Source organism: Ambystoma mexicanum, chromosome 4p (genome assembly GCF_040938575.1).
Source record: "Ambystoma mexicanum isolate Mex_15411 chromosome 4p, UKY_AmexF1_1, whole genome shotgun sequence".
NCBI classification, from domain to species: Eukaryota; Metazoa; Chordata; class Amphibia; order Caudata; family Ambystomatidae; genus Ambystoma; species Ambystoma mexicanum.
This window is the reverse complement of record NC_090927.1, coordinates 1,138,469,764-1,138,541,852: the sequence shown is the minus strand read 5'-3', so window position 1 is coordinate 1,138,541,852 and position 72,089 is coordinate 1,138,469,764.

Sequence of the window (72,089 nt, the reverse complement as noted above, 5' to 3'; positions counted from 1 at the left end):
ACGGGATGTCGGAATCTGGCGGAGAGGTACGCCATGCATTACGCTGGCGTAAACCCCTCTCCGCCAGGGTCGTAATGAGGGCCTATATCTTTTATTTTGTTGATATTTTGCGGATTGTTAGAAATGAATTTGATTTATATTTGCACCTATGTATGGTCTTTTATATTGAGTGCATTATGTGTGCTGTGTCCTTACAGTCCTAACCATTCCTTTAATATTTATGGATTCAAACTGATATTAGGTTTCTAATCTTGGACGTCTTGACTATTCAATTATTTGCATTTTTGGGCTACAAACACTTGCTCATCCCTAGGTTGTTCACTGTTGCTTGTTACCTTTTCATTCCTGATCTCAATTCTGTTCTAGGGGAAACATATAGTTGTTCGCAATACCGATCTATTCACTCCTGTGTCTACTAAGCAAGCTATCTGTTTCCCTTGTACCTAACATTGGACATATGCACCTTCCTGGTCTACTGGAATCAAAGGAGCTCCGAGAGTCCCTTCCCCTCTACTTGTCAGAAGCCATTCTGGTCTGCCTTCGGGCCATTGTCCCTGGGATCAAAGGGTTTGTATTCGTGTTTGGAAATTGGGCTTCTGACATCTGGACCTGTCCATCCTGTTGTGGCATTCAGACGAACATATGCCATTCATAGGTCCGACGTTCACCTACTGGTGTGGCCTCTGTAGTCTATATGAGTGCTAGTTCTTCCAACGACCCTCAGGTCTACAATATTTGCATATTAAGGACTTCAGCACTGCAGCCCTTAGAGCCAATTGGTTCTGACATCCTCCCTATTTCTGTTGGTCCTGCTCCTTCAATGTCTGCTGTTGGTTTGGTGTTTTAATCCTCCTCCTGCATGTACCAAATCTTAAGTGTTTGTTGGTTATATGGGAATCGAGAAGGGTAACAATGTGCAGAGCCCTTTAAATGTTGATGGCTTGGTTTCTGGCCTCTGTTTGTTTCCTTCCTTGCATGCATAGTGGAACCCGTGGAGTCTTCCATCTCATTCCAGAGAGGAACATAAAGGTACCAGGACCCCGACCCAGGGAGACAGAACCAGCAAAAGGGCGAGAGAAGCCAGCTTGTGAGGACTTGAAGAGGAGGACATATCTCCCTCTCAAGAGGTGCATGCAGGCAGGGCCACGCAGATGGTAGGATGGGTGCTTGTGAAACGCTGCTGGACCCAATAAGGCAGAGCATCAGAGAAGCTCAGAGCTACAGCAGAAAACCAAAATAAAGCTACACCAGAAGTAGCATGCAGCCATCCTTCTGAACCACCACTGAGAGGCCGTCAGTCCAAGACAGGAGGAACCTATGCAAGAAACCCAAAAACGAGAACTGGAATAAAGTTGGAAGCACCGTTCTGTGCTGGCAGGAAAGACCGACTACCCCAATGATCACTGCAGCCGGAGAACAGGTACGCAGCATCGATCGTGGAGTGGGTAGAAGGTGGTGAGGCCACAGAAGAGACCAATTTCTGCTGAGCAGTAACAAACCCCATTAGGGGGGAGAAAATTGGCAACTGAAATAAGACGGAGAAGCCAAATAGCTCACACTGGGATGAGAAACAAGGGACCCGTCAAGTGGGCATGAAAACTGATACCTGAACTGAGGATAAGAAGCCACATAGCTCATGTGGGACAGAGCAACAAGAACATATGAGGGGGTGAGAAAACTGGTCAACTGGGAAGAGCTGAAGAGCCAGATAGCCCAAGCTGGGCTAAGACATGAAATACCCAGAGTGACAGTGAGAGACATTTTCATCCAAGCGAATACAGGCAAACCCAAAACACTAGAACTTGTTGTCTTCAACGAGTAACACACACCCAGAGACAGTGGATAAACTTATGGTTCGAAGTATATGAACTGCCCAATCAGGCGGATTGACTGGGAGGAGAAGGAACATTTGCGTGGGGGCCTGAAACAACTTCTAGCAGGTAACGAGAAAGACTAAAAGACACTTGAATAAGAGCAACAGGCCCAGGGCCTGAAAGAGAACATTAATCAATCTTTGAGGTTGGGGTATGTGATTCTTACATAGCCTTCATTTTTGATAACCTTTTGCTATAGTGGTAGGGTCAGAGATTAATTTTAGAGAGGTTTGGACAGAGGACAGAATTTTTTGAGACACCTTGGTGAGTACCTTTTAATTTTTCTATGAAGTGTAGGGACTTCATCTTAGAGCTACGGACAGCCATTGCATTATTTCTTTTAACAATATCAGTTTGTTGAAAAACATGTCCTTGGGTCTGTCTCTTACGTCTGTCTTGCCACAGGCTACGATTTCTGGCTGTGGCTGAAAAGTGGGTGATTCAGCATTTGGGAATGGTGCAATGATGGAAGGTTGTGCTTAGATCTGCTGGAGTATTTAAATGTCCATTCTCCTTCTTAGTTACAATAATTACATGCTGGAACTGCGTTCTGATATTCATTAATGTGAACTCTTCCTGCCCTCACCCTTGTTCGTCTCCCGCCTGCATTCACTCCCTTACTGCCTCCTACCTGAAACTTTACAATTGTAAAGCTATCAGCTTCATTTAATAATTTTCTCTCTTCTGTTCCTAGTATGGTGGGCAGTTTTTAGCAACTCTGACAAGTTTTGCTAGCACACTTGTTTGCTGTCCTACAAACATTGTTTTCAATTGCTGTTGTAATTGTGGCTGTAGTACCTGAACAGGAACTGCAGCAACAACCTACCGTGCAGTCTTTGAGGGTCAATGTCTGAGTGTTGGGCAGAGCGTATTTTCAAAGAACCGAAATATTCAGCTGGTGATTCACCTTTGTTTTATTTACAAATGTTTTTTTAGACCAAGCAATTCTTTATTGACAAGCTTCTGGTATTCTTGCTATTAATTTATCTCTGGCTTGAAACAACTCTATAGCTATGCCCAGGACTTGTGCTGGCGAGTTAATATGCTCTGTGGGACATTGGTGTACCCCTGCAAGCAATGTAGCATAAAACAGCAGATTCAGATTTGCCAAAGGTGGATATTGCTATATTGTATAAATGTCTGCAACTCTTCAACAAACCTTTCTGTTTTTCTCTAATATTTGGAAAATCTTTCTACAAACTTACAAGATCTCCAAATGTCCAGTGAGTATGCACTGTACCTAAATTACCAATCCATCTTCTGTGACCAATGGTAACTGTCTTTAAAAGGCTCATACTTGAGGGAATGAGGAACTGTTTATGTGCAAGGCTCTAGGGGACATTCATGCATCAGTAATCGGGGAATAGGTGGGATGGATCATCTGGTGTTGTAGGGGATCCTTCTGGGATGAGTAGTTTCAGTGGGAGCTGCGAGGTCTAACATTGTGGGCTGCTCTGGTTTTTGCTGAGAAAAGCGGTAGCAGTGAAGGAACTCAAAAATACCTGTGTCCATTTACTCCAGCTTATACACTTTAGGTACCAGAGTATACAGTGATGTGTCAGTTGGCAGTGATGTAAGGGTGGAGGTGGAGAAGCTCTTTATCTATTTATTTTTCTGTTTTTGAACTTTTTTTAATTTCTCATTAGAACTTTTTAGACCTCTAACTTGGGACTTGCTAAAAATCTTAAAGGTTTCCCTGTCAAACTGTTCTGGAAAGATCTTTCCCTTTTTTAATTTGATAACTGTTTTTAAATGCATAATATTATTCAAATCAAAAGTACTTTCTGCAGGGAACTCTTTTACTTTTTCCCGTGTTGCGAAATTCCTTTTCTGTGCTTCTTTGAAAGTTCCAATACTATAATGAGTGTACATAAAAAGAGCTTGTCTGCCTTTTCCCGGGACTAAACCGTCCCTCAGCTGTTTCCATTCTCACTCTTTCAATGAGTAAAACTCTGCTATTGAGGTGGTCAAAGGTGAAAAGAGATATCAATTATTCATGAAGATAACTTTTTCCATGTTGAGGCCTGAAATAGGAAAGGTGTCCCACAAGCCACTGGGACAGGGCATTCAGCTCCCCTCACTTGCTTTCACAACTCCATCACATGGACGAGCCTTGGTGCATCTGGAGTCAGCCTAGTCCCACTCGTGGTCAGAGGTGCCTGTCATTCATTCACTGATTCAATCATTCCTCAACATTCATTCTTATGACCCGTTTATACCCCACTGATGCATTCCACAACCCTAACTAAATTGGACAACTGTGACAGATTGAGATTGTTAGAAGCTTTTCCCAGATATCGCAGAATGTATCATGTATTGTGGGGGAAACATTGAATAAAGCATGACCCCATAAGTACTCTCCAAGTACTCCACCATTGTATAACAGTATATTCTACTTGTCTCACGCTGTGTTGAACCGCAGCTAGCAGCCACACAATTCAATGCACTGAACCTCAGTGCGCATGGCACGGCTCAAGAAGCGCCTCACCCATTATTGAAGAATGCTCGCATTCTCTGTTCACGCTCCTAACGTATATCCATATATCCTAAGCATGTCTTGTGCTGTTGCATTTTTCTGTAAGGCAACTTTAGAAGGCAAATCTTGTTATATCACAAGGCCTCTCGCCTGCTTTGAGGCTAGATGTGAAGCATTAGGGAGTATAGTTACCTTGAAGAAGTGTGTTACACTCTGTGCTGCTTACTGGTAACATTAGAGAGCGCTGCTGAATGCAGCTGGCATCAAAACACTGTCCAAGAAGGGCTTTGTCTCAGTTATGAATACAGTGCAAAGGTGTGACTTTGACAAAGACTAAGACCACCCCCTTCCATTGGCACTCATATAATCCAGGGAGTATAATATACCTGGTCTGAGGAGGGAGGCGGGGTTCACTTTGCCGAAGTCTTGTGTTGCCATTGGTCATTCTGTGCTGCTTACTGCTTTGAGTAATAAAGTGTTCATCAATCCACTGGAATCAAGTGGTCTTTATTTTCCACTACAGTATACATATTGTTTCTTTAAATATGACTGCACTTTTAAACAGTTTCCATACCTGGCCTATTGCAGATCCCAGACTGCGTCTGCTCCTGCTTCTTTGTAAAATGCAGTTATCATATAAGCCCAAGGAAAAACACCAACCTCCTAAGTGGATTTCAAAAGGCCTCTTACCTCTCAGTGGCAGTGACAAGTGATCAGAGGAGAGCAGTCAGCAGAGGATGTCGCCATCTCAGCTTGTATAGTGATCTGACATTTTAGCAGTATGAGTGTAGAAAAAAACAATTTAGTACAGCAGGTTACAGAGACAGTTTTATTTCATTACAATGCAAAAGAAACAGTGACAGAGGAAACTCCCCGGCCCACGAATCAACTTTCTTTTATTGGTTTTCTCACCAGCAAGATAACTTCTACAAGCATTTGGGGGTATTATACATTCGCACCCTGAGAAGGGCACTCAGCCAATAAGGTGGCTGGAACAGCGTGTGAGAATACACAATCTCCTTCCACTGTTTCCACCGACCTGAAGCCCTTCCCTTGGTGGCAGTGTCCTTTTGAATGTGGGTAGGCAACAGGAAGGCTCTCCCTATTGCTCCCCCACCTTCCTACCTCCCCAAACCAAACCATACCCCTGCCACACCCCTTTACTCCCCACTTACTTGCTTGCCCAATGCTTTGTGCTCCAGTCCCGGCACTCCTGCTCCCGGACGCCGACATAGAAATGTAAAAGGGACTTAGTCCATTTTCCCTATGGCAGTGGCTATCTTTTTTTTCTTCTCAGGAGATTGGCCTCATGCAATAAACCATTTGCACCCCACATAAACCACGCGGTGCAAATTGCTTTCACCTCCAAGTTAACAGGAGACATGGCCGGTAATAGCCCCCAGCTCTTGCTGTACTCGGGCCTATGTAGGCTCGGGCTGGCAGGCCGTTACTGGCCATGTCTGCCCACCAAGAAGGGGGTGAAAGCCATATTCCACCACATTCTAGTATGATTTGCACAGTTTCTGTCCTTCAAAATGTTGCTACTATAGGAGCATTGTGTGTCTCATTCATACTTTTCTTCCTTGCCAGATCACGTCCTGCTCGTGTAATCATATACAATTTGCTAAAACTTTCTCACTGTGTCTAAAGCAGAGCCTTGTTCTGGAGGGCTGCCATTTTCTAATTGCACAGCCTTATTGGCTTCACAGCTTCTAAGTGGCAACCAAATATAGGGCTATGGGGGCCTGCTGATTATGACGTTACATTCAAACATGGCTACTGATATTCATTCCTTACACCAAACATGACATTTCATTAAGACAACACGGCTGCTCATAAAAATCGGTTGCAACACTGGCGAGTGGGATTCTTTGCTTTCCCTGTGTATGGTGCTTTTCATGTGAAGGGCTATGTGCTTAGTAAGTCACTGCTTTCAAACAATGTAACCCTACGACCACACTGTCATGTTTTCCACATATTTTCAGAGCCCCTTCAGTGCGCTGGCTGAACTAGTAACAGTAGCGCTGCACTCACTATATTTGTTGACCAAATTGAAAGATTCTTACTAAAAGGGAACGCCTTTCCTTTCAGTGTTGACTTTAGTCTCTCAATTGTGGAAGACGAGTCTTTCCACTAGTGCAAACACCAATGGTGTGAACCACACTGTGACCCTTATAAGTGATGAGGGATATTCCACACACAGACCCCAGGCCCAACATTCACTGACTCATGGTGGCATCTGACACCCTAAATCCTCTTCCCAATGGCCCTAGTATCAGCCAGGGGACCTTATCATACCTACCAACAAACTTCACAGAACAAATGCTAATCCCCCACAATCAAGTTAAACATCGCAATCTCAGGCACTGTATTCCAGCACCATGGCACACAAGGTTCCTTACGTGCGCACATTATTCAATGCTCACAACATGGAACACCTAGAAACAAACCCATACACACACACTAGGGTACTTCCAGTCTGCACACATGAACACAAGAGCAAATATTTCTTGCAATGTCCTTCATGTCACACTGAACTAACCAAACTAATCCCATTTTCACATCTTCCAGACGGCCTGGCCCCCGCAAATGACAGCAGTGCGATATGAAAACCGGTAGCATAACATATATTGGGAACATCCCGCATTAATGCATGTTCATGCAGTGGCATACTGGCATATATTGGGAAAAACCAGCATGTACATGTGCTTTACAGTGGCATGCCTGCATGATTAAAGCATAGACAACAAGAAAATGTGTGCTTACGCTGGCATGCAGGTTTATATTGGGCACAGCCAGCTTGAGAATTTTGTACTGTGTCATTACTGCATACATTTTGGGCACTCGTGGCATGAAAATGTATTTTACAAGGAAATGCTGGCATATATATTTGGCCACTGACAGCATATATGTTTTTTAAAGGGCAACACTGCCATATATTGTTGAGTGACAAAAGACAGGGCCACTCCAAGTATAATGTAAGGCCCCAGTGGTAATCAGGGAAAAGGGTGCACTACAAAGCAATGTTCCCTGGGGTTTTAAGACTTTTAAACGAAAAGAATGAAAAGACAAATAAAATGTATCATATTTATTAGCATAGTCTCCCTTCAATATCTACAGTGCAGAAGATGCACAAGCTATTTACAAACCGTAAATAAAACATACATTCAAATTATTTTGAAATGGATGTAGGCATAATCAACATCTGATCTAGACTATATGACATTGTTAGAAAAAATATCAAAGATAAAAAGGTATTATCGAAAAAGTACAAAAGGTGGCACATTTTAAAATGGCAAGTACATTCAGAAACAATTTACAACAGACAATACAGTACCAAAGAAATTACAGGTATTCCAAAAGAAAAAGATTTACAATAATGATAGTTGAACTCTGCAGCACGTAAACCGCTGAATTCAAATGTCAGCCCTAACTGAACGCAAGCTGAACATAGTGGCTTACTGCCAAACGGGCATGTATCGTTGAGACAGGCCTACTGTTTTTTCTATTACGCAGTCAAAATTATAATGTGCTTCAAATGGTCCTGAGTTCTGTTGGTGACCTTGTATCTGTTGAAGTTTTTCCTGTGTCTACGTGCATGGCCAATTGCATAGAGTTTACTGGCAGCAGAAAAGGAACATCACGTGCAATTGACGCAGAAGAGAATATCACGTAAACGACAAGTAGGGAATGGCGCCCTGTGCTCGCTCTCCTTATGGTAGTCTATTCCTCGCGTTCACTGACCTTTCCAGTACCCCACTGGTGTGCTGTAAATCGATCAAGCTACACGGTGAAAAGTGCAAACTTTGGAGGAAGAAAAGGGTAACGCTTTTAGGGAAGTCTTTAAATCATTTTTGGGACCGCAGCATATTGACTAATTATCATGCGATCTGCCTTGGTTGAAAATAAAACCATTAGAAGGGAAATGATTGTAAAAGGTTACAAAAAATGCACAGTACTGTATAAAGAATTACAGCCATACAAATCGTAGCGTGTGAGCTGTCGAAACGGGGAGACGTTTTTAAGGACTGGCTAAAGCTTTCGTTTTTTCTTTCCCAACTGAAAATGTTTTGTAAGTGCATTCTCATGAATATAAAGAAAAGAGTTTGAAATAAAAAAGAGAAAACACAATAACCTAACGACTCAGTCTTAGTATCCCATTTCTCCCTCATTCCTTTATTTTTCAGATCACACAAGTGCGCACACACGCATACGCACGCACACACATGCACGCACGCACGCGCACGCACACACACACGTCTCACACATTAGCAAAAACACAGATTTCCTCTCCCCCACCTGTTTACTCATATAGTCACAACCTAACATTCACACCCAACAGACAGACAGACACACACCGCCAGGTGCAGCAGTCCTTGGACCTACGTGACCCAAACTATGCAGAAATGCCCAGGCGAACAATCAAACACCTGTGACCCCCCTCCCCATCACCCCCCCTCCACCGTCCTCTCCTATAATGGCTCCTGTTTTATTTTGATGGTTTGTGGCGCTACGTGCATATGTCAAGAGATTACTCTAAGGGTATTTTGTCCCTGGAACAGCATAGGGCAGCTTACACTGTGTTTCTCTCACAAGCTGATAATAATCACCATACCATGAATTGTGTATCAAGTGTTCATTTAACTGAGGCAGGAATTCTTTAAGGAAAGTAGGATGACTCAGAGGTATCATATATAATGCCAGCAAATACATACTATGTAGGGTTCATGAGCATACATAAATAAGAATGAGTTTGGAATAAATAGTGATTATCAGAAATCTGGATATCATGTTGGCTTCATAGGGCTAAAGAGTAAAGGCAACCCTAGTAATGGCACTTCACTTTCTTTCTCCTCCTCCTGACACATGTTAAGTTGATCTGGCCTTACTTCGAAACCCCCAACAATGTTGGATGCCAGTTGGGCAACCTGATTACTCATATAGTAGGATACCTGTGGGACAGCCTATTTTCATGACTTATTTTGGATCTCAGGAATTAAACCTGACTACCACCAGTACGGATGAGCAGCAATTGTGTGTTATTATCCAAAGTCACACATCTGATGCCTGGCGGGCTAACAGTTCACAACACTCTGTCTCTTTGCCCTGGAGACACCAGTGAGGCAGGCATCACATCCAGGAAGGCAGGCTTGTCACTGACAACTCCCTCTAAATATGTTATGCTAGGACCCTACACTTTGAAAATATCCATTCAGGTCACACGATAATACCCAGTTAGCAGCATGCTATCATTGGCACCACAGACTAAAGCCACTTCTCAATCAAATAATACCCACAGTCAACAAGTCAAGTCTAGACTAAAGCTGTCAAATCGTTTAGATGGTGCCTCACCAGTTTCTAAATACACACACACTCACACATGCAGACACTGTGATCCACTTACTCAAACATCACAAATACCCCCAAATTACAGACATTGATAAACCGAGATAGACACACACTTAATGCTCCCACAAACTGGCCTACCAATAAACACTCACAATTGTTAGTTATATTTTGAAGAATATGTTTTACAAATTATTGTTGATCAACAATTTCTTAATAATCGGGTGGTGGGATTCATCTGTGAACCAAGCAAATGTGTACTCAGTCGAGCAACCATTGTTGAGATATTGGTGGCTGAGGGGATGCATGAACAGATTTTCATAAGGTTTGCAAAGGTGCACGGCAGGGGAATATTTGGTGGCAGGATAGTATTACATTTGCAGTGCCTCGTAGTGCATAAATAAATGCTGTTTTCGAATGGAATTGTGAACCATAGATGTTTGTGTGTATGTTAAATATGTAATGTTTTCCTTCAATCTACCTAATGCTTTTTATAGTACTCACACACGTATGTAAAACATTCAGATGTAATTAGACCACAATAATAGAAGTGCACTTGAAGGACAGTACTGGAGAAGGCCCAGACAGCTAAAGTCTTGCAACACTGAGTTTGGAGAATGCTTAGCCTGCTCAAATCATTCAGCACTAACAAGGATCTGTTGGGACCCTATAACACTTCGGTGACAGAGCTTTGCTGAACAAAGATCGCACACTGCTGTAGCGCCTGCTTTGCAGGCTCTGATCTGGGGAAAGGGTGGACCTTCCTTAGCCTAGATTAGGGTGCTTCATACTGTAAACAACCACCCCCAGACCAGCTGGAATGTAAGGGGTGTTGCGCCACCGGCAATATAAAAAAAGTTCTAACAGGAGATGGGCGATGCACTGAGTTCTTACCTTATTCTCCCCAATGTGACACAAAGAGCAAATCAGATTTTTAGCAGATCCCAACGGGACCCCTTCTTTTTATTTTTTAACAAAACCTAAAAACTATATAAACAGTACCAATACAAACTCTTATAACCTTTGTATCCTCTATTACGTTGGTATGATTTTCCTCTGAGCGATCTTCCCCATCAGCAAAGCATCCCTGAAATAGGTCAAAGGTAGACCCTTAGGGTGTAAGTGATTGAACTGACACCTATACCATGCTTGGCACCACACATTGGGCTTCATCATTAGCTTGGTGGTACCACCAAACGCTAATACTGTTATCGGCACCTGGTTGGCCAGAGTTACCAGCAGATTACAGGTGTAATAAGGGTTTGTTAATTCCCATTCCATGGAGTCCCAATGGACTCCATCGGGGGATTGCTGGAATTACCGGTAAAGGTAATACTGGTGCGGGTAATACCAACAGTTTTTTGCCAACCAACTCTATATACAATACGAACATAATCAAATAGATACTAACCCCAACCTTAACCACTATCAAATATAATCCTTGATATACACCATTACAGACATACCTATTTCGTATTTAACCACATTGTAATCCACATTAAGCAAGTATGCTGTAGTCAGCCATCCCTTTTCTGTAACTGTGGTGCTGGCCTTGGAGAATGGGTCTGGCCCAGGCTGTAAACTGGGGCTGAGCCACCCCAGGCATTATTGTTTTGTTGGTGGTGCCACCTCAACCACATGGAGCACCAGATCACGTGGGACACCCAGTTTCTTTCACTCAGGGTGGGTCTGTCCTTCATGTGGGGACACCTGATAACCACCACATGCTCCACCCTTCAAAATTGTTCTTAGGTGCCCCCATGTATTAGGGGGTGGCCAGAGTCACTGCCGTGTAGCCTGCAGCTACAAATTCTTCCAAGACGGACCCATCCACTACGTGGGGCCATCAACGACACTGGCGTGCCCTGACATGTATTCTTACTTTCAGGTGGCTGTCACATCCAACCTCTTTGGCACATAGGTCTTCTTGGGCATCCCCCATGTCCCTGCGCGACAGACCTGCAGAAATGTCTTTCTACTTGCGACATCTCCATTGACATGGGGATGATGACATGCCATGCCATGGTGCACAACTAAAGGGGCATCCTCCTTTCTTTGCTCTGCCTTTGCTGTGTAAAGGGGCAGGACCACCTATCTTCTTCAATGCTTGACCTGGTACACAAGGATGCGTCAGCCTGGCACTTTCCATAGCTGCCCTGTGTGCTGAGGGCGGGATGGAATTCTTCCATCTCTCTTCAACTTCAGGGGTGCTCTGACAGATGCAGCCCAGGAGTGAATACCTGCTGGGCCGGGCCGGCCTTGGTCCAGGACGGGCCATGACAGGGAATGGCTGCACCACTTGGTCTGGGCTACACTGACCACATGGCTCAGGTAGGGTGGCTCTGCTCTTCTTCCTGGGCCGCCCCATACAAGCGGCCTGGAGATCTATGATGTTGAGCCCATCAAGTGTGCCCATGGGCATGCTGTCAACATGCCAGGCCTCATGAATGCCCACTCAAAACAATTAATTGGGAGAACCCAAATGACCCCTCCAACAAGGAGTGGTCTTCTACCTTGGATTTGGGAAGCTATAAATCATACAAGAAATAGAAAGGTAGAAAGCACATTTATCAGCAGTTATCTCAAAGTAAAAACCTAAAACTTACATACAACAAATTTCAATTTTATTAAGATTTTCAAGATAAAACACTCATCACATGAGAACAAGTCCAGACTTAATCATAAAAAATAACTCTGCAAACATATACAAATATAACCATGGCAAAACACACATTTCTAATAATAGAAGTCCTTAAGATGTTAAAATACATCAATTGTTGACAAACCTCAGGGTTCTATCCTTCCTCTTGAGGTTCAGATCTCCTCCGGATCTCCCCAAAAAATATTTTTTTTACTTTATTTACTTTTTAGACCTGGTATTACTCCAAATCATAAACTCAACATGTTTCAGTCCTCTCAACAAATACTGGGACTTTCATCAGGAGTGGTCATTTCAATATTAGAGTCATGAAGTATCAAAAACTGTATCGGGATGTAACTGTTGATAAGGCGAAAAAGGAAAGAATCAGCTAAATTCCATGTATCTTTTGGACAGATTCAAGGTGTCAGTGTGAACTCTCAGTTGATAATTTACCCGAGTTCCCGTGTGCAGTTGGTCCCCAATGGGAGACAGAGTCCTCAAAATGGACAGATTGTCAAGAAGGTAATAATTCCTCCACGGAGCCTATAAAACAAATTATAAGGTAAGGGGACCATTAAGCTAATTATCTATCTAAGGGGGTGGGTGTTCATAAGTTGTACTGTGTCACTCAAGAGTGGATAAATATTAATTATCTCAACCCTCTGTCTCTTATCATTATTTATTACAAATAAAGTTTAAAAAAAACGTATATAGTAAGACCTAAGCTTACTTATGTGTTGTATAACACTTCTCTCACGGGCCAAATCGAAAGCTTTTCGTCACCATGTCCTGCCTCTTACCTTTCTGTGCAGCCGCTACTCTCCCATTAATGGTTGTCCCTCTGTCACGCCACTTCGGGGGAGACCGAGGTCCAGGGCGATCGCTCTCCCTTCTCCTTCCTGGCGGCTCTACCCGCGCTTTCGCGTCTGGGGAGCCGCCGGGAGGAGAGCTTCAGGAACCGCTGTTGGTGGGCTACGGCGCATGCGCGGGAGACCACTGTCTCAGTCCCGCGCATGCGCCGTAGATCAGGCGTGCACATCGGGAAGGGCTCGCCTTCCAAGCCTCGTTTTGGGTCCGCCGGCGCTCGGGGGTGAAACGGCTTGCGTTTCAGGCCTCGCGGGCGCCGGCGGCCCATAAAAGGAAGCGGCAACAGAAGCCAATCGCGTCTCAACGCGGAAGCTTCGTTCGTGTTGCCCGCTCCTGGTTTTCCTGTGAAACCAGCTTCCCGCTATTCTGCCCTGCATACAGCCTGTCTGGGAATCCTCATCTACTTGCCCAGCCTACTACCTACTGCCAGCCTGGGTACCCTGTCCTACTTGCCCTGCCTGTCCTACTTGCCCTGCCTGGACTACTTGCCCTGCCTGTCCTACTTGCCCTGCCTGGACTACTTGCCCTGCCTGTCTTACTTGCCCTGCCTGGACTACTTGCCCTGTCTGTCTTACTTGCCCTGCCTACAACCCTCCTGGGTATCCTGTCCTACTTGTCCTGCTGGGTACCCTGTTCCACTTAGGGCCCTGTTGCTTACTTACCCTTTTGGCTGCTTGAGGGGTCCAGTTAGCTCTAGGTCTTTTGGGTCTCTCTGGTCCCTATTTCTGTACCTCGGTTCCTTGTTCTGCCCTGCGTCTTGCAGGTTCAAGGGTTCCCCCTTATTTCCCTGAGACCTTTAGCTCGTTCCCAATCTGGTTCCTCTTTTCCAGTCTGTCTCAGCCTGGTGCTTGGTGCTCCTTCTTCTTACCAGCTATCCGAAGTCAGCCTGCAGCTTGGTGCATCGACCTTCAACTTGGACCTCGCCTTGTTACGACACTTCAGACTGATCGTAGCCTCTCCTGTCTGTGCTTGCACAGTCCCATCGCCACGTTAATCGGGAGAGTGCTTTCCGTGGCGCTGGGAGTCTGCCCATCCTCCACCCTGTGCCATTTGGGTGGTGGAGAGGCGGGTTCCCCGAGTCACACACTCATCGTTCAGAAGACTGCAGTCTGGCGGCCTCAACAAGATCCACATCAAGGAAAACAGGTACACAATCATCACGAACATCTCAGCTTGACAGATTGAGACGCCTGCCTTCAGACCTTGAGATGGAAGATTCGCAAGAAGTGCGGAATGAGTTACAAGCACTCAGGGCAGAGATGATCGCCTTACGCCAGGAGAACCAGACCCTACGCCAAATGATAACCCAAGGGGTTCCGAGTACCTCACAGGTGGAAGGATCTTTGGCACACACAACGCCTATCAAGTTCGACGGAGACCCACGACGAGTAGCAGAATTCTGTAATCATTGTCGAATCCATTTTCTTTTTAGATCGACGCATTTCAATAACGACAAGGCCAAGATCGGTTATATCTTGGGTAATTTGACGGGCAATGCTCTGGCCTGGGCAACTCCGTTTGTGGTTACCAATAGCCCAATCCTGAACGACTTTGCAGCTTTCGAAAAAGCATTTCTTGAGGTCTTTCAGACCCCCAACCTGGCCTCCGCTGCGCAGAACCAGTTGATGGATCTAAAACAGGGGAATGTCGACGTAATAACATACATCAGTCGATTCCGTCTGCTGGCAACCGATTCTCAATGGCCGGAAATCACACAAAAGACACTGTTTCGCCGTGGGCTGAGGGAAGAGTTTAAGGACGAGTTACTCCATATACCCGAACCCGAGACTCTTCAACTACTAATTGAGCAGGTGCTCCGTATTGATCAGAGACTGGCGGAACGGAAGGCAGAGAGACGTCGGTTCGAGAGGGGCAGTTCCAGGATAACCGGTTTACCAGCCGGATCCTTCGGGTCTACTGAATCTGGACCAGAACCTATGCAACTAGGGGCTATGAGGGGTCCTTTATCAGAGGAAGAGAGAAGACGGAGAAGAACTTTACGTCTATGTCTCTATTGTGGAGCTGCTGGGCATTTCCTGGGTACATGCCCTCTACGGTCTCAGAAGAAAAAGGCGGAAAACTAGAGGACCTGTCGTGTGTTGGGAAGGCAGCGACAGGTCCCTCTCTCTCTTCAGTCCTTTCCGCGTTTTGTTCGGTTCTACATCCTATGCAACCTGCGGTACTACAGACTCTGAAGATTCGAATCAAGCTACCCGGCAGAAGTGTGGAGGTGTTTGCTCTGCTGGATAGCGGGGCTTCCGGCAATTACATAGATGAAACTTTTGCTTCTGTGAATCAGATTCCACTCCTGTCCAGAGCCACTGCTCTGTCTGTGCAAGTCATCGACGGAAATCCTCTGTCCTCTGGCCCAGTCCTGCAATCCACAGTGGGTCTATCCCTTCGGATCGCCAACCATCTTGAGGAACTCGCTTTGGACGTCATAAAGTCTCCCACCTACAAGGTGGTTTTGGGATTACCTTGGCTACAATATCATAACCCGGTAATCGATTGGAGAAAGCACACTCTGACCTTTTCCTCTGCTGTTTGCACTCAGAAATGCTGTGTGTCTACGCCCACTCGGGCTCCATCGACCCCCTTGAATCCTAACGGAAACGGGGTCCGTGTGTGTTCTGTCTCTCATGTTCCTCAGGACTACGCCGAGTTTGGCCACGTGTTTTCTGAACCGGGCGATATACCCCTACCACCGCATCGCCCGTTTGATTGTTCTATCGAGTTGTTACCTGACTGCGTGGTACCTCATGGGAAACTATACGCTTTAACACGGGAGGAGAAACAAGTGCTACGGGACTACTTATCGGATTGCTTACGAAAAGGGTACATCGTTCCGTCTAAGTCTCCTGCGGGGTTTCCTTTATTTTTTGTGAAGAAGAAAGAAGGTACCCTGAGACCTTGTGTTGATTATCGTGAACTCAACGAAATAACAGCTAAAGATCGGTATCCTCTCCCTTTGATACGCACTATCCTGGATACTTTACATACTGCCCGGATCTTCACTAAACTGGATTTACGCGGAGCGTACCATCTGGTACGTATCAAGAACGGGGACGAATGGAAAACGGCTTTCAAGACATCATTTGGCCATTTCGAGTATAAAGTCATGCCGTTCGGTCTGTGCAACGCCCCGGCCGTTTTTCAACGATTAATGGACAACATCTTTAGTGATCTCATTGGTTTGTCGGTCTGGGTATATCTGGACGATATCTTGGTTTTTTCCAGATCCATTGAAGACCATGTAGAACATGTTCGTGAGGTCCTTCAACGCTTATCTTCCAATCACCTATTCGCAAAGGCTGAGAAATGCAGTTTTCACTTGTCCAGCATTGAGTTTTTGGGATTTGTGATCAATCAGGATGGGATTGAAATGGACCCCAAGAAATTACAAGCCATACAGGAGTGGACTCAACCCCATGATATAAAATCTCTGCAACGCTTTTTGGGATTCGCAAATTTTTACAGGCGCTTTATACCACTGTTCTCTCAAATCTCAGCGCCCCTTACCCGTCTGAAAAGCAGTAAGATCACTTTCAGGTGGGATTCTCTCGCTTCCCAGGCATTCGACACCTTGAAGTCGGCCTTTATGGTCGCCCCCATTCTGCGCCATCCTCAGGACGATCTACCTTTCATCGTAGAAGCGGACGCATCGAACTTTGCTGTGGGTGCAGTCCTTCTGCAGAAAGATCCAGAAACCTCAGTTGAACATCCGGTGGCCTACTTCTCGCGCAAGCTAAGTCCCAGTGAAAGAAACTATGCCGTTATCGAGTTAGAACTGTTGGCTATAAAAACCGCGTTCGAGGAATGGAGGCATCATCTGCTCGGAGCCCGTTTTTCGGTGGAAGTACGTACCGATCATCGCAATTTGCAGTATCTACGCTCCCTGCAATGCCGAACACCCCGACAGGCTAGGTGGGCCTTCTTTTTCTCCCCTTTCGTATTTCACGTCACTTACATTCCGGGAACAGCCAATCTGAAAGCGGATGCTCTATCACGATCCCTGGAGAAAGGGGAAGAAACGCCTAGTTTGGATCAGCCTCTGCTTTCCCCCCAACATTTCTTATTGACCTTGTCCTCTCACCTACAAGCCATCGCTGACGCCACCAGGACGGATCCTGAAAGACCGGTCCTTCTTCGGCGCAAGTTCGTATCGGAACATGATGGACTCCTGTTTTTTCGGAAGAGGCTTTACATTCCCGAGGGTTCGGTTCGTGAAGACATATTACATGGGTTACATGGCTCTCCCATTGGTGGGCATCGAGGGGTGAAAGCAACATGTGAACTGATTTCTCGACAATACTGGTGGCCTAGGTGGGCTACCGAGGTTAAGGGATTCATCGAGAGTTGTCCCGTCTGTGCTCAATGTAAAGTCCCAAGGAGACGACCTCTGGGTTTACTGGTACCCACTGAATTGGCACCATACCCGTGGCATACTATCGCCACTGATTTTGTGGTTGAACTACCTCCCTCTGACGGGTACACTTGCATCATGGTTGTGGTCGACAGTTTCACTAAATATGCCCACTTCATTCCATTCCACAAGATCCCTACGGCTGCTCAGATGGCTTCCGTCTTTCTCCACGAAATCTATCGATTACATGGTCTTCCAGAAAAGATAATCTCGGATCGTGGTTCTCAATACCTTTCTGCCTTTTGGAACAAGGTGTGTAATCATCTGGGTGTACGTAGAGCGTTGAGTTCTGGTTATCATCCCCAGACCAACGGTCTTACCGAAAGGACTAATCAGACCTTGGAGGAGTACCTCCGTTGTTTTTCCAACGCCACTCAGTCCAACTGGAAGGCATGCTTGGATCTCGCTGAAGTATCCTACAACAACACTATTCATGCTTCCATCGGAATCAGTCCGTTCTTTTGTTCTACTGGTCAACATCCCAAATTGGTGCCGTTCCATCCTGTACCCACTAGTACCGTACCATCTGCTGATGCCTTGGTCTCCAATATACAACGACAACAAGAATTGGCATGTGATATCCTGAAGAGAGCGAAGGAACGAATGAAGGCCCAGGCTGACAGGAAAAGGAGTCCGGAACCAGATTTACTAGTAGGGCATAAGGTGTGGCTGTCCTCCAAAAATCTGCCTTTACGCAATTTACCGGTTAAACTGGCCCCCCGGTATTTTGGTCCCTTCACGATAACCGAACGGCTATCCTCTGTGGCCTTCCGTCTTCAGCTACCTCCCTCTTGGCATGTACACCCTGTTTTTCATGTCTCCCTTTTGAAACCCTATGTAGCAGATCCCTATGGTCGGTCCTGTCCTCGCCCTGCCTCTGTCATAGTCCAAGGGGTTCCAGAATTTGAGGTACAAGAGATTTGCGATGCCCGCTATCTTAGGGGGGTGCTCCATTTCTTGGTGGATTGGAAGGGGTATCCGGCTTGTGATCGCACTTGGGAGCCTCATCAGCATGTGCATGCCTCCCGCTTGGTGCGGAAGTTCTATGATCGGTTTCCTTGGAAACCCGGGGCTCCGGGTCTTCCTGGGAGGGAACATAGTGTCACGCCACTTCGGGGGAGACCGAGGTCCAGGGCGATCGCTCTCCCTTCTCCTTCCTGGCGGCTCTACCCGCGCTTTCGCGTCTGGGGAGCCGCCGGGAGGAGAGCTTCAGGAACCGCTGTTGGTGGGCTACGGCGCATGCGCGGGAGACCACTGTCTCAGTCCCGCGCATGCGCCGTAGATCAGGCGTGCACATCGGGAAGGGCTCGCCTTCCAAGCCTCGTTTTGGGTCCGCCGGCGCTCGGGGGTGAAACGGCTTGCGTTTCAGGCCTCGCGGGCGCCGGCGGCCCATAAAAGGAAGCGGCAACAGAAGCCAATCGCGTCTCAACGCGGAAGCTTCGTTCGTGTTGCCCGCTCCTGGTTTTCCTGTGAAACCAGCTTCCCGCTATTCTGCCCTGCATACAGCCTGTCTGGGAATCCTCATCTACTTGCCCAGCCTACTACCTACTGCCAGCCTGGGTACCCTGTCCTACTTGCCCTGCCTGTCCTACTTGCCCTGCCTGGACTACTTGCCCTGCCTGTCCTACTTGCCCTGCCTGGACTACTTGCCCTGCCTGTCTTACTTGCCCTGCCTGGACTACTTGCCCTGTCTGTCTTACTTGCCCTGCCTACAACCCTCCTGGGTATCCTGTCCTACTTGTCCTGCTGGGTACCCTGTTCCACTTAGGGCCCTGTTGCTTACTTACCCTTTTGGCTGCTTGAGGGGTCCAGTTAGCTCTAGGTCTTTTGGGTCTCTCTGGTCCCTATTTCTGTACCTCGGTTCCTTGTTCTGCCCTGCGTCTTGCAGGTTCAAGGGTTCCCCCTTATTTCCCTGAGACCTTTAGCTCGTTCCCAATCTGGTTCCTCTTTTCCAGTCTGTCTCAGCCTGGTGCTTGGTGCTCCTTCTTCTTACCAGCTATCCGAAGTCAGCCTGCAGCTTGGTGCATCGACCTTCAACTTGGACCTCGCCTTGTTACGACACTTCAGACTGATCGTAGCCTCTCCTGTCTGTGCTTGCACAGTCCCATCGCCACGTTAATCGGGAGAGTGCTTTCCGTGGCGCTGGGAGTCTGCCCATCCTCCACCCTGTGCCATTTGGGTGGTGGAGAGGCGGGTTCCCCGAGTCACACACTCATCGTTCAGAAGACTGCAGTCTGGCGGCCTCAACAAGATCCACATCAAGGAAAACAGGTACACAATCATCACGAACATCTCAGCTTGACACCCTCTTTGTAATGGGGTCGACTGGAGTCGCTATGGGCTAAACTCCATCCAGGGCTGTGCATCTGGTGTGGCGACTGTAGATTGATATAAATCCACTTCTAAAGTGTGTCCCCTAAGAAACAGAAGAGAACATTTAAAAAAAATATATATTTTAGAAAATGTTTCCAAAAGATGCTATAGATTCACTTGCACTCATTTTGCCTCTTCATGCATTCGGTTCATATCATTGCCATCTCCTCTATTGATCTCTCTATACAACCCTGTTCATTTGGCCACTCCATCGGTATTAGTTGGAACACTAAGTTCTTATTTAAAAGCGTATCGTTTTGTGGGTCGCATTCTAAATAAGCTTCCGCAGTACGTTATGAACTACACCCTCTTCCGCTTGGTTGACAACAGCATTTGCTTGACTGTGTTTACGAGGATCAAAACAGGCAGACCCTTACCTTTACCCGTGTTATTCTGTGTCATATGCGAGAGAGGCTTCTCTCCATCTAGGTTGGAGTTCCAAATTGGCAATTCGGTTTTTTTCTACCCTTGGGTTACAACCGAGTGGAAAAAACACTGAAAAACACCATAAAGGGCTGTGGTAATCTCCTGGAATAGCGCCATCTTGGATTGAGTAGAACTTGCTCACAGGGGACCAGTATACTAGTCCTTCTTTTGGACACCTCATTGTCAAACGCTCTATTGGATCCAATTGACTAAAGGAAAAGTTCCAAATTAGCAATTCAAAATTAATAATAATTAATTATTAAAACTCAAAAGAACACCCTCTAGGGGTAATGCGCCACGTTGGTGCCCATCAAACAGGAGAAAGGATCCCTGGACCCTAAATCCCGGCTTATGCTGGTGCCTTGTTGATGTTCTGAGGAGGCTTGACTATATTTCATGAAGAAGGCCGTCTAATGGTAAAACCTTTTCATAAGCCTACCGAGAAAAAATCCCTACTACATTATCAGAGTCATCACATCAAACACTTAAGGGAAAATTTGCCATATGGACACATTTTTGCGCCTGAAAAGGAATAGCAGTCATCAAACAGCTTTTGAAGAGGAAGTAAAGAATCTTGCTGCAAAATTGAAACAAAGTGGTTACCCAAAAAAATTGATAAAAAAATCAGTGAAAAGAGCGTTGAACAACCGGGACGCCCTGTTGGAAGATAAGATCAATCAGCCCCTGGGGAAAGGCTGGTGTGTGTTAATAAGTTTTCTAACTTCAGCCTCAAGATTAACCAAATTGTGAGAAAGAACTGAAAGGTGCTTATGGATACAAACTCTGCAGTACCATCCCCTATGTTTGCATACAAAACATCTATCACAATTGGTAACAGGGTCAGTAGTAGTAAACTTAAAGAAAAGACACTCAAAATTAATAGCTTAACGCAATCATGGGGTCTTACACCGATTGTGGGGCACTACCCATGTGGAAATTGTGTCGCATGTAAATTGACTTCCAAAACCAAAGAAGTGGACATAGGTTTACCGAAGCTATGGCAGCAGAAACACATGACGAATTGCAATTCAGAATACGTAGTTTATATGATTACGTGCCCATGTAATCGTCGCTATATAGGGAAGACCAATAGAAAGGTCAAGACACGGATCCTAGAACATAAAAGTTGTTTAAAAAATAAGGTCCTCACAGTCCCCATGGTGAAACATTTCACGGAAGCACAAGATGGACATGAAGAGTTCCAGTGGACTGTTTTGTTACCCATACCAAGAAATAATCATAACTCCAAGAGTAAGTTACTGTTTTAAAAAGAACAGAGGCTTATTTTTGTGACCCAAAGCGACACCAAGGGCCTCAATGAATCAATAGATTGGTTAAAAATTTGAGAGCCATCCTCAGAACATCAACAAGGCACCAGCATGAGCCGGGATTTAGGGTCCCGCTTGTCTTTTTGACTGGGATCCTTTCTCCTGTCTGATGGGCACCCACGCGGCGCAGTCCCCCTAGAGGGTGTACTTTAGAGTTTTAATAATTAATCATTATTAATTTTGAATTGCTAATTTGGAACTTTTCCTTTAGTCAATTGGATCCAATAGAGCATTTGACAATGAGGTCTTTACCTCTTTTAGGTACAAAACACAAAAGAAAGACTAGTATACTGGTCCCCTGCGAGCAAGTTCTACTCAATCCAAGATGGCGCTATACCACAAGATTACAACAGCCCTTTCTGGTGTTTTTCAGTGTTTATTCCACTCGGTTGTAACCCAAGGGTAGAGACAGCCGGATTGCCCGTTTGGAACTCTGACCTAGATGGAGAAAACCTCTTTCGCATACGATGCGGAATAACATGGCTAAAGGTAAGGGTCTGCCTGTTTTGATCCTCGTAAACACAGTCAAGCAAATACTGTTGTCAACAAAGGGGAAGAGGGTGTAGTTCACAATGTACCGCAGAAGCTTAATTAGAATGCGACCCACAAAACGGGACACTTTTAAATAAGAACTTAGTGTTCCAACTAATACCGATGTAGTGGCCAAATGAACAGGCTTGTATAGAGAGATCAATAGAGGAGATTGCAATGATATGAACCAAATGCACGATAGAGGCAAAATGAGTGCAAGTGAAACTATAGCATCTTTTGCAAACATTTTGTAAAGCATTTTTTTTTTAAAATGTTCTCTTCCATTTTTTAGGGGACAAACTTTCGATAGTGAATTTATATCAATCTACAGTCCTCACACTAGATGCGCAGCGCCGGATGGAGTTTAACCCAGAGCACCCCATAGGGCTGAATGGGAATGGGGGAGGGAGCAAACAACGGGCCGATTACGAGCGGCCTGATGTTTGCTCCCTCTTCCCCTCGCGGGACCCGGTAAGCACACCTGGTTTGACCAGGCGTTACTTACCGGGTCCCGCGAGGGGAGCTTGTAATGAGGCGGAATGGGTTTAACGGGTCGGCCTCCTTTAGCGGGTCCCGTTAACCCGTTCCGCCTCACTTGTAATGAGGCCCAGAGGGTTGAGATAAGGAATATTTATCCACTCTTGAGTGACACAGTACAACTTATGAAAACCCACCCCCTTAGATAGATGGTTAGCTTAATGGTCCCCTTACCTTATAATTTGTTTTCTAGGTTCTGTGGAGGAATTATTACCTTCTTGACAATCTGTCCATTTTGAGGACTCTGTCTCCCATTGGGGACCAACTGCACACGGGAACTCAGGTAAATTATCAACCGAGAGTTCACACTGACACCTTGAATCTGTCCAAAAGAATACATGAAATTTAGCTGATTCTTTCCTTTTTCGCTTTATCAACAGTTAACTCCCAATACAGTTGATTGATACTTCAATAAGAGAAGATTTTATAACAGTGCTTCATGACTCTAATATTGAAATGACCACTCCTGATGAAAGTCCCAGTATTTGTTGTGAGGACTGAAACATGTTGAGTTTGTGATTTGGAGTAATACCAGGTCTAAAAAGTAAATTAAATAACAAAAAATGTTTTTGGGGGGGGGGGGGGGAGATCCGGAGGAGATCTGAACCTCAAGAGAAAGGATAGAACTCTGAGGTTTTGTCAACAATCGCTGTATTTTAACATCTTAAGACATTTTATTATTAGAAATGTGTGTTTTGTCATGGTTATATTTGTATATGTTTGTAGAGTTATTTTTTATGATTAAGTCTGAACTTGTTCTCATGTGATGAGTGTTTTATCTTGAAAGTCTTAATAAAAATGACATTTTTTGTTTGTAAGTTTTAGGTTTTTACTTTGGGATAACTGTTAATAAATGGGCTTTCTACCTTTCTATTTCTTGTACCCATGAATGCCCAGGCTGCACCAGGCACACATACCAGCTAAATGATTGATGACAGGCAGCACCTGAAATATGCAGTGCAGTGATAAGGGATGTTTCCGGGCCCTCTGGGGCAGCTTGAGGCCTTGACCCCACCAGGAAACTGTAGGTCTTGGCTCCTTGCTGCTCTCCCCTCGTCGAGCAACAGATCATTTCTTAGTATTAGCAGAACCTCCACCAGCTTTTGATATTTAGGATCAAGACAGATAGAGGTCATCCAGGCTGAGATATAGTTCAGGCTCAGTAAATGCACGTTGAAACAGATTTCTGTTCAGCTGTTAATGATGTACGGTGGTAAAACAAAGAGGTATGTTTTAACTTTAAAAACAACTGCTACAGAAAAAAAGGCTGTAAAAAGTGGTGGAACTGTTATCAGAAAAAAGTAGTGATGCTCCACTCACTATAGCTCCCTCACATCGGCCACATCAGCATTTTGTCTATTTTCGTGCTCCTTTGTCAGTTTGGTGTTTTGTTAGTTTCCCCGTGATAAAAAATTCAAACAAAAGCTCTTCACTTTCCTCTTGTCCCTTTACCCTTTTGTTTGCCCTGATTAAACTTTAAACTCCAAAATCCTTCCTGTTCCTTTTCCCAAAGACACTCAAAAAACAAAGCTGTTTACCTTTTTCCAGATTTCCTCTGCACGTCTGTTCTTGTGTCACCTCCATACATGCGTATTGTGCTGATTAGTTTTGCTTGCTGTGTCTATCTCTAGTTAATTAGGAGCACTGTAGTGTTGGTTTATATTCTGTCTTGTTCTCACGGTGTGGTCTTCTGGATATTTTTGGTTCTCCGGTTGCCATGTTTTCCAATTTTGCAGTTATTTGAAGGAAGGGACTAACATGCTGGATGCACTGGGAAGAGAAGGAGCAAGGTGTCAATCTGGAAAAATGAATACCCTTCATTTGAATGATAGACGTAACTTGATGGCCGTGGGCCAACCGTCTTATGCACCGAATTATAGAAATATAAACTGCTATGCTTGACCAACGAGCAGCCATTTTAAATGTAGCAAGAATCGCCATTTTGCTTGTTAACCATTGCTCATTGCTTTCTGTCTAAAAACTGCTTTGCAGCTTGCAATTCTCGCGGATTCTGCTTACTCTGCTCAACTGTTAACATTGTTGTCTGAATATGAAAGGACAAGGTCGCGGGACTGAAGAGTTTGTTGAAACTCCTCATGAGTAGCCCAGAGAGGAATGCCCACGCTCCCTCTCTGTAGCCTTGGGAGAGAGCTGCAGGGCATTTAATCACTTCACAGCTGCCAGCCAGTCTCGTACGATGGTAGAATATGTTAGAATAAAACAGCTAAAGGCTTGAATTATGCTCTTCCTACGGCCCCCCCTTCGCAAAACCCTTTAGAACGTGTCGGCTCCCAGGACACGAATAGTACCTCATAGATAGCAAGGCTTGGAATGTGGCTCTTCCTCCGTGTGCAGCTTGCTTCCAAGAACAGAACCACTGTGTCCTGTTCAACAACTAAAAGATGCCTCTGCACTTTCTAATTGCACATTGTCACTAGAATAGACATCGAAAGTGTCATAATCGTCATACTCGTCGGATATGTCCATCGTCATCCCGAGTTCAAAGGAACTTAATAAAGAGGGGTGTTAAACATGACATTGCTGATTGTATGATATGCAATTTGTATATATGTAACTGATGTATGTAATTCACTCTCTTGTGTCCCTCGAGGCCTAGGAAACTCACGTCGGGGGCGTGAGATCAGAATTGGCCAATTGATACTATTTTTTGCTTGCAATAAACCCTAGCAAACGCCCGAATAGGGACCCTCCTCCACTTGCCCCATCGTGTAAGTTGTAACGGAGTAAAGGGGGAAGAACGGCGAGGACGGGACGGTCGAGCCGGGATCAAGAAGTGTACGGGGTGCCTTGTAGAAGTGAGGAGAGATTCCTTCCGCAGATCTGCACACATCGGATCCCTGATCGACGTACCGGGCAAGAGGGCAAAGGAGGCGAGGGTCCCGAGATGAGGCAGAAGCCAGAGAAGCGCAGACATGACATTGGGAGAGGTTGTGTTAGAACAGGCGACTTGTTTTATCAGGTGAGTCATTCCCCGATTCAAAGAGAAACCTGATTTTTGGTAGAGTGTTGATTTTGCAAACTCAAACGTCCAGGTAAAAGTTGGCTAACCAAAGGGGAAGGTTAAAGAAACATGCCTGGAGTACTGTCCACTTTAGTGGCGCTTTTCAGCTGCGGTAGACAGTCCTTGGAATATGGCCAAAGTGCACTGCCTGGGGGAACGCCAGTTTATGATATGTATGCAAAATATGGTGTGGGTGCGATAATATTTTGTGAAATTTGGCATAGGCAAACTAGAAAGCAACCCGACCATCAGTGGCCAATTAATGGTAGTTTTGAGATTGGGAGGATGGATAACCTAGAAAGGGTGCTAATTAGAAAGAAAGCGCAACCTGCAGCTTTTGAGACTGTCAAAGATTGGAGGAGGGAAGCAATGCTCCGACTTAGGAGTAGAGAGAAGCATGCGCGTAGGCACAAAATGAAGCTTGACGTAGCAGAAGAAAAGGAAAAGGAGGAGTGGACGGCAAGTCTAAGACGGGAAGGGAGACGTGACCAGATGAACATAGAAAGAATATACCCGCAGTGGGAACTACACATAGCAGACGAATTAATGGAACATTTGTTAACTAACACGGGTCGAGGCCCAAAACCAGAATCGAAACCAAACACGCCAGCAGTGACTGCGCAGGCCCAACCAGTAGCTCTCATACCCCCTCCCGTAGCCCAAGCAGTTCCCCTCACGCAAGCGTTAACCCAAGCCCCACCCACAGCGCGAGCACTCCCACAAGTGCAAACCGCGGACACACAATTTCCCAGCATCCAGGAAGGCCCTTCACAGATTCCACCTGTGTCACTTGTCCCATCCGCCCCTCCCGCTCCAGAGACAGATTCAGCACCATCCGCCCCTCCCGAAGTCGAAATTGAGACCGGGGAGGCGAGAGGCGGGGCTGAAGGAACAGGATTTGGACGAGTAACTCGAAGTGCGATCAGCAAAGAAAGAAAGATTTAATTACGGCAAGAGGCAGAAATGTACATAGAAGGAAATGATGAGACGGCAGCATTGGCCTGATTGTATGGGTACCGAAGAAGCAACGGGAGACAGGTAGTGTTGGAATGCATGGGGAAATTATCTTCCATCCCCAAGACCGCAATAATCCCCAAAACCAGGATCCTATCCCCCAACACCCTTCTTCAGTAGAGAGTGTGGAACTTATGACATGTAATTTCCGGATCGCTTTAAATATCGTAGGGGAGTAGTCATCTATATATACACAGCATGCAGTTTTTCCGAGTTTGCAAACTCCCCCACGATCAACTAATATTATATTGAGAGCCATCCTGTTTTGAAGTGCCATTAGTCTTATTCCTTTTTCTTCTAACGTCATATTCAATAAAATATTTGTTGTGGAATCTATTGTTTTTTGTAATATTCCAGACAGTTTTCTTATATTGTAAGAATTTTCTATTTGGCACAAGAACGGTATAAATGATTTGGCTATATCCATTGCTATCATTCCATCCTCGCTACTCCTTTGAGTTCTACCTTTTGTTCATTTGTCTACTTTTGCTGTCTCCAAGAGGAACACTCTGGGAAACATAAGACCTAGGTAGCATGTACCTCCCCAGTTCCTAGGTAACCATGGATATGCTTTTTCTCCACATATAAAGTAAACAGGGTCTCCTACGTACATGGGTTCTATTTCGTGTTTTAAAACCACTGTGTTCAGGCAGTTGCTAAACGTTCCTACTTTATAGGAACCCTTTTTCTGTAGACATAGGGGAGCAGTTTTGGGGCTGTGATACACTGTATAGGCAGGGGGCACAGCATCTTTGTTCCATTCATCCCTCATTCGAAATGTCATTACTGATGTTTTTCTGCTGGCGGGGTTGGTCTATTTTGCCTATGTATCTAGTCTTGTTATCTTTCGTGTATTCTTTCTCATGGGTTCTAGTGCAAACACGCAAGTTTTTTGGAAAATGAACAACCCACAGGTCTCATGATCACTTCCTCAAATTCATTCATATTGGTCTCATCTAGCTGACCCGTATTACTCTAGTTCCATTTCCCAAAGAACATTGCATTTAATGTTACCTCACATGAATAAATCAATGGCAACAGTTGTACATACCAGCCTATCCCTTTCCCACCGTGCTGTGGTAAATGGGAGCAAACCCAGCAATCTTTTTTCTTTAAAACCGCATGGGTCATGTTCATGATGAGCAACAATGTATTGTTGCCGTATCCTTCTCTATGTCTCTCTTCCATTGGGGGCAAAGTACCAGTGATTACATGAACTGGGCTTTCAGTAGCTGCTTTTGGCAAAAGTGTTTCTAATGGGTGTACGTACTCCAGGAACCATAGTGTAATAGCTGTTATTGTTGGTACTATCATACTTAAGAAACACAGGACCAATGTCCAAATCAGTACCTTATTCCTTTTACCATGCTTTTTCCTTAAATTTACAGTCTCTAAATTTATTATCTTTTCAGCAGGGGTGAAGGAGGAGGCTGAAACCGGTCTTGACTTGTTCTTCATCGTCCTTCTTCTTGCTGGCAAAGTTCGTCGCAAATGTCTCTCGTTCTTGATGCCAGAAAAGTTCAAGGAAAAATGTCACAGTTCAATTCTGCCAGCCTTTTCACAGCCTAGATCATTTATCCACTCCGAGCAAGATTAGTTGTTCTTTCTCCCACTGCTCAGACGATTTCTGAACAGTTCTTTATTGATAGAGTACTATGTGCATCCAGCTTGTCCCGCTCTGGCTTAGGACACATGTACTCTATCAGCCATAGTACTTATGTGCGTCCAGCTTGTCCTGCTCTGGCTCCTGACACATGTACTTTTATGAGCGCACAGAGGAGCCGTGAGTCTTGAATTGTCCGACTTGCACAATTCTCACACTTCTCTCCTCTACGCCCCTGGCTCCTACTCCGTCCGTGAGTGGAACCAAAGGCAAAAGAAAAGCACCAAAGATCTGTGGATCACTTTGCCTGTTGAGGCCGCAAATTATACCGATTCACTCCTGGTATTGTATGATCCGTGAATAGTGCCGTTGCATTTCCAGTATCAGGCTCAGTGTCAGCCTGTGGCACAATGATGGGTAGCGATGAGCGCCATGGCAATGATGTAGTTTCTTTCTTTGGCTTTGGTGCATTTGCAGAATCTGGTGGGCGCCAAAGGGGTACATGCGTTGTTTCTGCTCATATTTGCAATGCAGGGTTTGTGTCGCTCGGCAGTGATGTAGTTTCTGTTGAGCAACGTTGGTGCACTTTTCGCCCTCTCCCCTTACTGGCAGCCTCCTCAGGCTCTGTTTCGAGTTTCACTTCTCGCTTGCGCTTTGTTTCAATTTTCACTTCTCGCTTAGGCTGATGCTGTGGCAATGGACTGGCAACAGTTTCTTTCGTTTCCGAGACCGTTTCCTTTCTCTGGTCGTCGGAAGTTGTCAGCACTCCTGGGAATCTTTTGGCATGTGTCGCGTGGCATGGCTGTGTCACCATGCCTTCCGTCCGTCTACTCGGATGGCCGTTTGCGTTGCCAAAAGTACTTGATAGGGGCCGCGCCACCTGGGAGCTAATGCTGTCTTCCGTTCGAAGTTTATAATCAGGACCCAGCTTCCAGGCTCCTGCGAGTGCCCCGGTGCGGTATATCGCACTGGTAACGCCTCCTGCACCTGCTGATGAATCAAACGCAACTTCTGTATTAAAAGCCCACAGTATGTGCTTAACATAGGATGCTCGACTTCACATAATCTTTTGGGCTGCGGTGCGCACCATACATTTGCTGGTCTCCCCATTATAATCTCATAAGGGGAGAGCCCAGTCTTAGCTTGCACAGACATGCGCATACACAACAGCGCTAGGGATAATGCATCCACCCAACTCAACTTGCTCCCAGCGCAGACTTTTGCTATCTTTGACTTCAAGATTCCGTTATGTCTCTCCACAAGCCCGGCAGAACTGGGATGCCTGCAACTGTGGAATCTCTTCTCTATCTGCAGACCTGCAGAGATCTGTAGCACTACTGCGCCCACAAAGTGGGGGCCGTTGCCTGACCACAGGACACGGGGCAACCCAAACTGGGAGAAATACTCTTTTAACATTACTTTTGCTGTGGACATGGCAGTACAGTCTTTTAAAGGATATGCCTCCACCCACTTGCTGAAGGCACAAATTACCACTAACACATATTTGTAGTTCTGGTACCTTTCCATATCTATGAAATCAAAATGGACCACCTCAAATGGCATAGAGTGTGGGCCGAAACTACCTGCTGGAGTCACGGTTCCCTTCGCTACATTGTGTTGCAGGCACGTAAAACAATTCTGCACTAGTCTTTCTGCATTCTTTTTTATGTGCTCATTCTTCCATACTGTGGATAAATGCTGTACCATCTTCTTCACGCAAATGTGGGTAGGGCTATGCACCATTATAACCATTGCAGTCACATAACAATTTGGCAACATCCAGTTCTTTGTTTTCTTGTCCACCCAACATCCTTCCAAATCTAACTCAGCAGAGCCCTCAGCCCACCCCTGAATCTCTTCGGTCGTGGCCTCAGCCTGCATTTCTTTGACTGTGGCAACTCCATTCTCTATCATACAAGGTACTTCCTCAGTCTGTACTGTCATCATGTTATTCCCCAAATCTGTGGCTGTTTGCTTCGCAATCCTGTCTGCAAATGCGTTTCCCTCTCCCACTCTACATGTTACTTTCTTATATGCCTCGCACTTCACTATAGCTAGGCGCTTTGGAAACGTGAGTGCAGACAACAATCACACAATCAAAGGGCCACGCTGAATCCTGGCCCCAATTGATGTCAAGAAACCCCTCTCAGCCCAAAGTTGGCCAAAGTTGTGAACCACGCCAAAGACGTACTGGCTGTCAGTATAAATATTCACGTTCAAATTCTCAGAGAGTTCACAGGCTCGGGTCAGTGGCATTATTTCTGCGGCTTGCGCCGAATTGTAGGGGATTCTTCTGCTTTCTACAACACTCTTTAGGGTAGTAATTGCATATGCGGCCGTTCATGTGCCATCAGGTAATTTAAAACAAGAGCCATCACAAAATAACTCCCCATCTGGCTCTTTCTGTGGGATATCGCTCAAATCAATCCTTCCCTTTGTTTCTTCTTCAGTGATCATTAAACAATCATGGGGTGGTGATTCGTTGTCACCAATTGCTGCTATGGGTAATGGCATTCATTCTGCAGGATTCAATGCGCTACACCTCATAATTTGGATGTGGGGTGCAAACAAGATGAGCTCATATCTTGTCAGTCTAGCTGAGGTGAGGTGTTGCGTCTGTGTCCTATTTAATAGAACGTCTATAGCATGTGGCACCATCAGAATTAAAGTGTGCCCCAATACAATTCCTTCGGTTTGTTTCACTGACGCAGCAGCCGCTGTGACAGATCGCAAACATCGTGGTAGTGCATGCGCTACAGGGTCCAACGCGCAAGAAAAATAGCTGCACGGCCTATTTCTTCCACCTTGTTCCTGTGTCAAAACCGCCAATGCACATCCTTCACTCTGACTCACAAATAGTATAAAGGTCTTTTTATAGTTAGGAGTGCCTAAAACTGGCACAGCACACAATGCAGCTTTCAATTGTTCAAACGCTTTCTGACATTCCTCATCCCACTGTAAAGGCATCTCTGCATCCTTTTTAGTCAACTTTATCATCGACTTCACAATCAACGCAAAATTACTGATCCACTGCCGACAATAAGAGGCCATGCCTATTACAGCTCTCACTCCTTTTTGAGTTTTTGGAATAGGCATACTAGCAATACTTTCTATGCGTTCTGGTGTTAATCTTCTCCCTTCTTTCGAAAGTAGGTAACCCAAATAAGACACCTCCTTCTGATTATACTGGAATTTCTTCAAACTTGCCTTATGACCATGGGTCGCTAAGTGTGTCAATAGTAATATAGTACTTCTTTGCAGATCTCTTTCGTGTCAGCAGCTAATAACAAGTCATCTATGTACTGCAAGAGTACGCAACCTTCGGGTAATTCTAGCATGTCTAGCTGCTCTTTTAGCGCTCTGCTGTAAATGCTCGGGCTTTCTGTGTATCCTTGTGGAATGCGTGTGAATGTGAATGATCGACCTCCTAGAGTGAACGCGAACAGATATCTACTGCTTTTATCCACTGGAATGCTAAAGAATGCGTTCTTCAAATCAACTACACTAAAGTATTCTGCAGTGGCCGGTATTATTGTCAGTATTGTTGTGACATCTGGGACCAAAGAGAATTGTGGGTCTACCACTTTGTTTAATGCGCACATATCAATTATGAAACGATAGGGTACCTCATTGCCTCCTTTCTTGTAAACTGGAACAATTGGGCTGTTGCACGTGCTACCTGCAATTTCCTCAACCACCCCCAATCTCACCAGGTCAGTAACAATGCTTTTCAATCCCTTCTCACCTTCAACAGAAATTTTATACTGGGGAATTCGTGGTAGTGTGACACCTTCTTTCAAAGTTATTTTTGCTGGCTCTATTTTTAAGCATCCTACATCGTTATCATGCATTGCCCACAGACAGATTGGTACTCTACTTAGCTCTTCTAGCAACTCTTTTGACATAAATTCCGTCACCGGTGCATCGTGAGGCCACATCATGAGGAACACCCCGTCTGCCATACAATATATGACTGCCCCCAATTTTCTCAACAAATTTAATCCTAGCAAGTTCTCTCCACAATTTTCTGTCAAAAGAAATGGACACTGTTCCGTAAATGGTCCTATTGTAATTGGGACAGCTTCGGACATGGGGTTAATTACTGGTGAACCTGCGAACCCTACAGAAACATTCTTCTGCCCCGACAGTGGTATCTCCGGAACCAAGTGGTGGTCTATCGAGCACTTCTGTCCCCCTGTATCTACAAGGAAACTTATTCCCAACTCTCATTTCTATGTAGGGTCCTCTCTGATTCACGGGAATAGACACTGGTTCGGACCCCTGCCGTGGGTTGTCCTATCGCAAAAATAACACATCGTCTGATGTGTAGACATCGCTACTGCTATAATACGTGTTTGGTTGTGTATCAAAAATATTCCCATTTCCCCCTCGATGTCCTCCACTCTGATAATTTCTCTGTTGGCCCTGCCCGTCCTGATTTTGGTTCGAAACACTTTGGTTCCATGCCTGGTTCTGTTGCGATTGGTTTTGACCATAGGATTGGGTTTGAGTACCTCCATTGGTGTATCCCTGCTGCTGCTGCATGTTATTTCTGCTTGGGCCGTTTGACCCCTTATGTCCTCTATGAGGCCTTCTCTGACCAAACCCACCTCTATTCTGTAGGTGCGGGCATTGCGCTCGCCAGTGTCCTTCCTCCTTACAATACGCACATTGATTTAATCCCAATGACACCCCATGCATATTATTCAAATTTCCTCTGCCTTGTGCATTTCCTCTACCTCTATTGTATCCAATGACCTGCTGCAGTAACACCCCTGTTTTTAAATTTACTCTATCCTTCACCTCTCTTTCTTTCGCCACATTTACTCTGTTCTCGTAATACTGGGCTATGTGTAATATCTCACCCACCGGTTTTGCTGCCCAGGGACTTTCCGGCGTCATTAACATATCTTATATTGGTGATATTAGTCCCCTCACATATTTATCATCAAATAGCCCTTTCCCCGACTCCGTGCTCACATCCTGCCCACTGAAGTCTGTGAATACTCCTTCAAATCTATTGAAATAATCAGTTACTGGCTCATCCTTGCCCTATACACATGTAGTTAATTTGTCCCACTGAATCCTTTTTTCTGGAATTATTTCCCTCAATCTCCGCATTATCCGTTCTGGTAGGTCTGCCATGCGGGTTCCCGGATTTTCCCCTACTTTCCTATTTTTGTCCTCCAATAGTAACTCCGCCCATGTGGCGCCAAAAGCCCCCACGTCATCTAACGTTCTCATCTGTTTCCATATATCTCCTGGCAAAATGACTGGGAAAATCAAATCTATATCGCTCACAGTAAGTACTGCTGATCTTAGGGTTGACTCTACTTCCTTGTAGAAACCTGCTGGATTCTTTCTTATATCGGGCATTGTCTGTTTTATAGTATTCACCTCTTGCCTGGCAAAGGGGACATGCACATACTGAGCGGTGAAATGGGCTGGTGTTACCTGCGCTCCTACTGTACCCGTCGCAGGGATCTCTACTTTTGGTACAAACGTGGGCGGGACCTCTCTCATTGGAAATGCCCCACTCACGATCCCTCCCCCTTCTCTTAGGTTCAATAGTATTCCTAAGTCCAGTGATAAGCCTGTTTCTCCTGTACTTCCCTCGAATGCTCTCCTGTATACCGCTAGTATCTCAGGTGGGCTAGCCTTATTATTTTTTACATCCTTCTCCATCAAATGTTCAGCCATTGATTGCAGTGCTTTTCTTTTCATTGGCATGGAATATTCGTCAAATATATCATGTATAACATTGTTGGAATACAAGGATTTGATACCCATTTTACTGCTTCTCGTATACATACTTTCAACTTCTCGCCCTTCTGTACAGATGACGTTGAATGTCTCCGCTCTATGTATGATTCTACCGTCCCTCTCCCTTCTCTTCTAATATCCCAACCCCTGTACCCAGGTGCAGCAAACATTTCGGCATACTCATTATCCAACTCATTTTTAAGATCAAAAAGTCTATGAAGAGTGGATGAGAAGCTGCATTTTTCCTCACCAGAGGATGAGGATTCCCTCTTTATTTATGCAGAGGGTGGCAACTACATGCTGTTTATTTTCGTTGATTCCCATGCGTAGGCCAAGCAGGATTACTGGGCTTTTGAGTCATCAGTGAAGTCTGAGGTATTAGAGTTTGCCTCCGGAGTATGTGGAGGAGGAAGGGCCCCCATTGAACATAGAGGCTGTAGTGGAAGGGCTTCTGATGTATGCTCACAATGTGACACTGATGACAAGGCTCTTTGATTCAGACCCCCATGGATGCAGGACCTGTGGTGGAGCAGGGCAGCATGTTGCTTGTACAAGAAGAGTACAGATAATATGTTCCTCATCTGGCAGGTGGGGAGAGTTGCTGTGATCCCAGAAGGAATACTGTGAGACCATACATATCTGAGTGTGGTCCATTACAGAGGGAGGGTGGTCTTCACCCAAAAGAGTGATTGAGCAAAAAAGGGCATGGTCTTTGAGGTGGAGCGTCTTGCTAGGGAGGAAGCCTAGGGGTAGTACTACTCTGTGGGGCTGGTTCAGCAGTTGGTGAACCTGCCAGAAAGAGAGAAGGGAACGGTGGAGTCCAACCCTGTACCTGCCATTCCACAATTGGTATTGAGTGCACAGGAGTCCCAGGGGCCAAACTCCTCTCCCCACTTCACACAGATTTCATGGTCCTGGGAGCTTCAGTACTTTGACCGCTGACATGGAAGACTGCCAAGGGTGTGGTCTTGTGCAAGGTGGATATCTCTGGCATGAATGTGAGTTGGGGGAAAGAATCAAGAGCCACAGCATGGGGATGACAGACATGTGCAATCATATTCACTGTTGGTATGGAGAGATTTTCCAGGAACAATTAGTCCCTCTCACAATTGACCCCACCAGTGCCATGGCTGCTGCCACAATACTCTCCAGTGATGGTGATGATGATTTTGCTATTACCTTCCAGGGGCAGGGTGCGGTATTACATTGTCACAAGCATTGTGCAAAGAATCTGGAAAACCCCACATGTTCTAAGCGGTTCTATGTCATATGTTTACTTTTTGCAGGTCGCCTAACAAAAAGAAAATATTTTTTCAGGCGATTTTACGCGATCCTCAAAAAGCAAAAACATCACATAGCTTTGCCACCCACCACCGCCCTCTTGGGTGGGTTGTGCTTGAAATAAGGGGGTTTCACCCAATCCACCCTTCGTCCATCCCCACCACCTCCCTCCCCACCCAAGAATTCCCCTCATCCAGTGTCTGTCAGCCCATGCGTGTACTCGTGTGTGGCAGGAGCATGACAATTTGATTTAGAAATACCTTTCTGTGATGTCACAGAGCGGTCTTCTAAATCAATGTTTTTTTGTATCGGTCAAAATAAAACTATATTTTGACTTAGTACTGGTCTAAGCCTGCTTGTTTTGCCTGCACTCTTCCTACAAGCAGTTCAAAGCAGCATACCACTGGCAGTGCCTATATTTAGCAGAATCCAGAGGACTGGGTGATGACAAGTGTAGGTACATAATGCTTGAATATATTGGAGCCCCTGAAGAAGAGCAAGAGAGTCTTCGTGGCAATTGAAGTTCCCACAAAAAGGCATTTGCTGCAGCACCCTCCTTCCCTCTTGTAGATAGCTGTGCAGGTGGAAGGCATAAGACAATCATGGGTGAGTGAGTGTCCTTTCAGAGAGACTTCACACATATGAGAGTGATATTACTCTGTGGGAGAGCTCTTTAACTATAGGGAGTGGCTGCAGTCTGTGGGAGAGCCCAAGAACCTTAGGGGATGACAAGGCCCTGTGGGAGAGATCAAGGGGTTCATCACGAGTGGCCAGTACCGCAAATAGCATTACCTCAAGTCGGTCCGGCGCTATTAGCACTGGATCCCGCGGATGCAGTAAAGTGGTAAGTCCCCATTCATATTGGGTCCATGGACCCAATGGGAAATTTACGGTACAATTACCCCGGGGCTAATTGTGCCACAGTAAATGTGCTGAAAATAGACAGAACTTCAGCAGAGGTAAATCTGCAGACTTTCAGACCCAACTCATAGTTGTGTGGAGCGGGAAAGCGGTAGTAATAGCATTACCGCTGCTTTTTTACTGCTCGGCCCAACTTGTGATGAGGCCCCAAGGCATTTAGGAGAAGGCAGCACTCTTTGGGGAAGGACAGAGAACCTTAGGGTATGACAGCATTATGTGAGAGAGCTGAGAGTGGGAGTGCCCTAAAGGTTTAGGGGCAGCACTGCTATGTAAGAGAGCCTGTGAACATTAGGGGACAACAGCATTGTGTGGTGGCAAAGCAGATCATTTTAGGGGATGGCTGCACTTTGTGGGAGAGAACCTTCGACTAGTGGCAGTTGTGATTGTGAAAATAGTAGGGCTCAAAAACAGCCCTGATACAAAAGGGAACGGCATGTTTTCATCAGCAAGTTAGCAACTCGTAAGGGTCTCCCAGCCACTACTGCAGCCATGATTTGCTCAATCACACACACCACGAAACAACACCCATCACTTTTTGGTGATACCCATCAATTTTTGGTGTCTGACATTTACGGGATAACTCAATTTCTTCATTCAAGCTGGTGTATCGCTATGGGTAATTGTCTTTCCATAGTGTTCCCCAATGAAGACGCTGCTCATTTTTATAAATGTCAATTTTCAAACATTCAGCACTGAGAGGCTTCTCTTGTGGTAAGAGACATTAGCTCTTGCCATACTAAAAACTTCATCTTACTCTACACTTGAGATGGGGGGCAGCTTAGTAATTCAAACACAACGTGCACAAGTGCTGCTGGTCATATGGGTCAGTTGCTGGACTAAAACTGTACTGGATCGTCATACCTTCATATTAAAGTTAATACACATCAAGCATCTGTGAAGCTGATGGTCCATTGACTGTTCCTGTTAACAACCCATCTGTATTCTAGAGGCTACAGTCATTGAGGAGGTTGCCTAAAAGCATATTTCCCTGTACAGTGTCTCTACACTGCTCACAAAGCTTTCATCAGATGTCAGAGATGTACTGTCCATTGATGCCATCAATCTTGAGATAGCTGTCAAGATTTAACTGATTGATGTCCTTCATATTGTCTGTGTTCTTTCTACAACTGATGTTGTAAGCACTGAAGAAAAGCATCTTTGCATATGTTTACAGTGGGCCTCATTACGAGGTTGGAGGTAGCCTTGCCGGTAAGAGCGGCAAGGCTACCTCCATACCGGCATGAAAGTCCGGCACCCGTGAATGGGCAATTACCAGCGTATGCCGACCCCGCCGGACCTGGTAATGGCCCTTTAGCGGGTGCCGGTGCTGGTAGATCCCATTCCCATTTCAGCTCCATAGGGCTCAATGGGAATGGGGATGCCTGTAGCACCAGCACCGTTCATAACAGTGCCAGTGCTAGAGGCATGCTGTGCTCGCGGGTGCCTTTTATTCCGCCACAGCAGACCTGGCGGAATGAAAGGCACCCGCGGCACACCTCGGAGTTTGCCGGTCCGGTAACAACAGTACCGCAAGCATACCAGTACCCTTGTTACCGGACCGGCAACTGGGTAATGAGGCCCAGTCTCTCCTTCTTTTGACGGCAGGTGATGTGGAGGCAGAAAAGCTTGTGATGAACCTGCTTTCAACCTTCCCTGGTGATCCATTGATTGCTGGATTTAAAGGCAACATTGAGTACCATCTGGCTTCCTTTATGGGCTCACACTTTAAGATAAAAGATTATGCTTTACATCTGCATGTGTCATGCTGGGGGAAGACTTGCAACAAACATCATAAGAAGGAGACATTGTAAAAATGTGATGGAGAGACATATCCTGAGTTGGGGTGGGTGATCTTTGAAATGCTTGACTTAAAATCTGGCCAGTGCAACGCAAAACATGGTTACATTTTCCTCAAGCCATTCGTGCCTCCTCGTTACTGCAATGGAGCTGAGCGGGTAAATATCAGATTTGATACAATGCCTCTTGAATCGACTTAATCTACTTCGAGCCAATAGGTTACTATTGCTTGAATTGGATTGTATATATTTCAAACAATAAATATATATTGATTTGAATCAGCATCATCTATTTTGAGCCAAATGATTCTATTGATTCAAGCCTTGTCGAGTTGGGATTCGATTCAAACTAGTAAGAGAAAGTGAAAACAAACAACAAATGCCCTGTTTCCTGCTTCCTGTTGTTGCCACCTTTGCCTGGGGACTGAGAGAGAAAGAGTAAGAGAGGCAAAGCACACAATGAGTCAAGGAACTGTGCTGTGTGTGTTTGTTATGTTGCATTGTTTCCTCTTTAAAGAAAGATGGACACGGGGTTAAGATCTGGGAGGACTGCAGAAGGGCGCAATAGCAAGTATAAACCTTTGACTGAAAGGAGTGCTTTACTCCACTATCCCAAGCCACCAGACCCCCAGTCAGGAGCAGCAGCCACTGCACACGCATCTGGAATGCAGAAACCTCCACCAGCCTCATCTGGGCTTTAGCAGCTGGACCTTGAAAATTCTCAAACATCGGGGGCGGTGGATCCAAAATAGGTTATGTGTCAGGGGCATGGCAATACTTCAGGGCCACCTCGGGGGAACTAGCTAACAAAACGTCTGCAAAGATTGTATGAAACCTCTGTGGGGAGATAGGAGGCCAGGGAAAAGGGACTCATATTAGCACCACAGACATGCTGGAGCACATGTTAGAAAACATGGCTGCCATTACCACTCCCACCCACACAAGAAAACCAAAGAAATACAAGAAGCCTGCACTGAGGTACACCCTACCCCCGTGATGGAAAGCACTTGCCACCTGGTAGTGTCAGGGGCATCAGTGAGAGAAAGGAGTGATGACAGGGAGGCACACCATAAGCTCTTCCATGCAGAAACATGGAAACCCCACCTGTGCCAGATTCAGTCAATAATTTCTTTTAGTTTTTTGTCTAAATTTGTATTTTCCATTTGTTTCTTTTCTCTACAAAACACACAAAAAACTAAAAATAGAATATTATTAAATGCAACTGAAAAACGCATACAAATCCCAGTTTATGCTGCACTTTATGCTGGATTCCTCCCACCTCTAAACACTGTAATAAGGACTATTATTATTATTACTATCCATTTTAACAGTAATCATTTTCTGAAAAATGTTTTCTGAGGGTGCATAGAAACTTCCATAACTACCTTGAGTGAGAAGCTGCTCTGTAAAAAATTGATGAGTCACCCCTTGTAGTGAAGACCTGCCTTACATGTGTCAAAGGTCATCCATTGTAGTAAAGGCATGCCCAAAGAAATTGTTAAGGTTCATCCCCTGTATGAAAGCTGGTAGCAAAATCTCTCCTTGGAAAATGGTAAATTTTCATCCCTTTTACAAGAGCGCGCCTAATGGTTAAGGGTCATCGGTTGTACGAAAATCCATGGCTTAAAAAATTGTTAAGGGTCATCCTTTGTATGAACGCTGTTTCTTGAAAGATTAAATGCCATCACTTGTAGCAAAACCACTCCCTGAATAATTGTTATGATGTATCCCTTTTACGAAAGCCGTGCCCTATGAAAATTGCTTAGGGTCATCATTTGTATGAAAGCTGTTCCTTGAAAAATGAAATGTCATCCCTTGCAGCGAAGCCACTACTTCAAACATTGTTAAGGGTCATTCATTGTAGCAAAGCCACGTCTTGTGAAATTCATAAGGGTCATCCCTTGAACAAAAGCCACCCCTTAAAAAAATGAATGGCACGGTATTGTTTATTTATAAAGCGCCTACACACAGGCAAGTGTTTCGAAGCACTCAAGGAGGCCGGGAACATGGGGAAAAACAACAGTCGCTCAGAGCGCTTGACATTCGGAGACGATAATAGTCTGCACAGGCAGAGTAAGTGTGAACAAAACATTTAACAGTGTGAAATACAGCAAACAGGCCTGACGGCGATTCTGCAGTTTTAATAGGGCAATTTAGGGGTGAAGCCAAGGGAGAACAGACAGACGATCTTCAGGCATGGTGCGTACGGATCGTGCAAGTGCACAGGCTGTCACAGGGAGGGGAGTCCAAGTGCACCCCTTTAGTGGAGACTGAGGTAAGTGCAGAGAGAGCGACTCTCTTGGGTTATTTCTGAAGTGCAGTGAGTGTGTGTGGGGCATCACCTTCAAGAAGGTGATGACATGGCAAGTAGTGTGTGCCTGATTGTTTGCTAATGCTACCCGTGCCTTCACAGAATGATGAAAAAGCCCATATAAATTGTTTGCTTCTCCCACCAAGGTAACAATGCTGCTGAAGGGAACTTTTCTATTATCAAAACATGTTGAAAAGGGTGCATTTTTGGCTGAAGCCCAATCCGGCATCTGTCCATTACATAGTACAGAGACAACAGTACTATTGATGTGAGTTTTAATACTAGAACTTCAAGACAGAGATTGTCCGGCAGCACTGATCTTTCTGGATTTGTCAGGAGCCTTCAGCACAGCTGATCCTAGCGTTTTAATACAGCATCTTAAAACATTGCCGTACATCTGCTCTGGCCTAGCTGGAATCTTTCTTGAACTACTGGTGTCAGAGGGTGCGGATTGTGAGTATTGTTTCATCTAACAGGCCCCTTGCTGATGGTGTTCCCGGTGTTCTGCTCTGTCTTCTCTCCTTTTCATCTTATACATGTATCCCCTCGTTCCAAGTCATAGGCAAGTGGGGCTTTCAATGCCAATTGTATGCCAATGACATGCAGACGCTGGTAGACCTCCATGGGGGAGTAGAGTGGGCACACTGGTGAAGGACTGCTTGGGTGCAGTACAGCGGTGGATGCAGAAAAGCTGCCTGTGTCTTAATGGAGGCAAGACAAGAGTTCTCCTCCTAGAACGTTCCAACGAGCCCCTGATCCCATTTTCTCGGCCTGTAAAACTTGGGTACCCCTCCAGCTCCTATGGATGTGGCCAGGAATCTGGGCATACATTTTGATAGTCACTTTTCTTTTGCACCACAAGTAAATGTGGTTGTGGAAAGTCCACCTTTCCATTTTTAAATCAGTTGGTGCAATAAACTACTAAACAAGAGACAATTTAAGATTATAATTAAGGTCATTTTCCTATGTAGATTATGATACTGTGATCCCTTTTCATAGGGATTTACAAAAGTTTCTACCAACGCTTTGAGCAGTACTTGTGATACATGGACTGAGGAAATGTGACCACATCTCTCGGTTTCACTTGGAATTAGGCTGGCTGTGAGTTGTCGACTTGATTCAGGTCTGAACCCTCACACAGATCTGGAAAATCGTGAATGTCTTTGCGCCTGGCTACTTGTCATAGCAGGGTTCCGCAATTCACAATATCACGCTTTCTCCGATCTAGCACTCAGGATTTGCTTATAGTGGGCACATTTCACAGAGCTTCCTATTGGGCAAACTAGGTGGAGTGGGTACAAAGGCAGAGGCTGGTATGAGGATAAAGACCCCATTAGAAGAAAAAAACTAAGTAAATTACCACCAACTATATTACCACCTATTGATTTATTCGGATGAAACCACATAACACCAAGAATTGAATGTTATGAGATGAAACTGTGGGGTACCTCCATGACATTGTTGCATTTAAATTATATGAATATTGCTAAAAAGTTATTATTGCTTTCTGGTATATTGAAATATTAAGGAATCATAGTCGTTCCAAATCACCACCTTTCACCAGATATTAAGGTTAAGTTTAGTTTTTTTGATCAGCTAGGGGAAATCAATGATTTATACAATTTTTGACTGAATGAAGTTTGATTGTAAAATATAATTTTTTGATACAATGTTTATATATTATTTTCAGGTTGAACACACATAGGATTTGAGATGATTTCATGTGGTGGAGATCATTCCAACAGATAAGTTCTGAAGAAAATGAGGGAAGGTACAGAGATGGGGCACCTGAGTTACCTCTAGCTAAAAACTGGAGATAAGGCAAGTGTCCTACTGGGACAAATCACCATTATTACCGGCACCACTATACCATCACTCCGGCACTCGTAATTCGGTGGTACCGCCGGACCGAGTGCTGGAGATGGCAATAGCATTTGCTGGTATCCTGGCGGATTCACTTCCGGGATACTGGAAACCTCATAATGAGGCCCATTGTTTTTATTGCTCTCAATTGATATTGCAATGAGTGAGGCAATTATTACGGCTGCACTATCCACTAAATAAATGCACTCTGTACATGTTTGATATTTATATATATGGAGTGAAGACACATGAGTGAGTCTTTGTGTGTGGTGCACATTCAAAAGAATCACTTCTAGGTGATCCCAATGTTGACAGGTAAAGAACACATTGACCAGTGATTTTAAGTAATCTGTTTAGGATCACAAAGTGGTGGCCCCCAGATCCGAGCTCAGGTTTCCAAAGTCTATAGTTTTCAATTTAGACAGTAGACAATTTCTCCTCACTTCCTATCTCTTACACAGCATTGCAATAGTTTCTGTATCGCTAAACTGGTACTCTGTTCAATAAAGCATCAGACAGCATGACAGATCTACCTGACGATATATTAAAAAAATATTTATAGACGTATGTTCTACAAAATTAGTATGTTTACCTCTGAAAAGGCAATGGAAAATCCATATCTGCTAAATCCTTACAATTCAACATATGTTCATCAACACAGCTCAGTGTGAAGTGCAAGCCAGAACAATAACTAGGTAGATGTGAAAACAGTGAAGAACATTGATTTCTCATCCAAAACTATTTGAGAAGGTAACTAATCTGGTGAGCAAAAACATAACATAATGAGGTTCCCTTCTTGGTGTTGGGGGCTTGAGGAAAGAGCACCCTGGGGGCTGAAAACACACCCAAGTTAATGGATGGCGGCCCCAGGGGAAGGTTCTCTGGGAGAGCCACTCGATCCCCCTGCAGTGGACAGTCTCAGGTACCTTTCCCTCCTGTTTGGTCCCTATTCCCTCCTTAACCCTATTGCAAGTTCTCAAGCCTAATAAATTGTGAAAGATGGGGTTTAATTAACAGCACTTTTAGTGGGGTGATACTTATGCTCAGATTGGCTATAGCTTCGCCTTCAGCCTTCCACTTTGGCTTTCCTTCTATGAATATGCAAATCCAGTACTCACAGAAGGGGGTGCGCACATATAAGATAAAGAAGTAATGTAGTAACGCCAAAAGTAATGTGAAGGGTGCCATCATGCCGCACAGCGCACGTATGTCATACCTATATTACACCTAATGAGCCACACATTAGGGAATAGGGCACTGTGCAGGGAAGGACATGCGTGAAAACAGAACTTATATGCCGTTTTAACTAGTAAGTAACTAGGGATATGTAAGCACAGCTGCCGCAATGAAAACTATAAGTGCAACAAAGTGCAATATGTTTATAGTTTTTTTAAACATAACTTACAAGTGTAATGAGTTTAAGGGTTAGGTATATTAACATCTTAAGTGCCAAGGATGAGTAAACTCGTCCTTTTTGCATAGACTTACATGGTTTATAGTGAATATGTCGAATGACATTTTTTTTCGATTGCCATAATGTCGAAAAAAATGGGGAAAAAATGATTTCGATTTTTTTTTTTTTTAATGGGGGGTTTCCCCCCAATCCCCTGTTTTTTTTATTTACAATTTATTTTGACTAGTTTAACCAAAAAAAACATACAAATAAAAAAAAAAACACATTCGAAAAAAAAAATTCTGCATTTTTTTTTGACATTATTGCATTCGCAAAAATGTTTTCGACATTTTAACTGGATACCAACTTACATAATAGCCTGGCACTTAAGCAGACACAAACACAAACAGCAGTTTGGTTATATTTTTGTAGGTCCAGGGCAGACTAGACAAAAGCTATTATTTAGTTGTTTTGGAAGGCCACAGACCACTGTGAAATTGAAATTCTACTGAAACTTGCAGAAATGCTAGATCTGCTCACCAAGGGTGAGATATCAAGAATCTCACAGTAGCTAATTCATTGTTGCAGAAGAAAACATTTCCCATGGGAAGAGAACTGCAGCCGAATACAAGGGGCACACCCACACAATACTTTGAAGGTCATTGGGCTGGGTACCAAGGGCCCAGGTAGTGAGTAAAGCAGTAAACTGTTTAATAAAGCTGAGTTTTTGATTGCCTGGTGTGCTCTTCTATCAGATTACTTTTGTATTTTTCTTGGATCGCCCCTGGAGATCCCTGGTCTACACTTCTGTCGAGCCACGGGTGCCTTCTTCTAGATTTTCTGGGTGGGTCAAATTCTTAAGGTGTAAACATTGACCATTCCACAAGTGACTTCACAGTGAGTAATATCATAGATGAAGACCACCTTCTCAAACAAGTCAGTGTGAGGGATGTAGTGTGAGCACGAGGGAAGAGGGGGTGTGTCATTTGTGTGTGGGACTTAAAGCTGTCCTTCATGATGAAAAAAAAATGCTTGTTAGCACTCTGACCTTTAATCATGAATTCCCCTTGATCTGGAGGACTAAAGATCAACCTATGCTCATGTAGACTCATTATTCCCAATGTTGCAGAAACAAACACTTGTAAGCTTCTTGAGGCCACAGGCCCGTCATAGTTTGTGCAAGAGGTTTGTTTTAAAGAGTTACATTGTTAATGGCATGATTGTGTTAATGAATCACTTGTCATTTCATAATTTATAATACTAGTAGGAGTCTCTTATATAGTATTAATGAGCAAATATGTTGATATGTCAATGCATGCTAACAGGCACTAGGCTGCAGTATGCATGGGGATCTGTGTATGTTGTGAAAGGTAAGCAGAGGAAGAGGTATGTAGGTGGTGGCTGGGTTTCTGGGCTGACAATATTATCAGATCAGAAAATCCTGGTTTCTCTTGCATTTTTAATGATGGTTTTTAGGCGGTTGTAGTTCAGGCATGTTCCATTTTAAATATCCCCAACTGCTCAATGTTCATAAGGAGTTCTTGAACTTGTCTATGGCCCCAGTTGTCCGAGGTGGCATGGCCCAATTATAATTAAGTTCTTTATCAAACTGTTCCCCAATATAGCACTGGTGATTTTTTGCGAACTAAGAGATGCGGAGGGGGGGGGGTGAGATCATGTTGGGTGGGTGGTGTTCTTTCTTGTGATGAAAATGTAACTCCCAGTAGTTTTTGGGCAATGTATAGGGTTGTTTAGGGGACTAGTGACGACCAGCCAATGACAATATTTTTGTTACATTTCTTTATAATATGCTAATGTTTTGTTTGTGGCTATAAGATGTTCAGCCCACGGTGGGCGTATTGAAGTTCATCTTCGCAGCCATGATCTGTAATACATTTTGCGTGTTTCCCTGCAAGTGGTGCACTCCATTACTTTTTTCTGCTTTTGCACCTGTCTTGGGCACGCCCCTAGCTTAACATTTGGAGGCCCCAGTGCGATCCCAGGACCTGAGGGGCTGGGGGATCTCCATTGCATGCCATGGGTAGGTAGAGCCATCCTATAGAGAACAGTTTAGGTGCGCACAAACGAGGCGGTATTGCAGATGCTGAGTTCTCCAAAGGTCTGCCTGATCCCTTGGGCTTGGTTGCCTGTCCTAGGTGGTGCAGGCATTTGGGAGAGGTATTGATATTGATAGTTTATTTGTATAGCTCCTACACACAATGTGTTTCAAAGCACTTCAAGGCAGGGGAGGGATCAGGGGAATAATACAATAACATTCTCACAGGCCTTTAGACAATAAGAATGGGTAATTTACTATCGCACTAGGCCTGAGGACATTTCAACTAGTGCAAGAGCTTGACAATAAGTAAGGGAATTGAGAGAGAGAGGGGGGAGGAAGGGGAGGAACAACAAGGACTTATCGTACTAGGCCTGGCGACATTTCTGATAGTAAAGGGGATCAGACAATAGGTGAGGAAAGGGAGGGAGGGGGACGGAGGAGAGAAAGGAACAAAACAGCAGACAACAAACTATCGTACTAGGCCTGGCGACATTTCAGATAGTGTAAGAGCATCAACAATAATTGAGGGAAGGAGGGGAGGGGGGAAAGGGAGAGGAACAAAACAGCAGACAACAAACTATCGTACTAGGCCGGGCGACATTTCAGATAGTGTAAGAGCATTAACAATAATGGAGGGAAGGAAGGAGAGGTCCAGCGTTGAGGGAGCAGGAGGACTGACGAAGACATGAGTGCACCCTCGCATGAAAGCACAAGAGGCAGCATGGTATTCGGTATTGTTGTAGCAGTGCATGCAGATTGGACATGGGATCTCTCCAAAGATGGATAAAGACGGCACGGGGCAGTGTTGCATGAGGATTTGGTGAAGGGATCTTCTCCATTGGGACAAAAGATGACATCATAACTAGCGTAGTATTGTAGCATAGTATTGCATGCAGGTTATGGAAAGAGATCTCCTCTAATTGAGAAGAAAGATGACATCGTAAGTAGAGTAGCAGTGACATTTATGTGGAGTAGGTTTTGTGATAATAGTCGCCACACTGCGTAGAAGGTTTTCTTTAATTCATAAGGGATGGGAAGAAGTAATTGTGGTATTTACAAGTGCATAATTTGGAAGTTTGTCTTACTCATTGGGCTTCCTATTTCCTGCTCCTTTAAAGTGTATTTGTAATGCTTCTATTTGCCGGTTATACTTACTTTCTCCTCATGATTCTATCTCTTGGTCTTTATCCTCTCACGGCTGGCTACCATTTCACTCACAACTTACATTAAATTTTCTTTCTATTGTTTTCAATCTAAATTTGTTCTCAATCTAAATTTCTATGATCAGTTCCTCGTCCCCTATGTGCCCAATATGCCCAATAACAATTTATTTCCTTTTTATTACTTTTGCCCCTCCACTGGAATGCTCTGCCCTTCACTCTTCATTATATTACTACTTTTTATTTGTATTTCATACTACACTTAAGAATCATCTTCTCCAGTCTTGATGAAAAATGTGTAACCTTTGTACAGCTCTATATCCTGATTTTATATTTCTGTAGAGCTTGATCTGTGCAGTGCTTTGAAGTAAAGTATTATATAAATTACAAATAAATACAAATACAAATAAATACAGACACAACCATCATTCATTCTATTCTGGCTTGCACGTTGGGTCCACACAAGAACCCTGCACACTACATTCAAGAGATTAAGGAGAAGTGGCGTTTACAGATGTGACAACCATGGGATTAGAGCATACCTGTTTTGTACCACCTCTTAGTGAGAGGTCTCCCACTAAATGTACAAACAGAATTGGGGAAGATCATGGGGATAGAGAGTAAGGGACGGTCAGACATACAGGCAAGCATACTGCAACACTACAAGGCTAAACAGGACAGGAGAGGAAAAAGGTAGACTCTGAGAAGGCAGAAGCAAAATTGGTGCAGAAGAAGTTGGCTAAAATAGGTTTGGAAGGAGCTGTCCTGATTGCTCTTCTGCAAGGGGGGTCGGCCACAGGGGAGATTCACACCACAAGGTTTCATGCAACAAGGGGGGTTCCTCCCACAGGAAGGAGGGGTACCACAAGAAGGAGTTGTTCAGCAGGGAGGTTTCGCACCACAGGGAGGTTTTTCTCCACAGGGAGCATTCGCAACACGAATGAGGATTTGCATCACAAGGGGAGGTTCTCTCCAGAAGAAGGGTTTGGTCTGCAACGGGGATTTGTCCCGCAATGGAGATATTTTCCAAAACCACAAGGGGGATTGCAGAGAGGGCGGGGGTTGGTTATTGAGGAGAAAAGGGCACAATATGTGGGGCTTGTGGAGGAAAGGCCATTTTACGAGAGAATGTAGGAACAACCTACACTACCACAACATGCATTAATACCCACAAACACAGCATCTAGCACCGGCCATGCAATACACGTTTCCCCAGAACATTCAGAGTATTCCACAGCAGAAACAACCATTTCTCCTGAATGCTCTGAATGAACCAACGATACCCCAGCAGCAGCCCACACATTGCAAACACACCGGTAGCTCCACAATCACCATTCACCCCACCCACTGGCAGTACACCACAGCAAAACCCACTATCACATCCCTTTGAGGTGCAAGCACAGGCACAGATCCAGGTACAGACACAAGCACAGACGGCGAGTCAGCAATGGGACACCAACTTGTTACCTCAGGGCACAATACCACACAACACAGTAGCACCAGTGTTGGGTTTCCTACCACTAGGGCCAGACATAAACACCCAATAGGGAAGCCCACAGAGGGTTTTGGCGTGCCCAATCCTATAAGTAACCGCAGACCTGCAAGAGGAACCACAGGTGGAAGTGAGCATAGGTGGAAAGACTTTCTCATTTTTGGCCGACAAGGGGCTAGCAAATCTTGCATTAGAGAAGGAAGATTCCCTTTGTTGGACTGAATAATGGACATGCAGGGATTATCTGGGGCTGTTGTAATGGTTCCTTTCTCCCAATACCTACCCCTTACTATTGACACTCAGCAAATAGTTGCACCCCTATTGTACTTCAAAGATACACCAAAAAACATATTTGGTAGAGACATTATGAGCAAATTAAACACAACCATTTTGTTCACTGACAAAGGCATAGTGTGTTCCACTCTTGGGGTGTACTAAAAAACTGAGCATGCAAAGTGCTTCAAACACCTTGCGCCCACAGTGCTCTGTGAGTGGTCCCAATATAACCCAGTTATTCCTCTATGGGTGTCACGCTTACCGGGAGACCGGGGTTTGTCACACGCGCTTTCCCTTCCTGGCGCCTCTATTCGCGCTTCCGCGCTTTGGGAGGCGCTGGAGGGAGAGCTTCGGGGACCAGGGCTGCAGCTCCTCGGCGCATGTGCGGGAGACTGTGATCACGGTTCCGCGCATGTGCCGTGGATTGGTCACGCGGGATTGGAGGGGCTTGCTGCCCAAGCCTCGCTCTGGGTCCGCCGGCGCCCGTCGACATTCAGCTTGCGTTCGAGGCCTCGCGGGCACCGGCGGCCCATAAAGGGAGAGTGAGGATCGGGAGCAGATCGCGTCTCAACGCGTTCTGTTCCTGATTGTGTTACTCGATCACCCTTTGTTCCTGCGCCTGCCTTGCTCTGCTCAGCCCTTCTGGGGTTCTCCTTTCCCTTGTCCTCTTCTTGCCAGCTCCCTGCTTCTCCCCGGGTTCCCCTGGATTTTCCCTTTGTTTCCCTTTTTGGTTTGCTGGGGTTCCCTGCCTTCCTGGACTCCTCTCCCAGCCTGGTCCACGTCAGTTCTCCCATCTTCCCAGATTCCCCCACCTTTAGCCAGGCTAGGTATCCTTGCCTTGATTTTCCCTTTTCTCCTGCTTCGTGCCAGCCTGAGCTCTGTGGTCATTCTTCCAGTGCCTTCTCCTGGTATTCACCTCAGCCATCCTTGGACTCTTGAGCACCTCAGTATTCAGCATTTCCCTGGTGAATATCCGGCCATTTTTCGGACTCTTGAGCACCACAGCATCCAGTGTCTTCTCCTGGAGCACGCCTTTGTCTTCCTTGGACTCTTGAGCACCACTGCATCAGCGTCTTCTCTTGGTATCGCCTCTGTCATCCTTGGACTCTGGAGCTTCATCACTTCAAAGACTTGTTCCTTCAGCCTCACCTGCCTGTGCTTGCACAGTCCCGACGTCACGGAAATCAGGAGAGAGCAGCTTGTGACGTTGGGAATCGGTCCATCTTGTACCCAGTACCCATTCTGGGTAGAGGAGACGCTGGTTTCTCGTGTCACCAATTCTTCTTGTCAGTCTGGCTGCCCCGTCGAGATCAACCAAACATACAGGTACGCAACATTCACGTGACTCACACCTTAACAATGGGGTGCAGGTGCTGTCAGGATGGGTACCTAGGATAAGAGACCATACCTTCTGACTACCCACAGAATTTCTATTCAGACAGCAGCACACAAGGAAGTAATGCCAGGCACTGTCATCACTATACAGCTAGATGTGGTATAGAAGGATAATGTGATCCAGCAAGGGGTGTATAAGGATGGTATTGAATGGCACACTGTCTTGTGCATTGAACCCACCCAGCAATTGACTGACTTTACTGATTAACAACCTTTTGAAGATGATAAGGGGATAGGAGAGGGTGTTTGAGATAAGTATGACATGTTACTTGCTTGAACTATGAAGGGAGGTTCCCCAAATGATACTGCTTGTGAAGCGGATATCAATGCACTTGCCGGAAGACTTGCACAAGGTGCCTGTAGAGATATGGATCAGTTGGCCCCACAACATAGTTCTTTTGAAATGGATAGGGGTGGTCCACAACAAATTAAAAAAGGGGGCCATGTTGCCCTAGGCCAAATAATACCCCCTGTCCAGGGCGGCAGGTAAAGTAATGTATGATACCATTTTAGCATTATGGCAAATGGGCATAGCACAGCACTCACTCAGACTCCCCGTGTAATACAGCAGTGTATCCTGCGAAAAAAAGGGGGGTGGGACTTGGAGGATGGTACATGATCTCCGCCTCTAAATAACATTGTGGAGGTGGAGTTTCTGGTGGTTCCCAATCTGGCCACCATTTTGTGTACTGTTCCCATGGGGGTAACCTACTTCACAGTGATTGATCTTAAGAATGCATTCCCATCAATACCATCACACCAAGATTCCCAGTACCTCACCACATGTACTTATCGAGGTCAGCAATTTCAACACACCAAACTCCCACATGGGTGAGAGTCCCTGAGTATATTTAATAGGGCACTGCAGGCAGACCTACACATTAACAGATACAGAGCACAGTCATACAATATGTGATGACCTCCCAATGTGCAGTACCACAAAGGAGCAGTGTAGGCAGGATTCAGTAGCATTCTTGATGTTATTGGCAGGCCTGGAGTCGAAGGTGGACAGAGAGAAGCTGCAGTACTGTCAGAAGGAGGTAGTTTACCTGGGGCAGATACTGTCCTCAGAAGAGAGAAGGTTAACACCTGAAAGGGAAACAGTGGTACAGAATGCACACCTGTCAAATACAGTAAGAGATGCAGCAGTTCCTGGGCATGTGCAATAACTGTCAGTCCTAGATCTTTGACAACTCTAGTTACACAAAGCCACTACTACAGGACTCAAAGCATCACACAAGGTGAAGGGTCCCATCACATGGATGGCCAAAATGATTAATTCATTTAAGGAACTGCAAGGTGCACTCACCAAGGCACCAGTGCTGGCCACTCTAGATTACAACAAATTATTATTTTTGTTTTCCCATTCCAATGGGGAAGTGATGACAGCTGTCCTCACCCAGAAAAATGTCACAAGAATACATGCCCTGGCTTATTACAGTGACATTTTAGACCCAGTAATGCAGGGACATTTTCCATGTGAACAAGAACTTGCAGCATCAGCTTTTGCAATTGAAAAATCATCAGCCATAAACATGGGCTGCTCAGTGACGCTCTATGTAGAGCATGCAGTGTTCGCTATCCTGGAAAAATCAAAGCCTACCCTCACTACCCAATGAGTGTCAGGGTATGAGGTTATTCTTTCAAACTCAGCAATTCACATTGGCAGTGGTCAAGTGTGCCACCCACATGGAGGGCACATACTTTGTCTCACATGACAATGAGGCAGCAGACATGGTGGACAAATAAGCTGCATATCAGCCATATGTTGCTGATTTGCCTCCCATGTTCATGAGTGTCTCATGACAGCGGGTTGCAACTAGCAGACTGCTATAATGCTCTACCAGTCACCCAGATAACAGAATTGCAGAGCAGGGCCTCCCAGCAGGTGCAGGAATTGTGTCACCCACCAATAATTTGTCATCAGTACAGCTCATTGAAGCCAGTCATACCTGTAGAATTACTTAAGGTGGTTCTTGAACAGCTGCATTACAATGCACATGCATCAAAAGAAAGCATTGCTGCTGATCTACAGGCACAGTGGTTTATTCCAAATTTACACATGGCAGAGTTCATTGCTAACTGTATGACCTGTCAGCATTTCACAGCAGAGCACACACTGGAAACGATTAAAGCTACCTTACCTCACCCATCATGGGCCTTCTGCCATCTAAATATTGATTACCTTGATATGCAACAGAGGTGCGCTAACTATTGCTATGTAATAGTTGTGGCTTGCCCATTCTCCTGCTTGTATGAGGCTGCAGCGTGTGTTATCCCTTATGCTACATCAGCGGCTAAATTCCTAGTGCGTGAGGTTTGAAAGTGGGGAGTGTGTGAAATGAAAAGGACCGACAATTACCCGCATTACTCCAACAAGCTCTTTAAATAAATGACTTTCCTATTGGGCACTTAGACCCGTTCTTTTTATTTTAATGCGGGGTGTGTGTTACAACAGAGTCAGTGAAATGATCAAGAAAAAGGGGAACACAGACTTCTCCTACTCCTGCATCGTAAAATAAATCATTACCATAGGGACAAAACCACCCCGAACTAAACCTTGTCACACAGAAAGAAAACAAAAGTGAAATTTTTAGGAACCAGCAGGATACAGTTTTTCATTATTGCCTGACTTTTTTGGTTCTTAGTTTATCGTCTTTTTTATATATAACAATATACATATTATTCACCATGTAAAAGTATATTGCGAAAACACAAACCAAATGTGACATACAAATTCAGACTTTTTTAGACACTTTGGGCATCAAGCAGAAGTTTTGTTCCATTTACCACCTTCAAGCCAATGGTGTAGTGGAGCACACTATGGCTTTCTCAAGGAGTGCTTTGCGAAATTGTGTGATACACTTCACAAGAGTTGGCTCAACTGTTTGCGCTTGCACTATTTGCTTTGCGCAAACAGCCAAGGTCTGATCACCATCTTACATCTCATGAGATTGTGACCGACAGGCAGATTCTAACACTGCATGGCCCTACTTGCAATAGCAGCTCTGATTTTGATGCTCACAGTTGTGCTAACATTTTTGTGGTGAAATTTAAGGGGTTCCTTGGGGAGCTCACCTGATTTCTCAGATTTATACCATTACAGACTGGCCCACGGCAACACCGGCCAGCACCTCCATCCACAGAGGCGTCACAAGAGGAACAGGACTTATTGCCCGTGCTACAACTGAACCTGGGTGAAAGGGTATTGATCTGAAATTTCACCAGGAAAAAGTGGAGCCAGCGTCTCTTCGTGGGACCATACACTGTCGTTTACGCGACCCCAATGACGATTAATGTTGAGAACTGGCACCAATGGATCCATTTGACGGATGTTTGAAGAGACAAAAGCTTTGCCCCCCCCCCCCACAGGAGAAGAATGGGAGGCTGACAAAAGGGCCTGTCGTTTGAGTATTTCTTTTTGGCGTTCGTTTTGCTGCTTCAGAAGCTCACAGTAGAAAGGGGGAAGAATGTTGAAATATGTGATGTATTGTTTTGTTGTTCTCTTTTTTCTCAAATCTTTCTTTCTTCACTTCTCCAACTTTCAATTGACTGGAATAGAATTTTTGTATATAGCAGGGGTGGGGTTATTATACACCCCTAGCCACTTTCCATAAAGTGGCATTACCTAAGAGGGATGTTTCACATTCTGATCAGTTTTTGGGCAAGAAGGGGGCCTGGCCTCACAATGATTCTGGCAATATGAAGTACAACCACATGGCAGCACTGAGGAAGGAGAAAATTAATGGAACATGTTATGGGGTGCTCCTTAATTCCACAGGCAACATTGGCACACAGAACATGTATTCCAAGAGAGGTGCAGGTGCAAAAGGCACATTGTTTACTTCATATGGTGTGTGTGATGTTACAGGTCTTTTCGAGGGCCGGACAGTAACTGTGTAGTGGGTAGAGGAAGGGGAAATCGCACATGACGACAACTATACAAAGATAAAATGACAGAGGATTCCAACATGTGGGACATAGTGATACACTACAAGAGGGAGGGACCACAAAAGGGGGGGGTCACATTCACAAGGCACCCTAAATTCACCTGCCTTAATGAGTTGGGGGAACATATACCTTGGTTTAGGACGAGGCCGCAAATGTGCATGAAGGGGTGGTTTTCTCCAGAGATGAATGGATGGCAGGGTTCATGAGCTGCAGCGCAAAAGATTTGATGGGGTTGGGTTATGAAGTGGTGGCCTCCATTAATGCATCCTGCTCCAGGACATGAGAGGGAAATGTGCACTTGGATAGCTGACAACAAAACACCAGTGACAATAGAACCACTCACACATCCTTCTTTGTGTTTCAGATCACGAGGTACCATTAAATTAGGAATGAATGAGGATTGCATCAAAATGATGGAACTATCCAGTATGCAAGATGGGACCTTTACCATTATGGATTTTGTACTGGACCTGTTGGTCCCAACACCTATCTACAATTATCACCACAGTAGGCCGGCCCCTCCTCTTTTGTCGCCCTACACACATCAGCCCTGGTTGTGCCCTATCCAGACATTGCCCCTTTGAATGCCCATGCTGTTGATGAACTATCGATTGATGCACGTTATTTTTTCGTATATTTGGATTAATGTGATTGTCTTTCCAGGAAAACGTCGGACACCCATGGAATACTGTTGAGTACTATTGAAGGACTATCGAATGCTAGGCAAGGACTCTCGCATCCTAGGCGAATTATAGGTATACTGGTACTAAGATGATGAACAAAAAAGGACTTTTATGTAATGTGAGTAAAAAATAGAGACAAAGGGATAATAATTACATATCTCAGAAATCATCGGATTTGTTGCATGAGATTCCAACCGAGTTCAGATTGTTTTGTTCAACCAACATGTTTTTTGCATCTCTTTAAGCACCAGGTTTTGAAGAAGATTCGAATGGTAAATGGCTCCAATCACACGTTGGGAGCTGTTGCAGCTAGCTAATGCAACTCAGAGGGGGTTACATTCTATGCGAGCAGAGTTTCTCTTGGTGAGATGGATGACCCTGCAAAACAGGTACGCTTTAGACCTGTTGACAGCTATGGAGGGGGCATTTGCGCAAAGATTGGTGCACGTTTCTGCACCCTGACACCTAATAATGAACAGAGTGGTGGTTTGACTGCAGCTGTGCATGCTTTACATGCGTTACACAAAAAGATGGAAGAAGAATCTAGCAGGGTCAACCAAAGAAGATTTTCATGGTTGCCCATATGGTTGGCTCAAATCCTGAAGGTATTGGTCCCTGTCCTCGTAGTGGTGCTCATCATTTTCTGTGCCACCCAAGTACTGTTTTGTTGTTGTGAGCTGACTGGGGGGAAATCTGGGAACACAGTAGGGAGGAGATTAGGGAAAAATAAGAGCAGGATCTTTTCTCTCCAATTGAAGGGACTGTTAAATGGTTAAATGGGGTAGTGGAAAGAGATAGCAATGGGGCTGGAAGATAGGAGGAATAATTAGGTTGGTAAGACTTACTGATCTCCTGGAGGTAACATTTTCAGAATACCCGGATCCTGAAAATGATGAAAATGATGAAAAGCACTTGGGGAGTTGCTTTGGGGAAGAGGACTGTATTATTCTTCCTGGGTCCCCAGAGGAATGTGCAGAGGAGGGCTATAGCATGGAGGATGTTCGTAAGATGTGGGTGAAGAAGGTGAAGGAGAAAGGTGGCAAGAGGGAGCTGTTGTTTGTTACTAACATAACAAAAGGGAGGAGTGTCCAGATGCAGGTGCACCACCCACAAAGTGAGCGAACATTTTGTCTGAGGAAGGCCTTTTAGCAAGGCATCAAGACTCAGGCAGTGACCTAATGGCCAATAGGATAGTAGCAGTGCTCACAACTTTAGAATGATAGGTACGATGGGGCACAATATAGCACATATAGTAGTATATTTTGTTTTGACATAACGGAGGGCATTGCTGCATTGTAGTTTTCTAAGCTTTCTGCCAGCCAGCATTGTGGCACCTACCTTGTATTCCTTGCATGCAATGCACCTCACAGAGAGATTGCAGCATATTATTGTTCATGTAGTACATTGCCCCACATCTGCAAATGGCATGCAGCACACTTCATGGCTCCATGCCTGTCATATTTTGTCTGCACAACATGATTGCAGAAAATACATTGTGCATGGCACTACATTTCCGTATGCATCACACTTCACAAAAAACACACAGCACATTGCACAGCATACCTGCCCACTATCATGCTCATAGCAGTACATATTCAGGTGACAGGACAGCTGTATAGAAGGTGCATAGCATGTACAGTTACACACTCACCATTTAACACAGACACATACAGTATATCAGGGTATATATTTATTCATGGCGACAACATGCTCTTGTGTGGAACACATAGCAGCACATTATTGTGCATTATGCCTGTAAGATATTACTTATAATGAACAAGACCTTCACCATTTTTTAGTAGCCCTCAGCCAGAATTTAGTCCTGCTCTTCAAGCAGGTTGTGTGCGCAAGGGCAGGTGGGGAAGGGTATGAAATAGTTGCCAACGTATTATTGCAAGGGAAGCGTTTAGCAGGGGATGGAGGCCCAGTCTCAGACTGTATCTGCTGGCGCAACAGATAGGGAAAGATTACATAATTTCATGAAGACCACAATGAGGGCTAGGAGCAGTTCTCAGGCCATTCATTGCAGGGTAGATGCTAGAAGATGGTGTACCAGGTTTGGCAACATGTATCGAGATGGTGAGTTACAAAGTGAGCAGGTGCAGACAGTGGGAATGGGAAATTAATAGAGATGGAGTGTGCCATATTGATTTGTGGCTCATTGGTCAGATTCAGTGGGATGCTGTGGCCCCAGTTGTCCGATGTGGCATGGTCCAATTAAAATATTAAAATTAAGCTCTTTATCGAACTGTTCCCCGAGATGGGATTGGTGATTTTTTGTTGAACAAGCAGAGTGAGATCATGTTGGGTGGGTGGTGGTCTTTTTTGTGATGGAAAGGTAACTGTCAGTAGTTTCTGAGCAATGTATAGGGTATTTTAGAGGATTGGTGAGGACCCGCCAATAGGAATGTTAGGAATATATTTTTGTTGCATTTCTTTTGCATATGCAAACATTTTGTTTGTGGCTATGACATGTTCAGTCCTCAGTGGCCGTGTTGAAGTTGGCTATGTTCAGTTCATCTTTCTGGCTGTGATGTCTGAATAAAGTATGTGTTTTTTCCTGCAGGTGGCCACTGCTTTTTTGAGTTTTGTGGATTACTTTTTTCTGCTTTTGGACAGTGGTCGAAGTGGGCCGCAGCGGTTGGGAGCGTTGCTCCTCTACCTTTTTAAATTATGTTTTAATGTTCCTATACTTTTATTTTAAAAAGACACCACCTTTCCAGAATGGTTTTGTTTTAAGATAAAAGTGTAGTAAGAAGATAAAACGTGCTCAATGCACTGCACTGAACGTTCCCTTAAACAGCAGGAACATGCGTTTGGTGATTTGTGTTGTGTGTGGGAGGGGGAGTGGTGATGGGGTTCATGGGAGCAGGGGCGGGCGAATAGGAAACATAGTTCCACCGCCGTGGCTTTTCAACCAATACCTAGCAACTCTCGCCCACTGTATTGCCATTTTCTGCTCAAACTTCCAGTGCTACGCGATTGACACTCAACTAATTTTCAGGCTGCCCTCGGCCAACTCCTCCACCTCTCTCATCACTGATTGCCTAACTGCCATTCAGGATTGGTGTGCCACCAAGGATCTTTTTCTGAATGCCAGCAAGACTGAGATCCTCTTCATCGGCACACCATCACAATCCTTTCTGCTCACTCTCTGGCCAGCCTCCCTTGGCCCTCCTCCTATCCCCACCTGCGAGGCCAAGAACCTTGGTGTCACCTTTGATTCCACACTCTCCTTCTCCGCCCAAATCGCTGATGTATCAAAAAAGTCAAACTTCCTACTGCACCTTCTCAGAGGTACTCTTCCTTTCCTCTCATTCCCCCAGAACCTCACTGTATCCCAAGCTCTGGTTCTCTCTAAGTTGGACTATTGCAACAGCCTCTTTCTTAATCTACCTACCTCTACTCTCCGCCCTTTGCAACTTATCCAGAACAGGACTATGCGACTTGTCTTTGGCCTCAAGACCTGGGATCGTATCTCTCCAGCTCTAAAATCTCTCCATTGGCTCCCAGTGGATGCAAGGATTAAATTCAAAACCCACTGCATTGTCCACAAGTGTTACAATCTATGTACCTTTTATTCCAAAGGTTTGGTGTTCACAGTCACTACTGCAGATATCAGATAAACAACAAGACAACACTAACCTGGTCCAGGAGGAATTCGTAGAGAAGAATGGAAAGCTCACCTAACCTCCTCTCCCCGCGCCGGAGAAACCCAGGTCGAGGAGGGGAAATCAGGGAAACCCTCGTGGGGGAGAAAACCCTGTTGTGCCAGGAACTCAAAAGAAGCGATGGGCGAGTCTTGATTCCCAGGAGTGACTTCGGGAGTTGGACTTGCGATCGCGAACTAAAGAGAGAAACCAGGTGGTGTTTAGAAAAGGGAGAGATTGCTGCAGTAGGACTCTGGTGAGCGATATACCTTTAAGTCTGAATGTCTGTTGAGGGGGTGTCAGACAGCTTGCACGAAGGTTGTATTCTGTTCAGCGCGTGGTAGAAAGTAACTCCCTGTCCTTGCTGAAGAGACTGAAGAATGGAGAAAGGTTAGTGATGGAATGAATGAAAGTATGTTGTATGCTGGGGGGGGTACGGAACTATACGTACTGCAGAGTGTAGAACCAATGCCTTCGGTGTAAGTGTGTGGAGAGCTGGTAGGGAAGAGGACCAAGGACAGAGGAGTCTGATACTGAGAAAAGGGAGAGACGTTTGAAAGATTACAGACAAGCGGAGTATTCGAAGGGTAAAGAGAGCTATCCTAGAATTACGAACTCACGGAGCGTGGCCTCTGAAAACAGTAGCAACGCGCTGGACTGAAGACGCCGCTGAAGGAAATCCATTCTGCGAGGTTGGGGGCGGAGTCATCCGACACTCTCGGATTCGGAAGGCTAGAGCGCTGCTTTTCCTTGCTACCGCCATGTTGGAGGAGGTAGAGGCGATGCATGAAATTCATCTCCACCTGTGCCAGAAAGTCCACGTGAGCCGCCCCCTAGAGGGAGCGGATGTGACAACAAGGCTTTCTGGGTCCTGGGTCCAACATACCATCAGCTATCCCTCTGCAAATACCTCCCATCTTGAGCACTCTGCTCCTCTACCTCTAACTCCCTCAGGGTCAGTCGTTTCTCAAAGAAACGAGCTGGGGGTAGATCTATGTATTCGGCTGCCACACTAAAACTTGAGGAGAACCATCTCCGGTTCCGGAAGCACCTCAAGACCTTCCTCTTTGCTTATGCCTTCGCCCCCCTTCTTCCCTGCTGATTCTACTCTCTCTTGGCACCATGCACCTGGCCACCCTATTTCCTCCGGGCCCAGGTACCTGCTCCTATTGCCACCCACATTCACTGCCTCCGGGCCACCCCTTGCACTGGGGTCGGTATCTGTACCCATACAGCCCCCACCCCTTTTTTGTTCTTCCTGCACTTATCAGACCTATCCAGTCTGCTGCCTTAAACCCAGCATTTGCCACTTGCTGGCTGCACTCCCCCTGTTTGTTGCCTTTTTATTTATTAATTTATTATTATTTATGGGTTTTTTTCCTCCTTGCTCCGCACTCTCCTTTTGTTCCCCCCTTCCATGCACTTCTCTCTCTCCCCCCACCATGCACTTGCGCTTTCTCAATGTCACTGGGCCTAGTAAGATCGTTGTTTTTGTTTCTCCTCTGTTCCCCTTCCCTTGCCTTGTCGCGCTCTGAAACACTTGTGTATGAGCACGATAGAAATTAAATATCAATATCAATATTTATATATATAGATCTTTGACAACTCTAGTTACACAAAGCCACTACTACAGGACTCAAAGCATCACACAAGGTGAAGGGTCCCATCACATGGATGGCCAAAATGATTGATTCATTTAAGGAACTGCAAGGTGCACTCACCAAGGCACCAGTGCTGGCCACTCTAGATTACAACAAATTATTATTTTTGTTTTCCCATTCCAATGGGGAAGTGATGACAGCTGTCCTCACCCAGAAAAATGTCACAAGAATACATGCCCTGGCTTATTACAGTGACATTTTAGACCCAGTAATGCAGGGACATTTTCCATGTGAACAAGAACTTGCAGCATCAGCTTTTGCAATTGAAAAATCATCAGCCATAAACATGGGCTGCTCAGTGACGCTCTATGTAGAGCATGCAGTGTTCGCTATCCTGGAAAAATCAAAGCCTACCCTCACTACCCAATGAGTGTCAGGGTATGAGGTTATTCTTTCAAACTCAGCAATTCACATTGGCAGTGGTCAAGTGTGCCACCCACATGGAGGGCACATACTTTGTCTCACATGACAATGAGGCAGCAGACATGGTGGACAAATAAGCTGCATATCAGCCATATGTTGCTGATTTGCCTCCCATGTTCATGAGTGTCTCATGACAGCGGGTTGCAACTAGCAGACTGCTATAATGCTCTACCAGTCACCCAGATAACAGAATTGCAGAGCAGGGCCTCCCAGCAGGTGCAGGAATTGTGTCACCCACCAATAATTTGTCATCAGTACAGCTCATTGAAGCCAGTCATACCTGTAGAATTACTTAAGGTGGTTCTTGAACAGCTGCATTACAATGCACATGCATCAAAAGAAAGCATTGCTGCTGATCTACAGGCACAGTGGTTTATTCCAAATTTACACATGGCAGAGTTCATTGCTAACTGTATGACCTGTCAGCATTTCACAGCAGAGCACACACTGGAAACGATTAAAGCTACCTTACCTCACCCATCATGGGCCTTCTGCCATCTACATATTGATTACCTTGATATGCAACAGAGGTGCGCTAACTATTGCTATGTAATAGTTGTGGCTTGCCCATTCTCCTGCTTGTATGAGGCTGCAGCGTGTGTTATCCCTTATGCTACATCAGCGGCTAAATTCCTAGTGCGTGAGGTTTGAAAGTGGGGAGTGTGTGAAATGAAAAGGACCGACAATTACCCGCATTACTCCAACAAGCTCTTTAAATAAATGACTTTCCTATTGGGCACTTAGACCCGTTCTTTTTATTTTAATGCGGGGTGTGTGTTACAACAGAGTCAGTGAAATGATCAAGAAAAAGGGGAACACAGACTTCTCCTACTCCTGCATCGTAAAATAAATCATTACCATAGGGACAAAACCACCCCGAACTAAACCTTGTCACACAGAAAGAAAACAAAAGTGAAATTTTTAGGAACCAGCAGGATACAGTTTTTCATTATTGCCTGACTTTTTTGGTTCTTAGTTTATCGTCTTTTTTATATATAACAATATACATATTATTCACCATGTAAAAGTATATTGCGAAAACACAAACCAAATGTGACATACAAATTCAGACTTTTTTAGACACTTTGGGCATCAAGCAGAAGTTTTGTTCCATTTACCACCTTCAAGCCAATGGTGTAGTGGAGCACACTATGGCTTTCTCAAGGAGTGCTTTGCGAAATTGTGTGATACACTTCACAAGAGTTGGCTCAACTGTTTGCGCTTGCACTATTTGCTTTGCGCAAACAGCCAAGGTCTGATCACCATCTTACATCTCATGAGATTGTGACCGACAGGCAGATTCTAACACTGCATGGCCCTACTTGCAATAGCAGCTCTGATTTTGATGCTCACAGTTGTGCTAACATTTTTGTGGTGAAATTTAAGGGGTTCCTTGGGGAGCTCACCTGATTTCTCAGATTTATACCATTACAGACTGGCCCACGGCAACACCGGCCAGCACCTCCATCCACAGAGGCGTCACAAGAGGAACAGGACTTATTGCCCGTGCTACAACTGAACCTGGGTGAAAGGGTATTGATCTGAAATTTCACCAGGAAAAAGTGGAGCCAGCGTCTCTTCGTGGGACCATACACTGTCGTTTACGCGACCCCAATGACGATTAATGTTGAGAACTGGCACCAATGGATCCATTTGACGGATGTTTGAAGAGACAAAAGCATTGCCCCCCCCCCCACAGGAGAAGAATGGGAAGCTGACAAAAGGGCCTGTCGTTTGAGTATTTCTTTTTGGCGTTCATTTTGCTGCTTCAGAAGCTCACAGTAGAAAGGGGGAAGAATGTTGAAATATGTGATGTATTGTTTTGTTGTTCTCTTTTTTCTCAAATCTTTCTTTCTTCACTTCTCCAACTTTCAATTGACTGGAATAGAATTTTTGTATATAGCAGGGGTGGGGTTATTATACACCCCTAGCCACTTTCCATAAAGTGGCATTACCTAAGAGGGATGTTTCACATTCTGATCAGTTTTTGGGCAAGAAGGGGGCCTGGCCTCACAATGATTCTGGCAATATGAAGTACAACCACATGGCAGCACTGAGGAAGGAGAAAATTAATGGAACATGTTATGGGGTGCTCCTTAATTCCACAGGCAACATTGGCACACAGAACATGTATTCCAAGAGAGGTGCAGGTGCAAAAGGCACATTGTTTACTTCATATGGTGTGTGTGATGTTACAGGTCTTTTCGAGGGCCGGACAGTAACTGTGTAGTGGGTAGAGGAAGGGGAAATCGCACATGACGACAACTATACAAAGATAAAATGACAGAGGATTCCAACATGTGGGACATAGTGATACACTACAAGAGGGAGGGACCACAAAAGGGGGAGGTCACATTCACAAGGCACCCTAAATTCACCTGCCTTAATGAGTTGGGGGAACATATACCTTGGTTTAGGACGAGGCCGCAAATGTGCATGAAGGGGTGGTTTTCTCCAGAGATGAATGGATGGCAGGGTTCATGAGCTGCAGCGCAAAAGATTTGATGGGGTTGGGTTATGAAGTGGTGGCCTCCATTAATGCATCCTGCTCCAGGACATGAGAGGGAAATGTGCACTTGGATAGCTGACAACAAAACACCAGTGACAATAGAACCACTCACACATCCTTCTTTGTGTTTCAGATCACGAGGTACCATTAAATTAGGAATGAATGAGGATTGCATCAAAATGATGGAACTATCCAGTATGCAAGATGGGACCTTTACCATTATGGATTTTGTACTGGACCTGTTGGTCCCAACACCTATCTACAATTATCACCACAGTAGGCCGGCCCCTCCTCTTTTGTCGCCCTACACACATCAGCCCTGGTTGTGCCCTATCCAGACATTGCCCCTTTGAATGCCCATGCTGTTGATGAACTATCGATTGATGCACGTTATTTTTTCGTATATTTGGATTAATGTGATTGTCTTTCCAGGAAAACGTCGGACACCCATGGAATACTGTTGAGTACTATTGAAGGACTATCGAATGCTAGGCAAGGACTCTCGCATCCTAGGCGAATTATAGGTATACTGGTACTAAGATGATGAACAAAAAAGGACTTTTATGTAATGTGAGTAAAAAATAGAGACAAAGGGATAATAATTACATATCTCAGAAATCATCGGATTTGTTGCATGAGATTCCAACCGAGTTCAGATTGTTTTGTTCAACCAACATGTTTTTTGCATCTCTTTAAGCACCAGGTTTTGAAGAAGATTCGAATGGTAAATGGCTCCAATCACACGTTGGGAGCTGTTGCAGCTAGCTAATGCAACTCAGAGGGGGTTACATTCTATGCGAGCAGAGTTTCTCTTGGTGAGATGGATGACCCTGCAAAACAGGTACGCTTTAGACCTGTTGACAGCTATGGAGGGGGCATTTGCGCAAAGATTGGTGCACGTTTCTGCACCCTGACACCTAATAATGAACAGAGTGGTGGTTTGACTGCAGCTGTGCATGCTTTACATGCGTTACACAAAAAGATGGAAGAAGAATCTAGCAGGGTCAACCAAAGAAGATTTTCATGGTTGCCCATATGGTTGGCTCAAATCCTGAAGGTATTGGTCCCTGTCCTCGTAGTGGTGCTCATCATTTTCTGTGCCACCCAAGTACTGTTTTGTTGTTGTGAGCTGACTGGGGGGAAATCTGGGAACACAGTAGGGAGGAGATTAGGGAAAAATAAGAGCAGGATCTTTTCTCTCCAATTGAAGGGACTGTTAAATGGTTAAATGGGGTAGTGGAAAGAGATAGCAATGGGGCTGGAAGATAGGAGGAATAATTAGGTTGGTAAGACTTACTGATCTCCTGGAGGTAACATTTTCAGAATACCCGGATCCTGAAAATGATGAAAATGATGAAAAGCACTTGGGGAGTTGCTTTGGGGAAGAGGACTGTATTATTCTTCCTGGGTCCCCAGAGGAATGTGCAGAGGAGGGCTATAGCATGGAGGATGTTCGTAAGATGTGGGTGAAGAAGGTGAAGGAGAAAGGTGGCAAGAGGGAGCTGTTGTTTGTTACTAACATAACAAAAGGGAGGAGTGTCCAGATGCAGGTGCACCACCCACAAAGTGAGCGAACATTTTGTCTGAGGAAGGCCTTTTAGCAAGGCATCAAGACTCAGGCAGTGACCTAATGGCCAATAGGATAGTAGCAGTGCTCACAACTTTAGAATGATAGGTACGATGGGGCACAATATAGCACATATAGTAGTATATTTTGTTTTGACATAACGGAGGGCATTGCTGCATTGTAGTTTTCTAAGCTTTCTGCCAGCCAGCATTGTGGCACCTACCTTGTATTCCTTGCATGCAATGCACCTCACAGAGAGGTTGCAGCATATTATTGTTCATGTAGTACATTGCCCTACATCTGCAAATGGCATGCAGCACACTTCATGGCTCCATGCCTGTCATATTTTGTCTGCACAACATGATTGCAGAAAATACATTGTGCATGGCACTACATTTCCGTATGCATCACACTTCACAAAAAACACACAGCACATTGCACAGCATACCTGCCCACTATCATGCTCATAGCAGTACATATTCAGGTGACAGGACAGCTGTATAGAAGGTGCATAGCATGTACAGTTACACACTCACCATTTAACACAGACACATACAGTATATCAGGGTATATATTTATTCATGGCGACAACATGCTCTTGTGTGGAACACATAGCAGCACATTATTGTGCATTATGCCTGTAAGATATTACTTATAATGAACAAGACCTTCACCATTTTTTAGTAGCCCTCAGCCAGAATTTAGTCCTGCTCTTCAAGCAGGTTGTGTGCGCAAGGGCAGGTGGGGAAGGGTATGAAATAGTTGCCAACGTATTATTGCAAGGGAAGCGTTTAGCAGGGGATGGAGGCCCAGTCTCAGACTGTATCTGCTGGCGCAACAGATAGGGAAAGATTACATAATTTCATGAAGACCACAATGAGGGCTAGGAGCAGTTCTCAGGCCATTCATTGCAGGGTAGATGCTAGAAGATGGTGTACCAGGTTTGGCAACATGTATCGAGATGGTGAGTTACAAAGTGAGCAGGTGCAGACAGTGGGAATGGGAAATTAATAGAGATGGAGTGTGCCATATTGATTTGTGGCTCATTGGTCAGATTCAGTGGGATGCTGTGGCCCCAGTTGTCCGATGTGGCATGGTCCAATTAAAATATTAAAATTAAGCTCTTTATCGAACTGTTCCCCGAGATGGGATTGGTGATTTTTTGTTGAACAAGCAGAGTGAGATCATGTTGGGTGGGTGGTGGTCTTTTTTGTGATGGAAAGGTAACTGTCAGTAGTTTCTGAGCAATGTATAGGGTATTTTAGAGGATTGGTGAGGACCCGCCAATAGGAATGTTTGGAATATATTTTTGTTGCATTTCTTTTGCATATGCAAACATTTTGTTTGTGGCTATGACATGTTCAGTCCTCAGTGGCCGTGTTGAAGTTGGCTATGTTCAGTTCATCTTTCTGGCTGTGATGTCTGAATAAAGTATGTGTTTTTTCCTGCAGGTGGCCACTGCTTTTTTGAGTTTTGTGGATTACTTTTTTCTGCTTTTGGACAGTGGTCGAAGTGGGCCGCAGCGGTTGGGAGCGGTGCTCCTCTACCTTTTTAAATTATGTTTTAATGTTCCTATACTTTTATTTTAAAAAGACACCACCTTTCCAGAATGGTTTTGTTTTAAGATAAAAGTGTAGTAAGAAGATAAAACGTGCTCAATGCACTGCACTGAACGTTCCCTTAAACAGCAGGAACATGCGTTTGGTGATTTGTGTTGTGTGTGGGAGGGGGAGTGGTGATGGGGTTCATGGGAGCAGGGGCGGGCGAATAGGAAACATAGTTCCACCGCCGTGGCTTTTCAACCAATACCTAGCAACTCTCGCCCACTGTATTGCCATTTTCTGCTCAAACTTCCAGTGCTACGCGATTGACACTCAACTCATTTTCAGGCTGCCCTCGGCCAACTCCTCCACCTCTCTCATCACTGATTGCCTAACTGCCATTCAGGATTGGTGTGCCACCAAGGATCTTTTTCTGAATGCCAGCAAGACTGAGATCCTCTTCATCGGCACACCATCACAATCCTTTCTGCTCACTCTCTGGCCAGCCTCCTTTGGCCCTCCTCCTATCCCCACCTGCGAGGCCAAGAACCTTGGTGTCACCTTTGATTCCACACTCTCCTTCTCCGCCCAAATCGCTGATGTATCAAAAAAGTCAAACTTCCTAATGCACCTTCTCAGAGGTACTCTTCCTTTCCTCTCATTCCCCCAGAACCTCACTGTATCCCAAGCTCTGGTTCTCTCTAAGTTGGACTATTGCAACAGCCTCTTTCTTAATCTACCTACCTCTACTCTCCGCCCTTTGCAACTTATCCAGAACAGGACTATGCGACTTGTCTTTGGCCTCAAGACCTGGGATCGTATCTCTCCAGCTCTAAAATCTCTCCATTGGCTCCCAGTGGATGCAAGGATTAAATTCAAAACCCACTGCATTGTCCACAAGTGTTACAATCTATGTACCTTTTATTCCAAAGGTTTGGTGTTCACAGTCCCTACTGCAGATATCAGATAAACAACAAGACAACACTAACCTGGTCCAGGAGGAATTCGTAGAGAAGAATGGAAAGCTCACCTAACCTCCTCTCCCCGCGCCGGAGAAACCCAGGTCGAGGAGGGGAAATCAGGGAAACCCTCGTGGGGGAGAAAACCCTGTTGTGCCAGGAACTCAAACGAAGCGATGGGCGAGTCTTGATTCCCAGGAGTGACTTCGGGAGTTGGACTTGCGATCGCGAACTAAAGAGAGAAACCAGGTGGTGTTTAGAAAAGGGAGAGATTGCTGCAGTAGGACTCTGGTGAGCGATATACCTTTAAGTCTGAATGTCTGTTGAGGGGGTGTCAGACAGCTTGCACGAAGGTTGTATTCTGTTCAGCGCGTGGTAGAAAGTAACTCCCTGTCCTTGCTGAAGAGACTGAAGAATGGAGAAAGGTTAGTGATGGAATGAATGAAAGTATGTTGTATGCTGGGGGGGGTACGGAACTATACGTACTGCAGAGTGTAGAACCAATGCCTTCGGTGTAAGTGTGTGGAGAGCTGGTAGGGAAGAGGACCAAGGACAGAGGAGTCTGATACTGAGAAAAGGGAGAGACGTTTGAAAGATTACAGACAAGCGGAGTATTCGAAGGGTAAAGAGAGCTATCCTAGAATTACGAACTCACGGAGCGTGGCCTCTGAAAACAGTAGCAACGAGCTGGACCGAAGACGCCGCTGAAGGAAATCCATTCTGCGAGGTTGGGGGCGGAGTCATCCGACACTCTCGGATTCGGAAGGCTAGAGCGCTGCTTTTCCTTGCTACCGCCATGTTGGAGGAGGTAGAGGCGATGCATGAAATTCATCTCCACCTGTGCCAGAAAGTCCACGTGAGCCGCCCCCTAGAGGGAGCGGATGTGACAACAAGGCTTTCTGGGTCCTGGGTCCAACATACCATCAGCTATCCCTCTGCAAATACCTCCCATCTTGAGCACTCTGCTCCTCTACCTCTAACTCCCTCAGGGTCAGTCGTTTCTCAAAGAAACGAGCTGGGGGTAGATCTATGTATTCGGCTGCCACACTAAAACTTGAGGAGAACCATCTCCGGTTCCGGAAGCACCTCAAGACCTTCCTCTTTGCTTATGCCTTCGCCCCCCTTCTTCCCTGCTGATTCTACTCTCTCTTGGTACCATGCACCTGGCCACCCTATTTCCTCCGGGCCCAGGTACCTGCTCCTATTGCCACCCACATTCACTGCCTCCGGGCCACCCCTTGCACTGGGGTCGGTATCTGTACCCATACAGCCCCCACCCCTTTTTTGTTCTTCCTGCACTTATCAGACCTATCCAGTCTGCTGCCTTAAACCCAGCATTTGCCACTTGCTGGCTGCACTCCCCCTGTTTGTTGCCTTTTTATTTATTAATTTATTATTATTTATGGGTTTTTTTCCTCCTTGCTCCGCACTCTCCTTTTGTTCCCCCCTTCCATGCACTTCTCCCTCTCCCCCTACACCATGCACTTGCGTGTTCTCAATGTCACTGTGCCTAGTAAGATCGTTGTTTTTGTTTCTCCTCTGTTCCCCTTCCCTTGCCTTGTCGCGCTCTGAAACACTTGTGTATGAGCACGATAGAAATTAAATATCAATATCAATATCAATACTTCTTTTTGTACACTTCGACTACTGCTTTTGGACCGATGCATTTAGTTTATTTCAAGACATAACTAATATGTTATGTGGATTGATATCTCTACTTCACACAGTGGATACATCACCCTAAATTAACCAGTTGGAGTTGCAGCTTTAACCACAAATATGTTAACACAGTACGGCGGTCCGTGGGTAGTATTAACAGTGGGCCGGGAGTTGCCCACTGCAATCTGTATCAGGCATGCTAGAAAATATTTGTGCCCCGGTACTTGATTTCTTACAAATTAAGCGGGAATAACAGTGATGTTGAAATAGTAGAGGGGACTTCGAGTCCTGTGCACAATGTGAAGTGCGCTTGCCTGAGACTGAGCAGGTTGCAACCCTCTCTGGGTTGTGGTTGGGCTTACAATTGGTGTGTGCTATTGATATCTCAGGTCTGAAATCTACAACATGTGGGTGAGAACATCCTGACTAAATCCAGCTTTAGGAGCATGAATGTTCTTTCCATTGGGCTCCAGATAGGTCTTGGTATGCATAGACTGTATGGGACTTGTACCGGCCATGTTGGGCATAGTCTTTGTGGCATGAATATCTCTGCTAGTTTGTTCTGATCTGTGAACAGCCATGTTCTAAATTACTTCCTGAAGATCGAGTGGTCCATAATGCTTTTTTTTTTGCTTTCCCCTTTTTTCCTAATACTTGGTTGTATTTTCCATTTCAGTTCTCTATTCTTTTACTGCATTCTTTGTCACAGCCATCTTCCTTCCTTCCTTCCTTCCTTCCTTCCTTCCTTCCTTCCTTCCTTCCTTCCTTCCTTCCTTCCTTCCTTCCTTCCTTCCTTCCTTCCTTCCTTCCTTCCTTCCTTCCTTCCTTCCTTCCTTCCTCTCTTTATTTCTTTATTTCTTGTTCTCTATTATTTTACTGCATTCTTTCTGTCACAGCAATTTCCTTCCTTCCTTCCTTCCTTCCTTCCTTCCTTCCTTCCTTCCTTCCTTCCTTCCTTCCTTCCTTCCTTCCTTCCTTCCTTCCTTCCTTCCTTCCTTCCTTCCTTCCTTCCTTCCTTCCTTCCTTCCTTCCTTCCTTCCTTCCTTCCTTCCTCCCTCCCTCCCTCCCTCCCTCCCTTCCTTCCTTCCTTCCTTCCTTCCTTCCTCTCTTTATTTCTTTATTTCTTGTTCTCTATTATTTTACTGCATTCTTTCTGTCACAGCAATTTCCTTCCTTCCTTCCTTCCTTCCTTCCTTCCTTCCTTCCTTCCTTCCTTCCTTCCTTCCTTCCTTCCTTCCTTCCTTCCTTCCTTCCTTCCTTCCTTCCTTCCTTCCTTCCTTCCTTCCTTCCTTCCTTCCTTCCTTCCTTCCTTCCTTCCTTCCTCCCTCCCTCCCTCCCTCCCTCCCTCCCTCCCTTCCTTCCTTCCTTCCTTCCTTCCTTCCTTCCTTCCTTCCTTCCTTCCTTCCTTCCTTCCTTCCTTCCTTCCTTCCTTCCTTCCTTCCTTCCTTCCTTCCTCAGTCATTTTCTTCCCCATCTTCTTGCCCCTTCCTTAATGTCTCTCCCCTTGCTCCTTTTTCATTCTTTACTAAGAATTGTTATGGTAGTCTAAGTGTATAGTTTATAGTTTTATGCATCGGTAGTTTAAGTGCAAGCTGTAGTATTCTCGGTTGGTGGAGGCAATAAAGGACAATGGCATTGTCTGATTAGATATCTTTACTCAGGTACTGGATGAGACTTGCACTTATACTAAAGAGGCCACATTTAAAGTCTATTCAAAAGTGACCCCTTGCATTCCCAACCTCATGTCTATCCCCACTCCTGAGAAAAATATAAGGAAAACTGAAGGAAGAAGAAGGCTACCTGCTCACCGTGGCCGCTTCTGGAATCCCCCCTTTCCCCAAAGGAAAGCAGTATTTCTAAATCATGTAACTGAATGAACTAAAATGCACTTCTCCATGCAGATGGGCACATGTCTATTCTGTGTGTTAGTGTTGGTGAAGATGAATGTGGGCATAAGTAGCTTTTCGTGTACTCCCTCCTTGCCCAGTTCCCTGTGTGTATTGCTGCTGGCAAAGTACCCAGACCTGGGAGTCTGTTTTGATCTGAATAAATGTGTGTTATGGCAAGCAGTCCCACCAGCTTGCAGACATACATTTGAAAAAGAGTGAGAACACTTATTTGTTATGTATACTTTATGCATGCCTTGATCCGAGCTTGACCCCTCTCCCATCCGATACACATACAATTTCATATTGGTCTACCACCTCATTCCATTCTTGTGTTTTAGTTTAATTCTTCGTTCCTAATTTCTATTTTGTTATCAGAGTTCATTTTTCGGTTTACGGCAGTTGAGCTCATACTTCGCTTATCTACACGTGCATTCTTTCCATGTTTTGATTGTATGGCATTTTTGTTATATGCGCATGTTATGCCTCATTATGTCATGCCACATTATGTCATGTTGCTTTGTACAAGGACGATAAGGACTGTAAAGCGGGGGAAAGTGGCATGGGGCCCTCCACACACCACTTATAATTGAATAATACATGTTAGTGGCACTCAGGTCAGGTAAATGGCTGCATTGCCCAGTGTAGACTTGCAAAGGTAAATGCTACAAAGCTTCTTGAACCTAATTCTACCCTGCTGCCCTTTGTTAACAGGATGAAGTAAATGTAGTCCAGGTTCAGATGGGGACCCAAGGTTGGAGTATGCAGATTAATTCCCAGCGGAGCCAAGCGTGAGGCCAAGTAGAATTCAACCTCCCACATCACCACAACCTCTAGAAGGAAGTCGTAATGGGCCTAAAAAGGTTACAGGCAGCATGGTCCAAGGCCTTGCTCCCAGTGGAGCTACACACCAAAAGGCACCCTCAATTAAGAGTACCAACAGTTCCTCTCAGCTTTCCTTTCATAACCCCTGTCCATTTGGGAGCCCGTGAGCAATTGGACACGTGTACAGTTGCCTGCTCTCAGTGATTTCCTTACTGTGAATATCTCCTTTGACTTAAGTAGCCTGCTGTGCATTACCTTATGAATTTCCCCTATTATAATTCTCTTATTCTGCATTGGAGTGGCTTATTAACCAATTCACTACAACTCCTGTTCTCTCTTCTCCACGCAATGCTAAAAAGGTATGGCTCGGGTTTGGTTAAATCATTTTTGCCAAACTCTCCTTTTGTGCGCATAGGCACTCATTCTGCACACAGCCAATTTCTGGCTCTGTCACCTCTGTCAGTGGGCTCTAATGTGCCAGAACCCCCTGCTCTGGCCATCAGCAAGAGAGGGTCCAACGTGTTTATCTAGTTAGTAGCCTCCACAACTCCCAGGAACACCTCAATGCGAACACACATCCACATCATGACTTAAACTAATACCA